Consider the following 66,595-nt stretch of genomic DNA (forward strand, 5'->3'; position numbering starts at 1 on the left):
TTTGCTAGTGAGAGGCCAGGGACAGGGGTCAGAAACGCTCTTTTCTCCTTAGGGAGAGCAACTATATACTACTGCCTTTCAGTAGGTGGCACTGTGGAGGATTTATTCCATCTCCCTTATTTGTTATCTCTAATGCACACATAAGGAGATAGAAGAAGATAAAAATACTAACTCAACAGCACCACCTATTGGATCTCATCCTGGCTCTCAGTTTTTATTCTGTTTCCCCGACATAAAGCCCCCCAACACACAGCAGGACTATAAGATCCCTGGGACATTCACATGTTCCATATCCAATGTTGTGTACCTGTTTCGGTGCAGTAAGTTTCTGGTTGGGAGGCTTTATGTCGGGGAAACAGAACAAAAACTGAGAGCCAGGAAGAGATCTCATCGCCATTCAATTGGAGAGGAAAAAATGAAAATACCCATGGCAAAACATTTTTGGGTCATGGACACAGCATAAAGCAGATGAGAGTTATCATACTGAGGGGCAACTTCAAGTCATAGCATGACAGAAGAATTTGGGAGTATAAGTTTCACACCCTCAAGAATGAAATGAACCTCAGCCCGGGATTGTTGCATAAGTGGGGAATATGAAAGGTCTGAAGGAGGTCAAGCCGGATGTCCTCTTCCCAATCAGTTTTTGTTTTTCTCATAAAAATTCAGAAATTGATTGTAAGAATGCTTCCATCCAATAGGTGGTGCTGTTGAGGTAGTATTTCTATCTTCTTATGTGTGTATAATAATAATAATAATCTTTATTTGTATAGCGCCAACTTATTCCGCAGCGTTTTAGGCATGGATAAATGCAAAACAATACAACAATTACAATGTGAGGTACATTGGGTTAGACACAAATGGGTTGGGGGTGGTACAGGATGTGCAAGGGTTGGGGATGGGGGGGTAGGAGCAAGGCATGGAGAATACAGGCAGTAGGAAATTTCATGTGCAGATCATTTATCAGAAGGCAAACGGGGTGGGGCACCATAGGGAGGGGCGAGGGACTAGGTAAGGAGATTTGGTATGCTTCCCTGAAGAGGTGCGTTTTTAAGGCACGTCTAAAATTTCGTGCATCGGGAATTGTCCGGATGCCTTGGGGTAGAGCATTCCAGAGGATGGGTGCTGCTCTGGTGAAGTCCTGTAGGCGAGCATGAGAGGTTCGTATTAAAGGGGTGTTTAGTCTTAGTGTGTTAGCCGATCGGAGTGAGCACGCTGGGTGGTATACTGACAGTAGGGAGGCGATGTATGGTGGCGCAGCGCCATGCAGAGCTTTGTGAGTGAGGTAGAGGAGTTTAAATTTAGTTCTGCAGTGGATGGGCAGCCAATGCAGCGACTGGCATAATGCAGAGGCGTCTGAATAACGACTGGATAGAAAAATGAGCCTAGCTGCCGCATTTAGTATAGATTGGAGTGGAGCGAGTCTGATGCGGGGGAGGCCAATGAGTAGCGAGTTGCAGTAGTCAAGCCGAGAGTGGATGAGGGCGACCACGAGCGTCTTTAGTGTGTTCTTGGTTACAAACGGACGTATTTTAGCAATATTTCTGAGGTGCATGTGGCATGTTTGGGTCAGAGATTGGATATGGGGGGCAAAGGAGAGGTCAGAGTCCAGTGTGACCCCAAGGCATCGGGCATGCCTGCCGTCTGGGGGTTATGATGGTGCCAGACACTGGAATGGAGATGTTGAGGGGAGGTCGGTTAGAAGGTGGAAAGACAAGGAGGTCAGTTTTAGAGAGGTTTAGTTTGAGAAAAAAGGAGGACATAGTGTTAGAGACAGCGGACAGACAGTCAGTGATATTTTGGAGGAATGGTCCAGAGATCTCATGAGAGGAGGTGTATAGTTGGGTGTCGTCAGCGTAGAGATGGTATCGGAGGCCAAATTTGTGGATAGTTTGTCCAATTGGGGCAGTATAGATAGAGAAGAGAAGGGGACCAAGGACCGAGCCCTGGGGACCCCAACAGCGAGAGGAAGTGGAGCAAAGATAGAACCAGCAAAGGAAACACTGAAAGAGCAGTCAGAGAGGTAGGAGGAGAACCAGGAGAGAGCAGTGTCCTTTAGACCAATAGAATGGAGCATAGTGAGAAGGAGGTCATGGTCAACAGTGTCAAATGCAGCAGACAGGTCAAGGAGGATTAGTAGGGAGTAATCACCTCTCGACTTTGCAGTCATCAGGTCATTTGTTACTTTTGTAAGGGCAGTTTCGGTCGAGTGTAGAGAGCAGAAACCAGACTGGAGGGGGTCAAGGAGTGAGTTGTCAGAGAGAAAGCGTGTAAGGCAGGAGTAGACCAGGCGTTCCAGTAATTTGGAGATAAAGGGGAGGTTTGAGACGGGTCGGTAGTTGGCAGCATCAGTTGGGTCCAGGGTTGGTTTTTTAAGCAGAGGGGATATGATGGAGTGTTTAAATTAGGAGGGGAAAGTGCCAGAGGTTAGGGAGAGGTTGCAGATTGTGGTGAGGTGAGTAATGAGAGCTGGGGAAAGGGACCGGAGGAGGGGAGAGGGTCGCTAGCGCAGGTGGTGGGGCGGGCAGCAGAAAGGAGCCTGGAGACTTCTTCCTCTGTCGTTGGTTCTAGCGTAGATAGTGAGTAGGTGCTGGGTGCAGTGCTGATGATACTGGGATCAGGGCTGACCATGCAGCTTTCAGAGATTTCTTTTCGAATGTGGTTGATTTTTTTCTTTGAAATAGACAGCTAGTTCTCCAGCAGTCAGGTCTGTCGCAGGGGCCTGTTCCTTGGGGCTGAGGAGGGAGTGAAAGGTCTCAAAGAGTTGTTTAGGGTTGTGGGATAGTGAGGAGACAAGGGAGGTGAAATAAACTTGTTTGGCATGGTGAAGGGCTAGGTTATAAGTTTTAAGCATGAATTTGAAGTGGAGGAAGTCTGCCGGCAGCTTTGACTTTCTCCACAGCGGCTCGGCACACCTAGAGCACTGCTGGATGAAGCGTGTTTGGGATGTGAGCCAGGGTTGCCGTGGTCTGCGTTTGACGGCTCGAGTCACGGGTGGTGCCACTTCATCCAGGGCATGGCTAAGGGTGGTGTGGTAGTATTCAGCTGCCAGGTTAGAGCAGGGGAGGAGAGAGATAGGGGATAGGGAGGACTGAATAGTTTCGGCAAACTGTTTCGTGCAGACGGACTGGAGGTTCCTAAAGTTGCGATAGATAGGAGGGTCAGGGGAGATGCTAGGGGGCCTGATGGAGAAAGAGAGGAGGTTGTGATCTGAGAGTGGAAGGGGGGAGTTAGTAAAGTAGATAACAGACATCATAAAACTGTCGCATTCCTTAGCTCTGTGGACTGATTTAGTGCTTATCTCTCTGCTCAGACTGTCTTGTGTTTTTTTAAGTCTCAAATTTCTGTGTATGAACATTTATTTAGATCAGGAGGAATGTGCCCCCCCCCCTCCTCTGCATCTGTGTGTTATAATTATGTGCCATCCAAACTAGTTTCATTAGCCTGACAAAGCGGGCGAGATATCCTGAAAGCTCGCTGTAACACCATGCATGTTTGTTAGCCATTAAAAGGTCTCATATCTACAAGATTGCTTGGTTTCTGTCACTGAGAGCAATCACACTTTGCTCTTCTGGCGACACCGGACCATACCATTTTTTTCATAAAACGAAGAGTCCAACAGAAAATGAAACTGTTGGGAATTCCTGAGACCCAGAAAGAGAAAAGCATCCAAGTAATGGGTCATCATGTTAGATGACATCTCACAACGCACCGCCCACTGTAATAAAGAGCTGAAAACCTCAAAATAAATACATGAAGTCACGCAGCCCATGCGCAGGTAAATGTCAAAATAAAAGAAGCCATCCAATGACAACCAGGGAGGTGGAAACAATCGGCATGAACAGGTTGAAACGCCGACTCAATATCTGACCGGACCAGCTGAATCGCACGATCAAAGGACACACAGTCGACTGAGCCTATGTCCTTCCGGGTGAGACAAATGATTGCTGGGCCGATATTTACCCGATTCTGATTTGGGAACAGTACTGAGTAGGCACAGATTTGGAAATGGCAAGAGTCAGAGGAGCCCGCCATGCAACACAACTCCAGAGGAGCCCGTCATACAACCCAACTCCAGAGGAGCCCGTCATACAACCCAACTCCACCTCCTTACAGATTTTTTCTTGAGCGACTTCTGGAAAAGCCCAAAGCGATTTTAAAGTTCTAGAAAAACAAGGAGTGGAATGGTAAACAAATGGAATAAAAATGCAAAAAGAACAAGCCTTCCTAAGTGGGGCAGCGCTGCCTTCTCAGATTACTGGTTGGGCTATGGTGTAGGAAGTGGCTGATGAGGTGCTCTGAAGCGACTCTGTCATGTGCGACACAGACACAATGGCCTCTCCGCGCCGTTAGTGCTATTTTATTTATTAGTAATTCATGACGCAGCGCTGCATTAACACAAGAATGTTAATTGTGATGCAATTAAGAAATCCCAAGAACCAAGGTTTAAGAAAGCAAAACGTAATAACTTACTTTTCCATTTCTTTGTTGATGTCAGTAGTGATCATACATCAGTGGACACACACAAGGCTTTCAGTAAAAGTGGTCATTCTCTTTACATGTCAGGAGTATCATAAATGAATAATGTACATAAGATCCTTCAGGTTACAGATGGAGATGACGCTCTGGGTAACATACGGCAGTGCCGGTAGTTTTCCTTCGGCCAGTTAAATGGCTCTTCAGCAGCGTGACGCTCCTCTCTACTGGTGGTCTGTAGGGGGCGTCCTGAGCCCAGTCACCTTGTGTGCCTTCACACATCAACTGGTCCCAACACCCCCTAACAGTCTGGTCAGATGCTTCTCTCTACTGGTGGTCTGTAGGGGGGTCCTGAGCCCGCTCACCTTGTGTGCCCTCACACATCCACTGGTCCCAACACCTCCTAACAGTCTGATCAGATGCTCCTCACTACTGGTGGTCTGTCGGGGGGTCCTTAGCCCAGTCACCTTGTGTGCCCTCAACATCCACTGGTCCTATCACCTCCTAACAGTCTGGTCAGACACTTCTCTCTGCTGGTGGTCTGTAGCAGGTACTGAGCCTGGTCACCTTGTGTGCCCTCACACATACACTGGGCCCAGCACCTCCTAACAGTCTGGTTAGATGGTCCTCTCTATTGGTGGTCTGTAGGGGGTCCTGAGCCCAGTCAGCTTGTGTACCCTCACACATCCACTGGTCCCAACACCCCCTAACAGTCTGATCAGATGCTTCTCTCTACTGGTGGTCTGTAGGGAGCATCCTATCATCGAATGGTAGAGTTTTAAGTGACCTCCAGGGTCATCTGGTCCCACCCCATACTCATTGCAGGATTCACTAAATCATCCCAGACAGATGTCTGTCCAGCATTTGTTTGAACACTTCCTTTAAAGTAGAACACCCATAGTAACCCCCACAATTACTGTGTGCGCTCACACATCCACTGGTCCCAAGATCTCCTAGCAGTCTGGTCAGACGCCCCTCTCTACTGGTGGTCTGTAGGGGGCGTCCTGAGCCTGGTCACCTTGTGTGCCCTCACACATACACTGGTCCCAGCACCTCCTAACATTCTGGTCAGACTCTCCCCTCTACTGGTGGTCTATAGGGGGTGTCCTGAGCCCGGTCACCTTGTGTGCCCCCATCCACTGGTCCCAACACCCCCTAACAGTCTGGTCAGACGCTCCTCTCTACTGGTGGTCTATAGGGGATATCCTGAGCCCCGTCACCTTGTGTGCCCTCACACATCCACTGGTCCCAACACCCCCTAACGCTCCTCTCTACTGGTGGTCTATAGGGGGTGTCCTGAGCCCGGTCACCTTGTGTGCCCCCATCCACTGGTCCAACACCTCCTAACAGCCTGGTCAGAACGGCCGGTGGGGGACAATTCATCAATACGATCATCCAGCTTCTCACATCCCAATAATGCACCCCTCGCAGACTCTGGAAACGGGTGAAATCTCTTCTCTGTGTCGTAGAGGCGTCTAGTGGTCAACAAGCTCTACACAAGCGGAAGAAGAGGCCACTACACACAAGGAGCCTCCGAGAGGTACTTATAGGCCAGGGGGGAGCCACTTTTAGGGCCTCCGGTGACAAGACGGTTCATCTAATCACCACAACTCTCATCATTTACAGATCTGCCTGAGATGGAACTGCAGGATGGATTTTACAGCAGAACGACAAAAAGCATATTTGATGCACTTCACAAGAGCCCTAACTTTACTTAGACCGACATATGAAACAGCGGTGTAAGTAAATACGCCCCAGTGTGTCAGAACACTGCTTCATGGTGCAGAAAGAACAAAGCATCCAATCCTATTCTCCAGGTCTCCCACCTCTTAAAGCAGTATTTAATAAGCTCAAAGCCTTCGATAAAGAAAAACACACGAGGTGAATTGGAAATACAAACTATACAAACTGCATAGCTTCCATCTCCTGGCATCAGTGATTTCTCTTGACACCTTGTGGTCAAAACTGAGCATTACAAGCATTAGTAAAAACAACCCCCTCCAAAAATGGCGGAAGTACATTTTTTCCAATTCACTCCACTCAGTATTTTTTAAAAGTTTTCCAGTACATTACCTAGTAAGATTGAGAAGTACAACTGGTCAATAAACAACCATCAGACAGCGACGCTGATGGATAAATCGAAGAGTTAAGATTATTTCAAAATGAGGAGGAAAAGAAGGAAATGAAAGTTTAGGGGGTTGAAATGGAATTAAGGGGTTAATCATTGGTGTCACATGAACAAGTATTTCATTATGTTCCTTGCTATGTAGTTCACTGTTATATATTGTGTTCTCTGCATTGTTACGCCTCCCTTCAGGCTCCCCTCTGTTATCCTATGGATTAGTGTATTTACATGTATTGTCATTTGTCGAGTTCCGTTTATTCCGCTTGTTCACATCGCTGATTTCCGCTAAAAACATGGATGAAATAATGCCGCCAGCTGCACTATTTTCTTCTTTTAATTCTGGCAAATGCCAAACTTCTGGCCAGAAATTGCATTCTAATAAACTATGGCGCCGTTCGGATCTGTTTGGCCAGAGGGTGGAGTCAGTATTAGTGTATTTTGACACCACCAGGCACTGCTGGTGGAGTCAAGATTGACAGGGGTGACGCCCCCTGAACGTGATTGGCTGCACGGCTGCTTGCCCTGTAGGTCCTGGAAGGACACTAAAGGATTGGCAGCAGCGGAGCGCATAGCAGGGGGAGCCAACATAATGGAGCCCTGAGGCGGTGGCAGACAGCACAAAGGTTTTGGGATGGCTAGCGGGAGGCAGCACAGACCAGCCGGCCACCTGCCTGTAACGGCGGCGAAGCGCATCCTGCGGCCGCAGAAATGGGGGCCAGAGAGCGGGGGAGCTGACCTTATGGAGCCCTGAGGCGGCGGTCTGCACGGAGGTGACAGTCGGATGCCGGAACACAGCGGACAGATGGCGGGTGGCTGTCCCGGCGGTGTAGCACATGCGCGGCCTGCTGCTGAGGAAAGAATAGGGAAAAAAAATACAGTTCTGTATTTGAGGGATGAAGATTCTACAGCTGCCACCACCACCCCAGGTGCCAAGATATTCTCGGGAATCATAGTCTCACTTTCCGGCGCCCCGAAACTCCGTGACAGGGCGTCCGCCTTCACGTTCTTTTCTCCTGGCATATATGTTACGATGAAATTAAACCTGGCGAAGAACAACGCCCACCTGGCTTGACGAGCTGTGAGTCTTTTAGCATTGGCGAGATATACCAAATTCTTGTGATCGGTATACATGGTAATTGGGTGTCTAGCACCCTCAAGATGGTGTTGCCACTCTTCCAGTGCCCATTTGATTGCCAGTAACTCACGGTTACCCACGTCGTAGTTGCGTTCTGCTGAACTAAACTTCCGCAAAAAAAAAACGCACATGGACAATACCCAGAACTCCCACTGACTTCCTGAGACAATACTGCCCCCACCTCAGACGCATCGACTTCAATGAAGAACGGTCGCCGCGCGTCCGGCTGTATTAGCACCGGGGAAGTCGTAAACGCTCTTTTTAGACGACTAAAAGCCTCTAGGGCCGCAGGCAACCATTTTACCAATTATGCCCCCTTCTTATTCGGATCCGTCAAGGGTTGAGTGATAACCGAGTAATTCTTAATGAATTTACGGTAAAAATTTGCGAAACCCAAAAACCTCTGGAGAGCCTTAAGGTTATCTGACCCATTGGGAGATTGCTGCTACTTTGTCAGACTCCATCTGAATCTCCGTGGGTGAAATCACATAAACAAGGAAAGATACTTGTTTAGAACCAAATGTACATTTCTCAAACTTGACAAAAAGTTGATACTCGCGCAAACGGGTCAGAACCAACCTCAGGTGCCGCACATGTGAATCCCAGTCAGGAGAATACACCAGAATGTCATCAAGATATATGACAAGAAATACCCCCAGGAAGTCGTGGAAGACCATGTTCATAAAACCCTAAAACACAGCGGGGGCGTTACAGAGTCCGAAGGGCATGACCAGACATTCAAAATGTCCTAATAGGGTGTTGAAAGCAATCTTCCATTCATCTCCCTCTCGAATGCGAATTAAATTGTAGGTCCCCCTTAAGTCCAGTTTGGAAAACCAGTGGGCCCCTACCACCTGATTCCACTAGTCCGGAATCAGAGGCAGGGAGCACTGGTTCTTCACTGTGATTTTATTCAAGGCCCGATAATCCACACAAGGCCTTAATGTCCCATCCTTCTTCTCTAGAAAGAAGAGACCTGCCCCGGTAGGGGACCTGGATGGCCGGATATGTAGCTTGGCCAGAGACTCCGAGATATAGGACTTAAGGGCTTGGTGCTCACGCCCCAACAAATTGAAAATGGCTCCCTTAGGGATGGGACTGTCGGGAATCAGATCAATACCACAGTCCCACTATGGGGAGGCAAAGTCTCAGACAATTTTTTGGGGAATACATCCTCAAAATCCGACAAATACTCCTGGACCAGTACAGTATCTGCTGAGCACATGGCTATAGTAGCTAAGTGACTATGACAGGACGATCCCCAATGTGTCAATTCCCGGTTGGACCAATCAAATTGGGGATTTCGCAGTGCCAACCAGGGCATACCAAGCACTACATCAATGGACATCCTTTCCATTACCAAGAACAACAGATTACCAGAATGGAGAACACCCACAGTGAACTGTAGAATGCGAGTCCTCCATTGGACACCACCTGCGGAGAGAGAGGTCAAATCAATGCTGATGAAGCATATGGGGGGCTTCAGCATGGAAATTGTGGGGGATTGGGTGTTGTGGGGGAACTGGGTGTTGTGGAGGACTGGGTGTTGTGGGGGGACTGGATATTGTGGGGGACTGGGTGTTGTTGGGGGACTGGATATTGTGGGGGACTGGGTGTTGTAAGGGGACTGGGTGTTGTAGGGGGACAGGGTGTTGTGGGGGGACTGGGTGATGTAGGGGGACTGGGTGTTGTTGGGGGACTGGATATTGTGGGGGACTGGGTGGTGTAGGGGGATTGGGTGTTGTAGGGGGACAGGGTGTTGTGGGGTACTGGGTGTTGTGGGGGGACTGGGTGGTGTAGGGGGACTGGGTGTTGCCAGGGGTGGGGACTGGTTGGGGTCAGGGCTTAGAAAAATCACCGCAGCATACAAAGTGGAGGTAATATGACACAGATGCTGCCAGGTAGAAGTGAACATCTGCCCGAGCTGCAAGGTTCTATTGGTCGGGGGTTTGAGCCATTCAGTTGCTGTTACCAGCTGACTCCCAAAACCACCCATAGCAGGGCAAGAGGTGAAGTAAACACTAATTTGGCAGGCTCTCAAAAGGAGTCAAAAGGGCTAATGATTAAAATCCCATGCATTTTGTATGGTGTTTCCATATGTTTGTCCACCTCTGTGTATATATTTATATGTTGTCTGTTCTTTATGCACAGCCAAACAACTGGACCAATCTGTGCTAAATCTGCCACATAGGTAAACCTGGTGCATCGGAAGGTTTCAGCTCTATAGGTCTCTAGGACCTCGTGTTCATACTATATTCACAAATTTGCAATGGAACCCGACTCTGGCATGCCTCATGTGATTGGGGCTACAATACTGATTGGCTGCTCTCAGAATGAAGATGTCTTTATTCCTTGGACCCCTCTAATCCACAATGACAAGCAGTCATAATTGCACTTGAAGTGACTACAGTTTCAATGACAATTAACAAGGCACAAGACCGGTCTCTGAAAACGAGTACCAACAACCTGCTTCTCCCACAGCCGGCTGCATGGTACCCGCTCTAGAGTTGGCTCAGGCAGAGGCCTTAACATACCGGCACCAGAGAACGGGACAGTCAATGTAGTCTGAGAGTGCCGTCTTAGATTCCTAAGAAATTAGAGTGTTTTATGCCATTTCATTACTAATGTTATACAATTATCAAAATTGTTGAACTGTTTAACCCCTTAAGGACCAAGCAATGTAAATTTACGCCAATTGGTCCTGGGCTTTAATCCCAAGGATCCGGAAGAGAAGGGAAAAGCGATTTTTAACTGCTTCTGCCTTCCCCTTTCCAGGCTACATAGCGCTCATTGAGTGGTATGTATTAAAGAGAGAAAGTGGAAATAATACTTCCACTACACGGGCCGGCGATCACATGACCACCGGGTGCCTCCCTGTTACAGCAGAGCTGCAGGGTCGGGGGAGACCCTCATCAGCTGTTAGTGACTATTGTCACTACAGCAGGTTGTTTTTTTTTTCTTGTGAATGGGGCTCCTATGGATGCCCCGGCTACAGTGGAAAGGTGTGATATAAAAAAAAGACAATGTGAACGACCCCCAGAGGTCTTATATGACATCATGGTGGACATAGATGGTGTTGAAAAAAAATAGGGCAGTAAAACCACCAGATGGGTAAAGTCCCTAAAAGTGTCTGGTTCTTTAGGGGTTCGTTGTTTTGTTTTCTGTGTACATAAGTCTCATCTTGCCCCTTGACTTCATCCGGGGTTTGTGGATTATTGTTGAACACTTTCTGCTTTACATTTCACCACAGATAAAATTTGCATGTTGACAAGTCCGGGGAACGTGGCGGCCTTAACCCCTCGCTCAGAGTACGCTCTGTTGGTTCATGAACCCGTGCCATGAATTGTCCCATCTTGTTGGGGAGGCAGGACATTCTTACTTCTGGCGTTACTTGGGAGCAAAACTGTTCGAACACGACCAGATAAACTGCAATATTCACTGTTGACTTGAAGATAATTGGGCCCAATATTCATGTTCCTGACACCGCGCACCAAACACCAATTTTCTGGTCATGCAGACTTGGTGAGTCTGGTGGGGATTTTAAGTAGACCAGTACCTCATATTCTGCGAATCCACGTGACCTTATAAAACAAAGCTCGCTTCCTGCCGATGACTGGTGGATGACTTTATTGGGTTCTGCAGTTTATCAGTCTTCATTTAGGTTATTTTACCCATTATTGTTCTGATCTCTTCCCCTCATACAAGTCTGTAAACCATGAGACCTCGATGGCTCCAATAAATGGTTAAATATTGCCCTTCCGCAGTAAGTTTCACTTTCCTCATCTCATTTCTTCAGTTTTGGTTCCCTTTGCTGACATCTGAGGGAATGGATGCCAATGACTTCGAGCTTGCCGGCTGACATGCAGACCTCACTGGGCGGTCGCATGTTGGGGAATCCCTCTTCTTGGTCAGGAGACTTTAGCCATATATGAGGATAAAGGGCCCAAGTCCACAAACTCATTTAGTAGTTACTAGAACTCAAGTTGCAGTGTCTGGACCAGTTCTGTATGAAGTCATGCTGTGGCTGGTGGTGGGTTTAGTGCTTCCGGTTGTAATTAGAGACCTGCGGGGCTCCATCTAGTCACAAAGTGGCCTCAGGCCATGTGGGAGACTATTTGTAAGCAGCAGATGCCACGTAGCTCCATGTTCATACTAAAAAAAACTTGCAGGTCAAGTAAAATGTTGTATGACGGTCTGCCAGGGCAATGGCATTGCTGGAGCCTGTACCTGGAACCACAATAATAATGATATATTAATATTGTAATATTACCCACAAACCAAAGGATTGCTGAACCCCAGGTTCAAAACCAAAGGCTGAACAAGGACGATGAACACCCCTGGAGGTGCAGCTATGCTTTCTGTCACCTGGGACAAGTTTGCTGCTGTATCACTCTATATTATAGCTGGCAGTGCCTCTCCTCACCTCCCTTCCTCATCAGCAGCCATTAAGAGTATTTTGGGGGTGAGCTGAACTTTTGCATCTGTAGTGACCCGAAAGGGTTCTACAGAATAGTCAAAGAGAGTTAATTAGTTCTTGGGATCTCACTATGAGCCTCTATGGGACATAGAAGGTGCTCCACCTGAGATAAAAGCTGTTATTCCTGAAATAGCTACTCCAGCAACAGCTTACTGATTGGTGCTTTAGTTGCAGCTTACTGATTGGTGCTTTGGTTGCTTAGCAACACCAAAGCCCGCATGGGGAAAAAAATGTAAGTGTGTGTACGTTGTCAGTTGGAGATTGGGAGCAGAAGAGGGCAGATGCAAAGACCAGATCAGCAGATATAGTGCGGTGAGACAGCGAGTGTGTCATCAGAAGAGATAGGGGAGGAAGAATGGAGAGTAGTGGAGTTTCTCCTCCATTGTGGGTACGGAAATCGGAGCCAGTCAGAAAGAGAAGTCATTATAATAGTGAGTGTTACCTCCTCTTGTGCAGTTAACTAATAGTGGGATATAATCTACCCTGCATAAGCCCCTCCAGCCTGTCGGTGACAACCCAGGACAAAGTAAAAGGTAAATCTTTATTGTATACAAGTAACCTTCACCCTAAGAGAAGTAAGAAATCTGACTCTGTCAATGTGGATACAATGTCACTGTTGTTATCATTGCTCCCACATCCACAAGAGTGAACTGTCTCCATGATCTGATATTATATAGTAAACTGCCATCCAATTGGACTGTTCTCGTTATTTCATTATCATAAGTAAGGTGTTTCTCATATAAAGGCACTGGCGTCACATACAGATATCAGCAGTCAGTACTTAAACTATGCAGAGACTCTTTCCTAACGCCTGCTTCGCGAGTCGCCATATCTGTCAGAGTAGCTGCCAATGTGACCAAGTGTAAACTGACACCACCCACACGAGGTACCTCTGGCTCGCTGCACATCCAGCCTATGAGCTTTTTTAGCTAGGCCCCTGCTGTATCTCCCGTCGCTCCCGCTCTGCTGATGTTCAGTCCCCGCCTGTTTTCCTCTTCCTGCTCTACCAGTAATGATGTCTGGACACAGGGACATGTGTCCATGGCAGCTGAAGAAATTCACAGGTCCCTGATAACTCTCACCTCCCGTGGTAACCTGTTCCACTCATTGATCACTCTCATTATCTAATATCTAATCTGTGTCTCCTCCCCTTCAGTTTCATCCCATTGCTTCTAGTCTTTCCTTGTGCAGATGACAATATGGCTGATCCCTCTGCACTGTGACAGCCCTTCAGATATTTGTAGACAGCTACTAAGTCTCCTCTCAGCCTTCTCTTCTGCTAAACATTCCCAGATCCTTTAACCGTTCCTCATAGGACATGATTTGCAGACCGCTCACCATCTTGGTAACTCTTCTCTGAACTTGCTCCAGTTTGTCTATGTCTTTTTTAAAGTGGGGTGCGAACTGGACCCAGAATTCCAGATGAGGTCTGACTAAGGAAGAGTAGAGGGGGATGATGACCTCCCGTGATCTAGACTCTATGCTTCCTTAAAGGGGTTTTCCACTGAAATATCAGTGATGACATATCCTTACGATAGGTCATCAATAGTTGATCCTCTGGGGTCCACTGCTCGGGACCCCGACCGATCAGCTGAGCAGATGCATGCTGTCAGCGCTGCAATAACAGAGGTTGGAGCGGACGCCTCAGCACTGACCTCTCTCGTGGCTGGCACTTGTAACTGCAGGCGCGGCTTGTGTTTATTTCAATGTTGATTACAAGCAACGGCCACTACATGGAGGTCGGCTCAGAGGCTTGCGCTCTGACTTCTTTTATTGCGGCGCTGACAGCATGCATCCACCGAGCTGATCGGTTGGGGTCCTTCCTGAGCGTCGGACCCCTGGCCGATCAATTATTGATGACCTATCATCACTAAATACATACAAAGTGGCCTATCTGGGACTACCAGGGCTGGAGAAATAAGCCAGTGATGTATAGATAGGAAGCCTTATTGCTATTGTTGGAGAAGAACATATGCAGTCTCATTTTCTAGCAGCAATTAAACCCATGTCTACTACATATAGGCTTTATAATACTGACCCCGAACTAGTGGACTGTAGCACCACCTAGTGCTGGAAAACGATACATTCAGCATATTACTAGACTGATTCCCTTGCAGAGCATTTCCACAGTTTAACTTCAACTGGCAAGATAGAAAAAGTTCTATGCCCACAAATACGATTACATGGGAGGCCCATAAGGCTGTATTAAGAGGCTTATTTACTGAACTGGGCGCAAGGAAGAAAAAGGAAAAAGAGAGAGAAGTTACATCTCCCATTGAGCAGATTAAGCTTATAGAATCCAGTAATAAGAAAGCTTTCTCATCACAACATGAAAAACAGCTGTTTAACCTGCGCATTAAATTAAAAGGGCTTCTCAATTAAAAATGGGAAAAGCACCTCTTCTTTGCAACATATAAACCCTATGCTTTCTCTGATAAACGCAGTAAAAAGCTCGGAGCCCTAATTAAACCACAGAAGGCTAAAGCAATTATCACCAGAGTTAAAGATAAAAATGATAAAATACACCGGAAAATCTCAGACATCTCCAAAACATAGAGTCCTCAACAGTCAAACATCAAAAGATTCACAACTTTTTGGACTAATCTCCATAATCTAGCGTACCCACAAGCCAGTTACAACTCCCCTCAGGAAGTGGAGGAAAGTATGCAGACACCCCAAATAGGAAACGTCCAGGTCCTGATGGCTTTGGGTCTCTATATTTTAAAACCTTTAAAGAGACTCTTTCTCTTCATCTTGTACATTATTTCAACTCAATTAGCACTGGAATTACTTTTCAAAAAGAAGTGTTGACAGCTCATAAAGCCTTAATCCCCAAAGAGGGAAAGCATGCCACCTTATGCAGTAGCTATAGGCCCATATCCTAAATCAGCAATGATGTGAAATTATATGCTAAGATCGTAGCCAACTGAATAAAAGTAGTTCTGCCTGGTTTAATCAACCCGGAGCAAGTGGGCTTCATACCGAATAGGATAAGGCTTCCAAATTACTCAATCTGATACACATAGCCCACCATAACAAATCTCCACTAGCCCTTCTCACCACTGACGCCATGAAGGCCTTTGATAGGGTTGATTGGTCGTTCCTCAAAATGTCGCTTCAAAAATGTGTTTTCCCAGAAATATGTATAGATAAGATTATGGCCCCGTACTCCCTCCCCCCGGCTAGAATCAAAATAAATTCCGGATTTCCCGACACAGTCCAATGGAACTAGACCGGGATGCCCCCCGTCCACTTCATTATTAGTTCTAACTATGGAGACACACCTGGAAAAAAATCAGACATAGTAACACAAATCCGCCTCCTATGCAAACAATATACTGTTTTTCCTCACAGATCCTAAAACCTCAATTCCTCCCATTCTTCCAGAGTTTAAGAATTTTGGTCAAATATCTAATTTTAAGTTAAACTTCTTGAAATCAGAATTGTTGAGCATAAATATACAGTGCCCGATTTATGGACAGAAATATTAAAAACCTCACCATTTAATAACACCAGTAAAGAAATGACTTACCTAGGGGCATGAATATTCCAGAATCTCACAGATCTTTACAATCTAAATTTTGTGCCTTTACCTGGGAAGATTGTAAAAGATCCGGCCTCATGGAGCCGCCTGCCATCTCCTGGTTCAGCAGGAAGAACCTAATCGAAAGGGCATGCTTGCCAAAAATACTTTCTGTATTCTACACATTACCGATAGAGGTTCAACAGACTTTCTTTGCCAAACTGAAACATCTCGTAGCAAATTTCATCTGGCAGGGTAAGGGACATAGAGTAAAACATGCAACTCTTATTAAAACGAAGAGATGTGGTGGCATAGGGCTTCCAGACTTTGAGGTGTATTGCATCACACCAGAACCGCATGGTGGACCTGACCAAGCAAGTCTCGAACTTAGGGTGGAGCTGTGACTTCTCCCCCAACACAATAACCAGAAACCTACACTGTGATCCACCCCATACAATAAATCGAAACCCAAAGAGATCTCAAATCCTTTTACCCAACTAACCCTTAAGATCTGGAATAAAACCAATAAAAAGCAAAAACTTGTACCCCCGATTAGTGGTTTTACTCCACTCCTCTTAATAATCCCAAACAAATTTAGAGCACTTAAAACAAAAAATAACAGGAGACACCCAAAAAATAACAATTTCGACAACGAATTCTGGCACACGTGGGAAACATCAGGTGGAAGGAAAAAACTCCACTTGCCAGCCACATGCTGCAGTCCCATGGGGGAGACATCACTGTCTTGAAATTCCAGGGAATTGAGTCTATCAGATCACATGGCCGTAGAGGCGACACAGATAGACGATTATTACAAAAGGAGGTGGAATGGATCTTAAGAATAGACTACGTCCTAAGGGGTCTCAATGAGGTTCTCTCATTCAGCTCCTTCATTTAATTTTTAGGCTTTGATGTACTCAAACCCTACCTGTATTTACTTGAATTGTCTGATGGTATTGATCTTTATCATATAACTGGTGCCCCTTGTGTTAACCTCCTGTTTCCTTATAATATTATAGGGATCAATAATTATTTGTTTAGGTGGTGTTATGCATCTTCGGCCAGAATCATTATTTTGGTCTTATGGTTCCAACTATTTGAATATCTGATATAATCCTGTGAGGTGATCGAGGATATGCTCCCAGTATTGTATCTTAATGACAATATCGGCTACCTTCCTGAGTTAACAACAATAACGGTCCCCATGACGACGTCACCCGGTCAGGTGACTAGGGTTACACCCACATGCCGAAGTCACGGGTTAAGAGGAGGCATGATCGATTGTGGGGGGGCGATCCTCCAGTCATGTGACACGGCACTGGTGTGCCGGGTGGTCATGTGACACTCCAGCGATGACGCGGCATGTCATGTGACTATTAAGAGGCGTTCCTCCGGTCATGTGACACGGCATGAATCACGCAGGTTGTCAGGTGACGCTCTAGTAATGACGCGGCGGGTCATGTGACTATGCTCACGTGACCGACGCTGGAGAGGATTTTATAAAACTCTCCGTATGAGCAATCCAAGATCCTGGGGAGCATTCAAGAGGCATGCGGTATGTAACAGGGTGATATGCATGCAACATCTTGTATGCTTTATCGATCTCTCGGATCAGGGCTACTGTTCCATGCACATTGTTTTGCTAATCCCCTAAGGGGCAGCCACGGATATTTCAATTGGATGAGGAGGCACACACCTCTGAGAGGGAGTAACCAGATTAGGCCTTATAAGGAGGCATTCTGTTCAACCTAATTCATTTGCCTCCAGCCTACCTTCGAGGCTGGAGTTGCTGCTAGGTTTCATTTTTATTTATTTTGGTTCCCTTACCAACAAACTTGTGCCTGGATACTAGCGATTAGTGCTGGACCCAGAGCCTAGATTAGTGCAAGAGGGCACTCTTAGTTTATCTAAACAGGGTTTGTTGTCTGAAGCCCAGATATTATAGGGTCAGATTACAGTTCTAGAGTGAGATTGAGGGATATGGTTTTGTGCACTCCTGTGTGTCCTGTTGAGCTGTATAACCAGGGTAGTTACTATATAGGAACCTATCACCTAGCATTCTCTAATTCTGTCCTTGCTTGTAAGCACAGTCTATCATTGCTTGTGCAAACTTGGACCTTCATTGAGGTCTCATAGATAAATACTCTGCCTAGCATGGGGGGGGGGGGGGGGGCATACCCTAATCATTCAGGTATAGGCCCCAAGTGCTTGAAATACATGAACCTTATTCTTCGGTTTTGTGTTGTGGAGAAAAGCTCCTGATGAGTATTCAATTCAGATTCCCAACGGGCAATAGAAGAGGGTTGATGTTCGTTTTGTGTCAGGGCCCGGTAGATTTTAGAGATTGGACGCTTAATGGGCTGGAGACTTCAAAATAATTTCTGAAATGGTAAATTCTGGTCTGTATCTATAATATCTGGAGAGTGCAGCACAACCGAGTCCCTAATGATATGTAAGTCTTCGGTTTTGAGTAGAGTATCCCCTAGGTGGTTTAGGAACTGTAGATCTTGGGGTACAGACTTGTCCTTAATGAGGCAGCTACATTGTAGCGTGTTTAAGCAGGGATCGCTCATGATTTTCTCTTTACATTCTCTAAATTTGTTAGGAATTGGAGCGAGGAGTGGAGTGTAGCTGCTGATCTGAGGTACTAGCTTATGCTTCTTGTTTGCTTTATGCCATAAACTTAGGGTTAGTTGAGTGAAAAGATTTTGAATCTCCTTTAGCTTAACTTTGTTTTATGGGGTGGACCAGAGCGATAATTTCTGATCGATGCTTAGTGAAAGAAGTTCCAGTTTCACCCAAAGTTTAGTATTTGTTTGGCGGGTCAGGTCCACCATGCGGTTCAGGTGGGATGCAATTCAATACAGTTGTTACCATGCAGGGCGGCGCTGGGTCCCGCGGCCGGCGCGCAATGCTCCGATGTCGGCTCCGGTGTCCCGGAACTCTGCTGTCGGGGCTCTCCCGGCGGCGTGGAGCAGCCAGCGTGCAGCGGCGTGGGCGTGTCCGCCCGTAGGGTGCCGCCCGCTCTCCTCCACCTTCCATATGCAACAGGGGGAGAGTCGGCTCCTCCCACTCTCCGCCCCCAGGCGGAGGCTTTTAGTTAAAAGGCTGGCAGTGACCTAAGCTCACTGCCAGTTATTGGTTCTGCTAGCCTCTAGTCAGGTCTGTCTCAGTCTGCTCTAGTTGCTCGTCAGTATCCTGTCAGTTTGCCTGTGAGCTTCATCTCCCGCCTTACTCTGCTTTGTAAGTTGTGTTGGTCTGTTCCACCTGCCTTTTCTGTCGGCACTCTGTCCCCTGTTAGTAGTTCCATCTAGGTAGTCGCCACGTCCCTAGCCAGCGCAGGGACCGCCGCCCAGTTGTCCGCCTGGGGTTAGCCAGGGCCGAGACAAGTAGGCAGGGACAGTGGGGTGCGGGAAGATCAGGGCACCCCACCTGGCGCTCGGGGGGCAGAGTGCCGTAACAACAGTTCAAAGTCTGGAAGCCCTATTCCACCGTATCTTTTGCTTTTGACCAGCGTTGCATGGTTGACCCTGTGTCCCTCACCCTGCCATATAAACTTCGCTACAAGGCTTTTAAGTTTGGTGAAGAAAACCCGTGGGACCTCTATTGGAAGCGTTTGGAGCACATACAATATTTTTGGCAGGTAGATCCCTTTAATTAGATTCTTTCTGCAAAACCAGAAAATCGTCAGGGAGCTCCAGGAAATAAGACCTTTCTCCATTCTCTCAAGTAGGGGCATAAAATCTAAATTATACAGGTCTGCTATACGCCGAGATATTCTGGCCTCTAGATATGTAATTTGTTTGCTTGAATTTTTGAGATTTTTAAGATTTCTGACCAAGAATCGTGTTTAATGTTTATATTTTATAATTCCGATTTTGAGAGGTTTAGTTTAAAGTTGGAAGTCTGACCAAAATTCTTGAACTCATGCAGAATGTGGGGAATTGCGGTTTTGGGATCTGTAGGGACAAACAGCATGTCGTCTGCATAGGAGGCCGATTTGTGTTCCCTGGAGCCACCTCTCATACCTATGAATTTGTTATTTTGTCTGATTTTTTTCCTGAAATGTTTCCATAGTTAAGATAAATACGAGAGGGGAAAGAGGGCAGCCCTGTCTGGTTCCGTTATTGATTTGGACTACAGGGGAAAGATCAGAGTTAATTTTGATTCTAGCCGAGGGTGGTGGTGGGGGGGGGGGGGGGGGGGAAGGCCATGATCTTATCGATGAATATTTCTGGGAAACCAAATTTTGAGGGGGACATTCGCGAAAATAACCAGTCAACTTTATCGAAAGCCTTTTCGGCATCTGTAGTGAGAAGGGCTAGTGGGGATTTGTTATGATATGCTAAATGTATTATATTAAGTAGTTTTATGGTGTTATCTTTTGCTTCTCTTTTTGATATGAAGCCCACTTGCTCAGAGTTAATCAATTCGGGCAGAATCACTTTTATTCTGTTAGCTAAGATTTTTAGCGTATATTATTGATTAGGGATTTTGGGTCTATAACTACTACATAGAGGGGAGTCTTTTTTCCTTCTTTAGGGATTAGTGTAATGTGTTCCGTCAATGCCTCTTTTTGGAAAGGGTTTTCAGGGGTGATGGAGTTAAAATAATGAACTAAATGTGGAGTGAGCGTCTCTTTAAAAATTTTGAAATATAGGGATCCAAAACCATCTGGACCAGGACTTTTCCGTTCGGGGCAGATTGGATACATTCCTCCACCTCCGAGGGGAGATTGGCTCGAGGAGCGATTGTAGTTGATTAAGAGTTACACTAGGGAGTTTGACCGAGTCTAGGAAATCACGCATTCTTTGCTGTTTGATTGATGGGGACTCTATGGAATTTTGAATGTTATATAAGTCAGAATAGAACGCATGAAAAATATTTGAGATCTCTGATGTTTTGTGATGTATCACATCATTTTTGTCTTTTATTTTAGGAATGAAAGCTTTTGCATTTTGTGTTTTAATTAAGGCTGCAAGCTTTTTCCCGCACTTATCCGAAAAAGCATAATGCTTATATCTTGCGAAAAAAAGATACTTTTCAGATTTTTTATTTAGAATCCTTTTAACTTGATTCGCAGGTTAAATAATTGTTTTTCATATTGAAGTGGGACATTTTTCGTATTACAAGTTTCTATATGTTTGATCTGCTCGGTGAGAGAGGTAATCTCTCTCTTTCTCCTTCTTTTTCCTTGCACCCAGTTCAATAAACAGGCCTCTTATTACTGCCTTATGGGCCTCCAAAAGGGTTGTGGGATTGCATGGTTCTAACGCGTTCTCCTCAAAATAATGCTGTAAACCTCTTTGTATATATTCAATATCTTCTTTGCTCTTTAACAGGCTATCATTTAACAGCCGGTTGGACACAGATCTCTTTTTGGGGGAGATGGCCATCTTCATGAAAATCGGAGCATGGTCAGAGTATAGAATAGAGTCATAGAAAGTTTTGGTGATTTAGTCTAGGAGAGAGTGCTTAACATAGATACAGTCTATTCTTGAGTATTTTTATGGACTGAGGAATAAAAGGAATAGTCCCTTAAGTCTGGATTGAGAACCCTCCACGGGTCTACCAGGTGGAGATCGGCCAACAATTTTTTGATTTTTCTAATCTTAGAGAACGGGACCGCTAAGAAGCCACTAGACGTGTCCAGGGTGGGACTGAGTGGCACATTGAAATCCCCGCCTATAATAAGATCCCCCTCAGAGAATTCTTGCAAGTGTTTAGTGGCTGCAGTGAAAAAGGCATCCTGGACAGAGTTAGAAGCATATATATTTGCTAGGGTAAGTACTCTATCACCAATTGAGCCCTTGACAAAAATAAATCTGCCCTCCGGGTCAGCAAAGACATTTAGTGTTTGGAAAGGAACCCTTTTATGTAAAACAATAGCTACACCTTTATGTCTTTTCAATGGGGTGCTGGCATTAAACCATTTAGTGAAGGCTTTGTTTTTAGTGAGAGGGGTGTAGTTTTTCTTGAAATGGGTTTCTTGAAGAAAGATAATATCCACGCCCTGTTTCTCTAAGTAGTGAAGTATTTGAGACCTTTTTTGTGGAATGTTGATCCCTTTTATGTTAAACGAGGCTCGGTGTATGTCAGCCATGGATCGGATTCACAGGAAGTATTTTTAAGCAAATAGCGTCAGCAGAACTGTCAGGGGAGTTCAGAACACATAACGAAGGAAGCACATAACAAGAACAGCTGGTCATTGGGGGACCAGTAACTAATAAACACATTATAACCTTATGCTGCTGGACCTGATTTAGGGACAGAGTCCTTTCCTGAACCAGGTTATCAAGCAGAAATTATAGGAATTGCGGGGACGTGGAGAAGCACAAGAAAAGCCCCGACTCCCAGCGTAGTCTGCAAATTCTGTAGATAAAAAAGTTAGAAGAAAGCAGAAGTAAATAAGCACCCGCCAAATAGGAAGCAAACAGTGGAATCATAAGGAAGAGGAGGCGCCACAGAGCACCTCTTAGTTGGGTATTTGATGTGTCATTCAAGTATTGTCAATAAGTAGTCTTCTTCCAGAGGATTTGGTTGAGCTCGTATCTTGGGTGCCAGGTTTCTTAACTTTACGCAGTGTTGCTGATGACCAGTTTTCGCAGGCAGGGAGAGCAGGCAGATTTAAGAGAGCTTCATCAGTAGTCCAGTCTGGTATCTGAACGTGGCTTAGGTCCAGTTTGGATAAGACACGTGGAAGATCCTCGGGAGTTCTGATGGTCCATGTCTCGTTAGCACCAGATATGGCCAAGCCAAAGGGGAACAGTCATTTATAGACTATAGCTTTGTCCCTCTGAGCTTTGGTAAGAGGCTGAAGTTGTCTTCTAAGATCAAAAGTCAATTTGGATGTATCTTGGAATATCATGAGCTCCTTGTCGGCATATTCTATCTTTTTCGCTAGTCTAGCTTTGTATAGGATCTCTTCTTTAATTTTGAAGCTTTGCAGACAGCAGAGTATGTTCCTTGGCCTATCTGCATTAATTGATCTTGGTCTGAAGACACGATGTGCCCTCTCCATGCCCAGGTCAAAATCCTCGGTTTTATTCAGGAGCTCTGTGAAGATAGCTGATAATACTGTTGGAATTTCTTTGTCTGAAACAGATTCAGGGATTCCCCTCACCCTTATATTGTTTTTTCTTGAGCGGTTTTGGAGGTCATCGATTTGTAATTTCTGAAAGTAAGATTATTCTTGTTTGTCAACGAGGATCTCCGTCACCCTCTGGGAGTGGTGCACCACTTGAGTGTAAGTGTCCTCCAGGCTTTGCACTCTTGAGTAGATTTGTTTGGCATCCTTTCTTAACTCAGAGATTTCCTCTTTGATTGTCTGAGTAAATTCCTTGAAGAGATCTCTTATTCCCTCTTTGCTGGGTAGCGCTTTAATATAGTTTCTCAGATCCGAGTCATCTCATGCATTCGCCTCCTCCTCCTCCTCCTCATCGCTGTCCAGGTCTGAGGGCAGGGCTGACATGGGTATTGTTTTGCTTTGTTCTGCAGTAAACCTTGTTCTTGTAGGTTTTGAGCCGTCAGGTTTGAGCTTTTTGGTCATTTTTTCGCTTTCTGTTGGTCTGTTAGGTGTTTTAGCAATGTTGCATGCCTCCGGGTTGGCACTTTTGGTATTCTTTCTCATTGTACCTGCCTTCTAAAGTCACTATCTTGGGAGAAAGGAAATCTTTGTTCACATTTGCAGAATATTGTTTAGCAGTTACATTGTGGAGAAAGCCGCTGTCAAAGCCGAACTGTCCTTATTATGAGGGAAAATAGATTGGCTGTATCCTTTTATTCAAAAAAACAAAACAAAAGAGAATAAAAAAAACCTGATTTATAAATCCAGAATTTTCTCTGCCTAACGCAGTGAGAGTCCAATTTTTAAATTTAATGTGTAGTGGAAATGGGGTGATTACAGGGTTAAATGCTGCTTATATAATATAGGCCACTAGATGGTGCTATCTCAGTCTTCCTTGTGGGGTTCAGCTATGAACAATGCTGCAGTAAGGTAGAGATGGGCAGTTCATATACTTTTACCCGTTTGTGCTTGTATGAGAGGGTTCAGGGTTTTTACTAAATATTAGAGATGAGTGAGCACCAAAATGCTCGGGTGCTCGTTGCTTGAGTCGAGCTTTCTGCAATGCTTGAGAGCTCGTTTCGAGTAATGAACCCCATTAAAGTCAATGGGCGACTCGAGCATTTTTGTATATGACCGGTGCTCCGCTTAGGTTTTCATTTGTGCAAATCTGCAAAACCTACAAAAGTGATGGAAACGACACAGAAACGGATAGGGCAGGCGAGGGGCTACATGCTGGGCTGCATCTCAGGTTCCCAGGTCCCACTATTAAGCCACAATAGCGGCAAGAGCGGCCACCCCCTAACAATTTTTACTTCTGAAAAACCCTCATTAGCAAGGCATACCTTAGCTAAGCACCACACTACCTCCAAGCAAGCACAAGCACTGCCTGCATGACACTCCGCTGCCTCTTCTCCTGGGTTACATGTTGCCCAACCCCCCCGCCCCCCGCACGACCCAGCATCCGCAGCGCACAGAAAGGTGTCCCTGCGCAGCCTTCAGCTGCCCTCATGCCACACGCTGGCCTCATAGCCAAACCACCCTCATGTCTATTTATAAGTGCGTCTGCTATGAGGAGGAACCGGAGGCACACACTGCAGAGGGTTGGCAGGACCTGGCAGCAACCCTCTTTAAAAGGGGCGGGGCGATAGCCCACAATGCTGTTGAGAATTGATAATAGATTGACGTTCCATCTTCATTCCAATCCTTTGCCACCTCCGTCAGAAACTGCAAATGTGGGCATAAAGCGGAGTCCGCTGCCAGCCCAGCACTTCTACACATCTCCACAATGCAGCAATACTCGGTGTGGGTAGTATGTGAGCGGGCCCTGGGTCAGCCTCTGTCCCAGCAAACACGTTGTGTGGCCCAAGGTGCTGCGAGTGACATAGCAATGGGGACTCCATGTGTCCACACACTACTCATTCTGTTTGTGTGTCGGATACCTCATCGACAACGCAAGGGGTAAACCATCTGCACTCTGCACCCTACTCAAGTCTGTCAGTGTTTTGGGGACAGACAGGTACAACACCGCTATGGCAAGTCTGTGTGCACCCGCAGTATGGGTGGCTAGCAGGAACACACAGACGGTACAGAAAAAATACCATTGCAGTGCCCCGGATAGCTGAGGTTACGTGAGAGGAAATACATGTTGGCTGCAGCCCACAGTCCATGCCCTAGACATTCTGGTTTTTTTTTTGGGCCAGATAGGTGGAACACCGCAATGGGAAGAGTTAGTGCACTCGTAGTATACACAGACCCCTGTAATATTCCTGTAGCAAAGGTATAGGCTGACCCCAGTAACAGTTATGTTGCAGAAGTCTAGGAAGACCCCAGTAACATTTCTGTACTAACAATATAGACAGACCCCAGTAACATTTCATTAGCAAAAGTATAGGTAGACCCCAGTAACATTTCTGTAGTAACAGTATAGACAGACCCCAGTAACATTTCATTAGCAAAAGTATAGGCAGACCCCAGTAACATTTCTGTTGTAACAGTATAGACAGAGCCGAGTAACATTTCTGTAGTAACAGTATAGGCAGACCCCTGTAACATTTATGTAGCAGCAGTATTGGCAGACCCCTCTAACATTTCAGTAGCAGCAGTATATGCAGACCCCTGTAACATTTCAGTAGCAGCAGTACAGGCAGAGCCCAGTATTTGTAACATTTCAGTAGTAACAGTACAGACAGAGCCGAGTAACATTTCTGTAGTAACAGTATAGGCAGACCCCAGTAACGTTTCTGTAGCAGCAGTATAGGTAGACCCCTGTAACATTTATGTAGCAGCAGTATAGGCAGACCCCTGAAACATTAATGTAGCAGAAGTATAGGCAGACCCCAGTAACATTATTGTAGCAGAAGTATAGGCAGACTCCTGTAACATTTAAGTGGCAGCAGTATAAGCAGACCCCTGTAACATTTATGTGGCAGAAGTATAGGCAGACCCCAGTAACAGTTATGTAGCAGCAGTAAGGCAGACCCCAGTATCATTTCTGTAGCAGCAGTATACGCAGACCCCTGTAACATTTATGTGGCAGAAGTATAGGCAGACCCCAGTATCATTTCTGTAGCAGCAGTATAGGCAGACCCCACCACCATTTCTGTTGTTGAAGTATAGGCAGACCCCAGTAACATTTTTGTAGCAGAAGTATACGCAGACCCCTGTATCATTTCAGTAGTAACACTATAGACAGATCGCAGTAACATTTCTGTAGCAGAAGTATAGGCAGACCCCTGTAACATTCAAGTGGCAGCAGTATAAGCAGACCCCTGTAACATGTAAGTGGCAGCAGTATAGGCAGACCCCAGTAACTTTCTCGTAGCAGAAGTATAGGCAGGCAGGCAGACCCCAGTAAAATTTCTCTAGTAATAGCATAGGCCTACCTCTGAAACATTGGGATACCATGAGCGTAGGCGAAGGCCGGAAAAATTAGTTGGATAAGAGTGTAGGTGTGGGCCCCAAAAATTAGCGTACCAAGAGTACAAGTGTACCTCTGAAAAATGTATCAACCGAGAGGACAGGTGAAACCCATAAACATTTCTTTAAAGATACAGCTCGCTGTTGCTTAAGTTGTAACAGAGCCTGGAGGCAGCCCTGTTGAAAAAATTGGTTCATGTTACAGTCTCAATACTTTTGAAACTTAGCAAAATTGTAAAAACATTGGTAGATGTAGATGAGCCTTTTGGGCCGCAGAAAAATTGGCCAATCAGCGCGATGACATGTTGTTTCTGGAGGAGGAGTAGCAGGAGGAGGACTAATGTCAGAGACAGATTGACAAAGAAAAATGCCCCGTTTTACTGGTGACAGAGAAGAGTGCTTTTATCTGCGGTTGCAGCGAAAAGAATCTTTAGGTTCCGCTGCTCTCCGCTGGTGGAGAAAGCTCACAGCGGTTATGTAACGCACACTGCAGTCCAAAAAAAAAATAATACGCAAGGCTGCAAAAAGGCCTAGCTGGGTAATAGTGAGGCAACTCCCAGCAGCCACGCAGTATAATGCACACGGTCACAGGTAGCCCTAAGAAGGAGCTTTTTTGGGGTACTTGTTGACAGGATTCTACAGTAGCACTGTCCCTGCCTCACCAGTACTGCCCCTATACTCTGTATAATTGGCTGCAGACTGAGAACGCAATAGTCTGCACAGCCCAAGATGAAAAAAAAAATAAGTGCAAAACTGCTCCCAGCAGCCACAACAGTACTGCACACGGTCAGATGTGGCCCTAAGAAGGACTGTTGGGGTTCTTGAAGATGCTAACACTCTAACTATAGCACCAGCACCACTCTCCCTAATCTCTGCCAGCGTGTGTCTGAGGAGAGCCACGGGCGGGACCACTTTATATACTCGGCGGTCACTTGATCTCACCAGCTACTCACTGCAGGGGGGTGGGATAGGGCTGGAACGTCACAGGAGGAAGTTGTAATGCCTTCCCTGCATGTCTATTGGCCAGAAAATGGTGCTAAACATGCAGGGAAGGAAATGGAATTGACTCAAATATCGCGTGGTGCTCGTCTCGAGTAACGAGCATCTCGAGTACCCTAATACTCGAGCGAGCATCAAGCTCGGACGAGTACGTTCACTCATTTATACTAAACTAGCTGATATACCCGGCTTCGCCCGAGTTAATTTGGTACTGGTGTTTATCTGGTGTTCACACGGAAAACCTTATGAAGTCGTGGTTACTTTAGAGATACTGAGGAAAAAAAATATGTTCCCCATTTTGCATAGTTCTCTGCGTTACCCAGAAAACACCACGTGGAGGTAACCATGCGATGTTTCCTTCATATAAAATGACATCAGGAAGTGAGAGAATTAGATTCCATACGTAAAATGTGAACGCTAATTCTTTTGCGCATAGAATTGAACAATCGAGGTGGCACCCATTAGCTTTTCCTATTTATGACATAATCAATGCTCGTGCCAAATTTCCTGTTTCTATGACACCGGAAAGTGAAAAAATTACATTCCGTACGTAAAATTTTGACGCCAATTCTTTTGCGCTAGAATTAAATAATCGAGTTGGGACCTATGAACTTTTCCTATTTATGACATAATCAATGCTCATGCTAAATTTCACGATTCTATGACACCGGAAAGTGAGAAAATTACATTCCGCACGTAAACTTTGGACGCTAATTCTTTTGCGCATAAAATTGAATAATCGAGTTGGGACCCATTAGCTTTTCCTATTTATGACATAATCAATGCTCGTGCTAAATTTCACGATTCTATGACACCGGAAAGTGAGAAAATTACATTCCGCGCGTAAACTTTGGACGCTAATTCTTTTGCGCATAAAATTGAATAATCGAGTTGGGACCCATTAGCTTTTCCTATTTATGACATAGTCAATGCTTGTGCCAAATTTTAAGTTTCTAAGGCATTGGGAAGTGACAGATTTAGATTATGTACGTTAAATTTCGACGCCAATTCTTTTGCGCTAGAATTGAATAATCGAGTTGGGACCCAATTACTTTTCCTATTTTAGAGATAATCTATGCTTGCGCCAAAATTCATGTTTCTACGATATCGAGAAGTTGGAGAACTTTTGGCGAGTCAGTCGGTGAGTCAGTCAGTCGGTGAGTCAGTGAGTCAGTGAGTCAGTGAGTCAGTGAGTCAGTCAGTCAGTCAGTCAGTCAGTGAGTCAGTCAATCAGTCAGTGAGGGCTTTCAGCTTTATATATATAGATATGTTCTGGGCTCTCTGCATCCAGCCCTTCTTGTAGCACATGAAAAGCCTATATGATGGCTGACTCCGACCCCTTTTTCTTTCTGGCGCTCTCCCTTTGGCACCTCACTTTTCTTCACTGCTCTTTTTTTGCCTCCTGTGACCATTCTCCGACTATTTATCGCCTCTGTCACCTGACCAGTCTGTCTGCAGCCAATCACAGCCCATCTGGTTGCTAGGCTACCTGCCTCCTCTGAGTCTCTAGGCATTTTTCTATCTTGTGCAGATGGATAGAAGCGATTGTCTGGTTGCTAGGTTACCTGCATCTGCTGTGCAGAATGACTCAGATTAACCCCTAGGGCTGGTATTATATTACCGGTCCCCACAGCTAACAGCGCCATGTAGGGCCTCACTGCACAGGATCTCAGGGCCGTGTTGTTGGTCTGTAAGATGATATAAATCATGGTATAATCCTGGACGGGGGCACAATGCAGGCTCTATTATTTTTGCAGGCACGTACCAGGCTCTATTTCTCTGTGGGGGTGCAATGAGGCGTGTATAAATTTGTGGGGCACAACACGGCCTCATGACTTTGTAGAGGGACAGTGCGGGCTCTAATTTTGGGGCACAGAGCTGGCTCTACTACCCATATAGGAGCGCAGTGTAGGCTCCATTAACTTGTGGTGGCACAGTTCAGGCTCTATAGTTTTGTGGGCACACAACACAGGCCCTTTTACTTTATGGGGCTCGGTGCCGGTTCTGTTCCTCTGGTCACTCAGTACAGGTTCGATGACTTTTTAAGGACACAGAGTGGGCTTTGTGGAGGGGGTGCACAGAGAGGGCTCCATGACTTTATAGGGGTGCAGTTTGATTTTATCACTCTGTGGTGGACAGTTTGGGCTGTATTACATGGGGGGGGGGGGGGGGGGGGGATACAAGAAAAGTTCTATAACTTTGTGTTGGAAAAATGATGGCCATATTACTTTGTGGGGTGGGCTCTGTTATTTCATGGGGGCAAAGGGCTGGGCTCTATTACATCATAGGGGTGCAATGTAGGTAATGTTATTATGGTGGGACAGAACACAGGCTCCATGAGTTTACCAGGACTCATTGCAGGTTCTATCTGTGGAGGCACAATACAGGCTATTTTACTTAGTGTGGGCTGTATTACTTTATGGGGGTGCAGGATGCATCAATATGTGGGGCACAGAGTAGGCTTTGTTCCTTTATGGAGACACAACACAAGCTCTATTACTGAGGGAGCACAGTGCAGGGTATTTTACTCTGGGGGCACAACGGGGCTATATAACTTTGTGTGGGTTGTATTACTTTGTGGGGAAAAGGTGTTAGCTCTTTAACCTTGAGGGCACAGTGCGGGCTCCGCTGCTTTTGTGAGGGCACAGCATGGGCCATATTACTCTGTGGGCTCTATTACTTCGTGGCGGAAGAACATAGGCTGTATGACTTGTGGGGGCACAGTGCAGGCCCTATTGCTTTCTGGAGGTACAGTGCAGATTATATGACATTATATGGGTGCAATGCAGAATCTATTACTTTGTGGTGACAGAGGTCAGGTTCTATTACTTTGCGGAGCATAATAATAGCTGCAGTACTTTATGGGGTACAACGAGGGCTTTATTATTTTGTGGGGGCAGAGGTCGGGCTCTATTACTTAATGGGGGCACAGAACAGGCTCTGTTCCTTTTAAAGCGGTGCAGTGTAGGCTCTATTTAATGGAAGCACAGAGTGGGCTCTATTATGTTGTGGGGGCACAATGAGGGATCTATTACTTTGTGATGGTGCAACACAGGCTCTATTATTTTAAGGGTCACAGTGCAAGTTGTATTACTTTGTGAGGCCACAACACAGGGTTTATTACTTTGTGGGGGCACAGAGCAGGCCCTCACTTTATAGGGGTGCAGTGTAAGTTCTATTATTTTGTGGTGGCACAGTTTGGGATATATTACTTTGTAGGGGCACAAGCAAAGTTCTATAACTGTGTCGGTAAAATGAGGGCCATTTTACTTCGTGAGGGCACAATTCAGGCTCTATAACTCTGTAGGGGCACAAGGAAAGCGTTATAACTTTGTGGGGGGGGGGTAAGGGGCATATTACTTTGTGAGGGCACAGTGCAGACTCTCTTTCTTCGTGAGGGCACAATTCAGGCTCTAACTCTGTAGGGGCACAAGGAAAGCTTTATAACTTGGGGGGGGGGGGTGTGAAGGGCATATTACTTTGTGAGGGCACAGTGCAGACGCTCTTACTTTGTGGGGGCATAACAAAAATGAATTATGGGGGGAGCCCAGTTGTGTGAACAGCCCAGAGCCTATAGTATACCTTATCCACCACTGCCTGAACCACATAGAGTAGTTGTATGTCTGTTGTTGGCACTGTTTCTATGGCAGAACTGTTAATCCCTCCAAACTCCTCCTCTTACTGTTAGTATTGGGAAAGCTAACAATGACTATGAAAATGAACAACTGATTACATGCAGACAAAACAGATGCAATAAACATAACACTTCATTGGCATGCTGGAAGCTGTCGAAACTTGCAGATCCCAAACACTGATAACCTCGCCCAACCTTTTGATTCTGGCACTGTAGATTTAGTTTTTTTTGTGAAGTTTTTCTCTTCTGTTGTTGACATCCTTTTGTCTGTGTTCACACGACCCAAGAAGTAGTTGTGTTCTGCGAGACGAAGGAAGAGAGCGAGCCTGCCATAGAGGAAGGCGGCTGAACCAGCATTAATGAGGTCTTCAGGATCTACGCAGAACAAACTTCAGGAAATCAGAACCTCCAAAGGAATTAGAGGATACTACGAAAGAGGAAAGTTCCTCACTATTGCCGAGGTCCAGAGCCGCTTGGCATCTAATGAGGGTATACAAACTGTTGGGAAAACCATGTTGGAGAACATAGAAAATATCAGGTCTGATGAGTTCCTTCGTGTTCCTCTAGAATTCCCCGTCTTGGCTCTGCAGCACGTTACCTCTCATGAAAATGCAGAAAAGATCCTAAAATCTAAATCTTTCGAGGGAAGAATACACGAGAGACCTGAATTTAATGACCTTTCCTTCTGGAGTGCGGATGTCTCCTCAGATGTCATTGAGACAGCTCGTCACCAGGCATATGAGGCCATGAGAACAGTGGTGAAAGCAGAAGAACTGGAGACTTTCCACAAAGAGATAAAGGAACAATTTGCCAACTCTGCAGCATTTGATAGATCAGCTTCACGTTATGGAAACTTTAAATTCTCCTTTCCCCTCTCTCTTCTGCTGTCTAGATACAAGACACAACATTGTAAGGGTGGAGAACCACAGCTCAGGATCCTGGGCACTGACATCTACAAACAGGAGATTGCTCATTACATTGTAGTCCACAGTCCTCATACAGAGGTCTTCAAGGATCTCCAGAAGGTTCCCGCCATGACAACCAGATCCCATGATAACTCAGTTGTCTGTTGGATGGATGAAACCTTGTATTGGAGACCAGAGTCCACCTCCAGTTCCTTACTTTTGAGGGTATCTAACAATTCCTGCACAGAGAGAAATGATGACCTGCAGCCAAAATCCAGACCTATTAAGCGCCCTCGTGTGCCCCGGTGTGTGTGGAACCACCTGGTGGTGACTTTCCACCTCCCTAATGCTGGGAAGCTTGAGATCCCCGACCGTTTTCTGCTGAGGAACCTGATGCCTTGCCACGCACTGCAACCCTACTTAAATGAAGATCCCATCCAGAAACACCAAGCAAGAGAAAGGATAAGAGCATTTAATAAGAATATTAGAACACCTCCAGATTGTAGGTAAGAGGGGCATATAATGAGCGGGAGCTGATGCCAGTCTGTTATAGACCATATTAATTAGACCCCAGATCTGACCAAAATGATTAGGGGGTTTATAAATATAAACCAGGCAAATATCCTGTCAATAATGAGATTATCAGGATTATAGAGCGGCGCTGGGTATGGTGGACCCGGGGGTTACATTACCACTGATGTCCACTAGGGAAATATATCATCTTGTCAGTAATGTAACATTTCATGAATCAGATGTGGCGACATAGAAACTTCTACTGGAACACAGAAATGTATGTGTGATACATAATGACATTGTATGACGCCATTTCTTCTTACGGAGAGCACCTAGAAGACATGAGAAGGCATCCATGCTCCACTGGGAAATATGTAGACTTGAAGATGGAAGAATACCTCTACAGCGCCACCTATATCCAGAGGAGCATAGTTGGCCTTATAAGTCTTCTCACACCTAGTTGCTCTCCCAAGGGAGAAACAATACCCTTTCTGACCTGGTCTTTTCCTTCTGGAGAAGACTCTGAATTTAGCTCATAATTCGCAGTCATTGTTACAAGTCTTACTAAAAGATCTGACAGTTTCTTGCAGGAATGCTGCCTTCCAATAGGTGGCGCTGGAGAGGTACTGTTCCATCTTATCATTTGCTTTGTGCAACACAGTATGGTATCATGGCATACAATTCAATGTGAGTGAAGAAAAACCTGTGATGGGTGCGGTCGCAGCTGAGCGAAATGTAAAGTACAACACAGGAAGGAAGCTCAGCTTCTCCATTGTATTTTAAACCAGTATAAAAAGACGCGTTTTGGGGCAGCGCCCCTCCCTCAGTTACCAACAGCCACCTTGTGCTGGCTGTTGGTATGTGCATGGTGTACCGGGCAGAGAGGCGGAGCTGCAATGAAGGCAGAATAAGAATGTAATAAGACAAGAAAAATAAAAATAATTATTTCTGCTGAAATAAACGCTTAAAGGGGTATTCCATCTCAGGAAACCTATTCCATTCTCTACAAAATTGTAAAACAATGCCCTCACCCATGAGATGTCTGTTTCCAAAATGCTCCGTTCTCCAGATACCACAGCTATTGATTCCTCTGCTTGTTGCCAGGGAAGCAGAAAGCCTCTATGGAGAGAAATAGCAGAGGAGGCCGGCACTGGCGCCCTTGTGTCCTCTGAATGTGGTGGCCGGGATCTCAGAAGCGCCTGCACACTAGCTCTTGGCCCGGCCACCGGCTACTGTTGTGCTCTGCTATTTCTTTACATAGAAGAGGTGTTCTGTTTCCCTGGCAACAAGCAGTAAGCAACCGGAGGAATCAATATCTGCAGTATCTGGGGAACGGAGCATTTTGGAAACAGACCTCTTATGGGTGAGGCCATTGTTTTATTGTTTTGCCCTTTTGAACACATTGAAATGGGATTCCTGAGCTGACAAAACCCCTGTAAGTGCTTCAAACCTACCTGGCTTCTTCTTGTAGCTATTACAGCCAGGCAGACCCATTCTTTGGGGTAACCTATGGACAGTGTCCCCACCTACCTTCTTCTACAAGTTGTACCTGCAGTGTGCATGAGTGTTGGCTGTTGGCTCGGGTTCACAGACTACAAATCCTGACTCCCAACCCATCGGTTACAAGTGAAAAGGGGGAAAATTAGGGATGATTGTGGTGGTAGTTTGTGACGCCGGTCTGCAGCAGGCCGGGGTGAGGGGCAGCCGGGTACTTGCACTCTCACCATGGTCTTGATACAACGTTTTTGGGTGTTGGGTTTGTAATCCTTTCCCCTGGAGGGTGGTGTAGTACATGGCATAGTGCAGGTGGTCCTTGTGAGAAGGAGCTGCAGGGGTCGGGTTGGTTGGAAGATTCAGGAAAGTACAACAATGTCCAATATAAGTCCAATTACCGTCCGTAGCAATTTGGAGTTTGGTGACTGCAGACGCCGCCCTCGGAACAATGCGTTGTATCTAGACTGGAGATACCGCTCTCTATGCTTGTGTCCTATCTGCACCTTCTCTCGGACTCGGGGAATGGCTCTGTCTATAGCTGTCCTGCTTTCCAGCTTTCCTTAAGATCTTTCTTTCCTCTATAATCTTTTTTCTCTTTCTTCTAATCCTTTCTTGATCCTAACTCCAGCTTTCCTTCTCACTGCGCTGCTAACTAATATATCTGTAACTCTACCCCAGCTTTCGAGAATCAAGGTCCTCCCCTGATGATAGAGCCCTGGGCCTGGACAGGCATCTGGTCCATCCTCTTACTGGAGGTTTTAGTTCTCCAATCACCAAATCCATTCTACAGCAAATGTAAATTAAAGTGACATACATAGAAATAAAATATATACATTATTATTAAAATAAACCTAATTAACCCCTTCAGGAGTGGCACTTTTTTTTTTTCATTTTCGTTTTTTCTTCCCCCTTTTTAAAATATCGTACCTCCTGTATTTCTCCATCCACGTCGCTGTCTGAGGGCGTGTTTATTGCGGGATGAGTTGTATTTTTCAGTGGTGCTATTTAATGTACCGTATAATGTACTGAAAAACTTTAAAAAATTCTAAGTAAAGTAAAATAAAAAATAAACAAAATCCCACCATCTTTCAGTGCGTTTTTGTTTCTACGGCGCACAAACTACAACAAAAACAACACGATAACTTTATTATATGGGTCAGTACGATTCCTGCGATACCAAACTTGTATAGGTTTCTTTTTGCTGTACTACTTGTATTTTTTTTCAAAGATACTCAATTTTTTAAAATTATTTTCTGCGCACAAGAACTTTTTTATTTTTCCACCCACATGGTTGTGCGGGGCTCGTTTTTTGCGGGGCGTCCTGTAGTTTGTGTTGGTATCATTTTGGAATACACACCACTTTTTGATCGCTTTTTAATAGCATTTTTTTCTTGAGGACAGGGTGACCAAAAAAAAAGCCCATTTCTGGCGTCCTTTATTTTTTTTTCCTGACGATGTTCATCGTGTGGGGGAAATAATGCATTACTCTGATAGATTGGAATTGTGTAGACGCGGGGATACCCAATATGTATTTCTGTTTTATTATTTAGATTGTAAATATGGCAAAATGTTTTTTTTTTTACTTTTATTTATTTTAAATAATTAATAAAACTTTATTAATCTTATTTATACTTTTTTCTTAGTCCCCAGAGGGGACAACAACTTGTGATACTTTGATCGCTCCCACAGTCTGATGCAATGCCACAGCATTACATCACCCTGCGATCTGACAGGCATTTTATCAGCCAACCCACAGGAATGGCTTGATAGGCATTCCGCCAAGACAGCCCTGGGGCCTTTCAGAAGGCCCTCAGCTGCCATGACACCCACATGGCTCCCTGCGATCTCATCGCGGTGGTGGTGGGGGCGCGTATGGACCTCTGATAATCAGCCGGGGGATTTAAATGCTGCTGTCAGAATTGACAGCGTCATTGAAACAGCTCTGATCAGCTGCGCGGCATATCAAAACTGTTGCTGCCGGGTGTCGGCTGTAAGAAACAGCCGGCACCCATATTATATGGAGCGAGATCGGCACACAATCTTCCTTCATACATACCCCAATGCTGCATAGCCCTATAGCATTAAGAAAGCATGTGACCTCTGTATGTAGTGACAAGTCTGGGTCACTCCATATTGGCTTGTTGAGCTCCTACAGTCGGGCCGCTCCCACAGCACCTCAAGAGGGCTGAGATACGGTGACTGCTGCGCCAATTTCATAAATGCATATCTTCCACCTGACGGCTATTCTCTATAAACAATTACAATTGAATGATCTTTATTTACCAAATTTACAAACTTTAAGCTGTTTGCAAAAGAAACAAACAAGAACAATTTAAAGGGGTTGTCTCACACCGAAACGTTTTTTTTTTTATTCAATAGCCCCCCCGTTCAGCGCGAGACAAACCCAATGCATGTGTTAAAAAAAGAAAAAGTTTAGTACTTACCCGAATCCCCGCGCTGCGGCGACTTCTTCCTTACCTTATTAAGATGGCCGCCGGGATCTTCACCCACGATGCACCGCGGGTCTTCTCCCATGGTGCACCGTGGGCTCTGTGCGGTCCATTGCCGATTCCAGCCTCCTGATTGGCTGGAATCGGCACACGTGACAGGGCGGAGCTACGAGGACCAGCTCTCCGGCACGAGCGGCCCCACCCCATTCACCGCACAGAAGACCGCACAGCGCAAGCGCGTCTAAAATCGCCAGAAGACGGCGATTTTAGACGGATCCATGGCGACGGGGACGCTAGCAACGGAGCAGGTAAGTGAATAACTTCTGTATGGCTCATAATTAATGCACGATGTATATTACAAAGTGCATTAATATGGCCATACAGAAGTGTATAACCCCACTTGATTTCATGAGACAACCCCTTTAAATACTGTGTTTCCCTGATAATAAGCCCCACTCTGATTATAAGCCCCACCCTGACTTTCAGGGGGGAAAGCCTGACATAAAAGCACTACCCCAAAAATAAGCCCTTTGTGGAAAAAAAGCAATACTCACCTAGAATGCACCGTCTGGGTCTCTCCCGCTGCTTTCCGGCATTCCTGAAGGCTTCCATGCAGTTCATAGTGCCGAAGGAAACATCTCTTGCTAGCAACAGGGTTCTCGCTCTCGAGGACCACTCTCAGCCAATAAGAGCAAGCACTCGATGTACCAGTCACAGCCATTCATTCAAGCATCGAGCGCTGGCTGATTGCTTCCTTTGGCCCTGAGAACTGAAAGCTATCCTGCCCGAAATTCCGGAGAGCAGCAGGAGGGACCCTGGACGGCGCTTGCTAGATAAGTATAAGACACCCCCTGGAAATAAGGCCCTGTGCCTCTTTTGGGGAAAAAAATAATAGAGGACAGGGTCTTATTTTCAGGGAAACGGGGTATCAACTACTAATATAACAAACGGTTTCTAAAAATCCCACACAAAATGCCCCTTTTACTGACTACTACCCTCTCAGAATGATTCATCCTCTTTATGACTCCGTTAGTACCTAGTAGCGCACCTCCTATCGTTATAGACTGCTGCCAACGTGATCCATAGCCAGACTGCAGCTTCTTAAAGCGTTTATTGAGGAATCATAGCCCATTCCTCATAGACAATGGCCTCCAGTTCTCTAATATTCTTGGGTTTGCATGCTGCAACCGACTTTTTAACATTTCAGCAAAGACTTTCTATGAAGTTCAAGTCAGGTGATTGAGACGCTATTCCCGAGTCTTCCAGCCAGTCTTGGTGGACTTTCAGGTGTCCTTGTGATCCCTGTTCTCTTGGAAGGACCAATGTCACCCAAGAGCATCACCGAGCCACCGCCATGTGTCACTGTAGGCAGAGGGTTCTTTTCAGCATCTCCTTCTCTCTTCCTCCTCCAGACATATCGGTGATCCATGGACCCGAAGGGTTCTAGTTTTGTTTCATTGCTCCACAGACCAGAATCCTAAAACTTCCTTGCTTATTTTCATGGTTTTGAGAATATTGGAGATAGTTTTTCTAGAGTTTTTGGGTCAATAGAGGTGGTCGTCTTGGAGTTTGCACATGAGAACCTTCAACATTTAGTGTGGGGGGGGGGGGGTACATAGAAATCATGGGGCCTCATAGCAAAACTTGGAGTATTGGGGCCACCCATTAAAAAGGCAAAACATTTCATATATAGTATGGAAATTCAGCATTCTGCGTTACACTGTGGTGGGTTTAGATACAAGCTCTAAGGCCTTCTCCACATCAGGTTTCATCGAGAAACTCCATCGCTGATTTTTAGAAAACTGGATGAAATAGCGCAATTTCATGCTGTAAATTCCAGCAAAATGCCAAGATTGCTTGCCACAAATTGACCCGATTCCATTATAGTCACTAGGTCCATTTGGCGCTGTTCGGTTCCGATATAAGATGCAACCATTTGGCCAGGGAGTGTTGTTTTCATGCTTTCCAAAGGGCTCAGTCACACGGGTGTTTTGACGCACGAATTTTTGAATGCATCAGTTATGCATTCAAAAATTTGCGTGACCAAAGTGGGCGTCATGGTGGAAAAAAACGCTGCCGGCCAGCCCTGTAGTGATTTTCGGGGAAAGGATTAAAATATAAGCCCTTCCCTGAAAATCAATCCAAAAATGTGTAAAAAAAAAGTATACTCACCTCTCTGCAGCTGCCGGGGCTCAGCCGTATCCAGCCAGCTCTTCTCCTGCACTGCTCTGAGGCAGCTGCAGAGAGGTGAGTATACATTTGTTATACTATATCTTCTCAATGGGGGCGGCGCTGCTGCTGTAGGGCCCTTTGAGCGCAAGTTGGAACACCTGGATCTGACAGCATCCAGGGGTTTCACATACACAGATCACTGGTTTGCCGCAGAACACAGTTACATGCGTTCTATGAAGCGGTGTCCTATCATTTTCGCCACAGGCGTTTGTGCGCATGTGAAATTCACACATGTGCCGGTTCCCATTGAAAAGCATTGGTTCTATTAAGATGCGGCCAGCAAACGCAACTGACAGACGTGCGTACAAATCCGTGTGACTGAGCCCAAACAGAGCAGGAAAACAGAATCCCCTGATGTGAATGAACCCTAAGCAATGCAGTCACCATGTAGCAGTCATATATAAGTCTACGGAGTGAAAGGCATCCCAGGGATAATCGCTGAGTGAATGGAGGCAGAGCGGGCTGGAGATTGTTCCAGTGTTTTGGCCCAGAGGTAATAGGGTCCCCTCCAGAATGTTCTATGTTTGTCTCGTGTCACTGTCTTGTCAGTGTACTGCATCAGATCTATGTTTAAGGCCGCCTGCACACGGGCGTAAATCCCGCGGCGGTATTTCCCGCGGGATTTCCGCCACTGAAAGTTTGCATAGGAGTGCATTACAATACGCACTCCTATGCAGACGGCCGCGGTTTGGCCGTGCGAAATCTCGCGCGCCAAACAAACCGCGGCATGTCCTATTTTTGTGCGGGGCTCACACTCACCCAGACGCCGGCTCCGGTCTGCGCATCCGCCGGCTGCGCGACAGCCGGCACATGAAAGAGCCGGGGCCGCCAGGCGCGGGTGAGTACGCGCTCGTCCCTGCAGGCTCTCGGGTCGGGTCCCGCGGCGAGAATTCTCGCTGCCGGATCCGACCCACTCATCTGCAGGCGGCCTAATACTGTTTGCAGGACTGAAGTGGTTAATGTCTGGTCTGTTCTGTCCTGTCTGGAAAATGTATCGTTTTGTGTGTATTGTTTGTAGTCACCTGATGTTTAATATATGTGTTTGCAGAATGCAATGCAAGAGTTCAGTCAGTCAGTCAGTAATCAGAGAGAGTTGGGAGTTAGTTCTGAGTCTGGCTGAGTCTGAGTAGTGGCAAGAGAGGAGAGTCTGGGACAGCCGACGGCGGGAGTCAAAGATTGAAGAAGACAACGCTTAATAGCGAGAAGTAGGGCACATCAGTGTGAGTGTTGCTGGTGGAGAGAGTGATCACCAGGAGCCAAAGAACGTACAGATAACTTGGCCTGTGGATTGTTCATTACCCCCTGGGCTTCACTGTGAGATAATAGTTTGTACAGAGTGATCTTCTGCAACTGTTATGGACTTGTTTGAAGAAAGTTAAGAAAATGAGCAAAACTGACTGTTCCTTTTGCCATTCCATTTGTCCCTTCTTCCTGTGTAGTGGCCAGTGCTCGGGAGCAGAAGTGAAGGCTGAAGGCGGGACGGACATGAGATGCGAGCTGGGAGCATGCAACTGGGAGAGCATGGGAGCAGGGGATCGCGGGCGCGGCCTCGGAGCCGCCACAAAGAGACCAAGGAGGAGCAGGTCCCGTAGCAGCAGCAGGCCAGAGAGTGAGGTCCCAAGCGTGCGCCTGGTGGGTGACAACATCGGCTGATAAGTATATTCTGTGTGTAAGTCAGTGCCTGTAAGAAAGTGTGTTTGTGAGGTTTAAGTGAAGTGAAAGTGTGTAACTGAGTGAGAAGAAGGAAAAAAAAAGTGAGTGGTAGTGGAGGCGCGTTTGGAGTGTGACTAGTCAATCTTCATTACTTCTGTAGGTAAATTTGTAGATCCCCATTAGAAGGTCCTTTATGCTTGGCAATGCTGTCAAGTGTGCTACTTGTGCAATGTATGCGGTCCTTGACAGCTGATCGAGGGTACATACTGTTGTGTATGCATGTCGCTCATTTGGAAGACCAAATCTTGGATCTAAAGGAGCGACTGGCAACACTGCAATCCATTGACATCCTGAACTGGCACAACCCAACAAGTTTGCAAAGTTGGCAGATGAGGGGGGTGCCATTTCAGAGCCAGCACCGTTGCAGCATGACATGCCCTCTGACAGTCAGAGAGATGACTGCTCCAGTAAGAAGGGGACGGGAAGCGCAGAGCAGGCTAGACAGGTCCTAGTGGTGGGGGACTCAATTATAAGGGGGACAGATAGGGCAATCTGCCATAAAGACCGGGATCATCGAACAGTGTGTTGTCTTTCGCGCGCTTGAGTTTGACACATCGCGGATTGGGTTGATCGGGGCTGGTGAGGATCCAGCGGTCATGGTGCACATTGGCACCAATGAACAAATTAGAGGTCAATGGAGGACCCTCAAACGATTTCAGGGACCTAGTGTCCAAGCTTAGGGCGAGGACCTCCAGGGTAGTTTTCTCGGAAATACTACCTGCACCACAAGCCACACTAGAAAGGCAGCAGGATCTTAGGGAGGTCAACAAGTGGCTCTGGAGTTGGTGTAAGAAGGAGGGGTTTGAGTTACTAGAGAACTGGGTTGACTTTGCTGTCGGCTACAGGCTCTACCGCAGGTACGGGCTACATCTTAATAGGGAAGGGGCAGCTGTGCTGGGGGAGAAGATGGCTAGAAGGCTGGAGGAGTGTTTAAACTAGGGACTGGGGGAAGGCAAAAAGAAATAAGGAGGTAGACAGTGTCGATAGCGACCTGGGTCCAAATAATGGGAGTGGGGGGGGGGGGTCTAGCAGGGGGTGGGGTTAGTACAGTTAGAACAGCTAATAGGACCAGAGGTAGAACAATGAAAATAAAGAACAACAACCACCATATAAATTGTATGGCAATGAATGCACAAAGTCTGATCAGTAAAGTGGGTGAGCTTGAAGTGAGAATGTCAATACAGTGGGAAGAATAAAAACATGGCTTGGTGATACGTGTGATTGGGCAATGAACTTACAGGGTTACAATCTCTTCAGAAGAGACCGTGGAAACCAGAAAGGGGGAGGGGTATGTATGTATGTTAAATCACGCTACAGGAGGATAAGGGGCAGGAGATGAACATGTGAAATCTCTGTGGGTAGAAATACAGAAAGCAAAGAATAACAGTCCTGAGAGGGGTTTTCTATAGGCCTCCAAAAGCAAAAGAAGAAACTGAAAACTTATTATTAAGACAAAAGGCTTAAAGCCAGTTTCTGAAGGTCTTGGCGATCTTCGGCTTTCAGTCCGCTCCTCATTCGGCGAAACGTTCTTTATCTATCGCTACATGATCGACCAATATCAGCGACCATATATCAATGTAGAGTCCCTTTTTCTTTGCCATTTCCGCCGACAGGCCTCCGCCGAGTGGGTCCACGCTGCAAAACATTGAATCCGCGAATTTGAGACCTTCCATCATGGTTCCCCCTACAGGTGGGCTACTTATGCCTCCTGATGCACTAGCAGCTGCTAAAACCTGTTCACGCCCTTCAGGCGGTCTGACCTCAAATTTTTTAATAGAGCCTTTAATGCCCCCACAAAATCACTGTGCTGCACGTGCGCGTGGTCCCACAATTAAGTAATTATTATGGGGGAATTCAATTATAAGGATATAATATGGGAAGACAAAACCTGTAAATCTCATAAGGGCAATAAGTTCTGGAGAACAATTAAAGATAACTACCTCGCCCAGCTTGTGTGTGAGCCAACTGGAGGGAGGGCCATTCTGGACTTAGTACTAACCAACAAACCGGGACTGGAGGTATACTTCACCTCTCTACTCCCTCTAATAACATAAAAACGCTCAATACCTTCTGGCTTTTTAAAACATAGGGTGCCACAGCCTTATTAAATTAAGATTAGAACAAATAACTTTTAAAACTTTCAACTTTAAAACCTAACTCTGTCCCCACATGCTTCCTTAAACCTAACTTTCTTTCTTAAAACCCCCCAAGGCGTACGCGAGCCCCGACCTAACCGGCTGCTAACCGCTTTCCTCCTCTGGCATGGGAAGTTTTCTCCGCCACAGAGGATGTGGCATACCTCCCTATGCCACACTCCGCCCCACTGCCTCGCTCCATTGCTGCCTCTAATCCGTTCTGTAACCTGGAAATAAAAATGTCTATACCGATATCATTTAGGTGGATGCCGTCCTCCCGCATTGTGCTCCTTTCCATATTCTCGAGTTCCCCATGTCGAATGGCGATCACTCCTAACTCTTGAACGAACTTCGACATTTTAGCATTTACTACTTTTCTAACTCCGTCAATGGCCTCCGGTCGTCTGGATCCTCTCCATACCTGTCTTCCTTCTATGTCGGACCATACAAATATCACATCCTCGAAACACTCGCGGAATCGAAGCAAGTCCCACCACCTTCTTTCATCTTCACGTAGCCCAGGTCATTTTCCCCTAAATGTATTAGCAGGATCACCCGGCGTTGCGCCCGTTTGTTGACATGTATAACTTCTGGTAATAACCAAAACCAACGGAGGCCTCTAATGCCTAACCAGTGCATGGTTGCTCTTTGTAGACCCAGTCCTCCTCCAACTGGTCGAATTAGCACCCGTCTCTCCACCCAGTGCACGTATGAATGGCCGATGATCCAGATCTGCCATGTATCCGCTGAAACAAATAACCCAATAAGAAACAGCTGCTCAACAATCCAATGTCCTCGCCTTTTATAAACTAACAAAACGCAACCGCTACCCGGCGTCTAAACTTCCCCGCTGTAATGTGCTCGCTATAGCTTGCCAACAACCTTCAGATCCGGCCTAACATAGGACTTGTATGTGTCCGACTTCCATCTGCCCAGGCAATTTATATCCTCCTCAGCAACCCTGCAGTCATACGCCATGGTCGCCATGACGATACAAAAAAAATGCGTTTCAAACTCCTTGGGTTGCAAGCCCTCTCTGACTAAATCTGCACGCAAAACCGCCGAACACTGAAAAGGCGTTAGCGGGAGGCCTGAAGCGTGTGCTTGCAAATGTTGGGAGGTCGTTCTTTGAGAGATGTACTTTTTTACTGACCAAATGGTGCACGAGCCCAAACCTAGTGCCGTGATGCTTGCAGGCACAAGCTCACCTATCAGGGCAGCGAAAAAGGCTAATGCAAAAGCCGTCCGAAACAGATGCATCTGTACATGTAGTCTCTAACAGCAAGACCAATACTGGAAAGGTGATAGGGCGGCAGCTATCTACCCGCTCCCTCTTCCAGCCTTTTTATAATCTGCCCGAAAACGAAAGCTTTAGTGATGTCAACCTCACTGTGTAATTTTAACAAAAAGGCTACCCCCGGTAGATGTCTCTTCGCTACCCCTACCGAGGCCTCTTTTTTGTGCAAATCCGACAGCATATCTAAAACCACTGACCTCGCCGCATCCCCCTTTTGTAGTACCCCTTCCGTATAACCCAACCACCTGGTACATACTGCACTGTAACTTTTCCATGTTGTTCGGCCACCGAGGCTTGCACCAATTTTAACAGTTCTCCTCTGCCATGCCCTCTAAGAAAGTAGGGCAACGTAACCTCTCAGTCTCTGCCGTCTATCTCGTTCACCATCTCTGAATGAGACAGAGCGTCAGCAACCCCATTCTCGAAACCTGGTATATATTTTGCTCTTAAGCACATGTTCAATTATAAACATGTCATAACCACGTACCACAGCACCGCCAACACCGGGGGTGATGGGGAGGGGGGGGGGAGGATTACCTGTTTATCACATGCACCACCACTTCATTGTCCGACCACCAAAAAAGTTTTTGCTTTCTTAACTCTGTCCCCCACACCTCCAAAGCCACCACAATAAGGAAAATCCCCAGCAGTGTTATGTTTTTGACCCATCCTCTCTCTAACCAATGGTCACGGAAAATCACTCTGAAACCGCATGCTCCTGCTGCATCTGAGAAAAGGCTGAGCTCCAGACCCGATGCTTCCTCCCTCAGGCAAATCACCTGCTCGTTGAAGGAATGTGTCAGGACTCGGGGTCCAGGAAACTGGAGATCCCTGAAAATACCCGCAACCCCTGTCCCTTCCTACTTGCCCCCCTGGGCTAAGCCCCAGGGCGACAACTGGGCGACGGTCCCTACACTCACTAAGGAAGGGGGACACGGGGACTAACGAACAGACAGACACTGGAACAAACAACAGCAAGGAGAGTCAGACAATCCGGGTCAGCAACGACAGGGTACACGGTACAAGAGGGTCAGGCAAAGGCAACGTCAGGTCAAAAGGCAGAGGGTCAGTAACAGGAGTCAGGAGTCAGAAATACGCAGTATGCTGGTGTAGCAGGAAATCCAAAACTAACACTGGCACTGGTCTGCAGACACCAGCAGGTTTAAATGCTGTCAGAGCTCCCGCTCAAGCAGCTGATTGGGGCGGGGAGCCTGACAGCAGCTGAGTGCACCCAGCAGCAATGGGAAACCCGCCCCCAGCCCTGCAGGAGGCAGGAGAGGAGACACATGTCTGGTTGCTATGATACCTAGGACGCGACGCGGGGCAACACCCACCGCATCCCTGGCAACCCAGCGGTGAGGCGGAGCCCGGCGGCCAGGGGAGGTGATGAGGACAGGGGCCCCCCTGCGCCGCACCGCAGCCGCACGTGTGACAGGACCGGCGGTGCGGGCACGACGGACCCGCGAACTGCCAGTCCTTACAGAATGCAGGAAAACCTTCCATATAAGCAGATCTGCTGGGTGATTCTTATAAAATAGAGCGCTGCTTTTATCCCCTCGGTAGCTAATGACAGCCGGCGGGCAAAAACATGGCCCATTGGAATTACCTTACATGTAAAATTTAGCAGGCCCAAAAGCACGTGCATCTGGCACAGTGTGACCTTTTTTGGACTTTCCACTTTGTCCACCTTCCGCTTGAGGCAGGATACTTTGTCATCTGGTAACCAGAAAACCATGGAGACCATGTTGGTTTCTATGCCCAAGAAGACTAAGCATGACACGGGCCCCACCGTTTTTTCTTCTGAGAGTGGGACGGCCAACTGGCCCATTAATCTCCGAAACGTCACAACAGAAAGGCACAGTCCGTCAATGCTTTGGGGCTAATTAACAAAACATTGTCTAGATAGTGTATTACTGATGTTAAACCCATCTCGTATTTTAACATCCACTCCAGGAATCACTCAAAATAAAAACACAAGATCGAGCAACCCATCGGTAAACACATATCTATGAAACATTGACCGTCGAGCCTGCATCCTAACAAATGAAAACAGTCGGGGTGCACCGGCAGCAGGCGAAAAGCCAACTTGATGTCAGCCTTTGCCTGTAGCAACTGTACAGCCCAGTCAAACGACGTATAGGAGACCGCGGCCTGCTCTTTTGATATGCCATCGTTTACCGACTCCCCTTCCAGAATTTGCCTGTTTCTTTCTTGGGAACCAGCCCCAATGGAGAAACCCGCAAGTTCACAAAAGGTGGCTCTGGGAAAAGTCTGGTCATGCGGCCTAGCTCCACCTCCTTTAACAACTTTTCTCTAACTAGCGGTGTATTGTCATACGTGGATTTTAGGTTAGTGCATAGCATCAGGGACGTCTGATGGGTGAAAGGAATGACAAACCCCTCAGAGACCCCCTCCCTGAGCAGGTTTGCTTCCTCCTTCCTGTGGTACCTGTCTAGCCATAGCTGCAGGTACCTGCCTCTCACCGGCGTGCGCTGCACCGCAGGTAGTGCCCACCGTGGCAGGGGCTCTCTGCTTGCAGAAACAATGCGTTGCAGCGTGGGAGCCCCTGCAGAAGGAACATTCATGCCTGAGCTTACAAGCGGCATAGAATCAGCAATGTCCCTTGTTAAACACCTAGAAAGAGCCGAGTGATTTCGGGATTGCTGCGGCGGACTGCTGTTTGGCCGCCGCGGCTCCCCCAGGAAAGGGGCCCTTTGCGGGCGCTGCGCCATGATTAACTGTATCCACACATCAGTAGCCTTTAAGGCCCAATTCATAAGTCCCGTGCCCGACGACGGAAATCCTCTTCGTATCGCCACCACGCTGCACCTCCATGCAGCTTGTAGGCGCTGTATATCGTATTGATGTAAACCATCAATTCTGGACCTTTTTCTGGTTGGTGCTGGAACGTAATATGCGCCAGCACCAAAAAGGCTTGAAGCCAGTTTCCGAAAGTCTTCGTCTGCACCTCGTTCGGCAAAATGTTCTTTATCAATCCCTATGTGATCGACAAATATCAGCGACCATATATAGAGTCCCTTTTTCATATTCTCCGCCATTTTCACCGACAGGCCCCCGCCAAGTGGGTCCACGCTGCAAAACATTGAATCCGCGAATTTGAGACCTTCCGTCATGGTTCCCCCTACAGGTTGGCTACCTATGCCTCCTGATGCACTACCAGCTGCTAAAACCTATTCACGCCCTTCAGGCAGGCTGACCCAGCCAGGTGATGCCCTGCTGGCCCTCCTTTTTTCTCACATTTTTTAATACAGCCTTTAATGCTCCCACAAAATCACTGTCCTACACATTTGCGTGGTCCCATAATGTATCGCCCGCTGACTGATATGTTAACTCACCGGCCCGACCGTTCTCTGGCTCTGATGTGGTCCGTGCCGCTCGTCCTGTAGACGTGTCATGTAATCTTGAAGCAAGCTGAACGCCCCTTGCCTGCAAAGCTTGCTGTTGAAAGTCGCTTCTTTAGGCTCCTACCGGGGGCTTTTCTGGATGCTCCAATGCACGAACACCACCTCCTCTGTGGAGGTGCTCATCTCCTGTTGAAGAGGAAGAGTCCGACGACAGATGGTGATGCATAGACCAGTAAGGCCATACCATATGCCTGCTCGGCCTGCCACCACAGCCTGCCTCACGCATTCCCGCTAAACGTCCCACAGGGGTGGCCATCCCTGGGCTTGCTCTGTTGCCTGGCGTACTGTAGCCACACCTGTGACTGTCAACTAACTCAGACTGAACCTTGCTCCTGGCCCTCTTTCTCCCCTCACTATGCTCAGACTCTTTATCCGACCTGATGCCCCTTCCCCCCCGGGAAATGGCCCGCCTGACCCCTGCTGGATCCTCTATGAACCCCTGTGCCAACCCCCCTGTCATAACCGTTTAGAGGCAGGCCAATGCCACTGAACCGGTCCCTGCACAGGCCAGCCTACACTCCCAACCTGCTGCCTGTTTCTACCTGCCGCTGACCCCTGGCGTGCCGTTTGCTGTAAACGTCAGTCGCCCCATTCCCCTTCCAAAATAACCCCCTCCCGCCGTCCAAAGGGCCGCCTGCCTGACTGTGCTCTTGCCTGCCCACATAGTCCCTCCTGGTGTCCCCATGCCTCCCATCCCCTCTATCCCCGACATTGTCACTCGCACTACTGTGGCCACTGAAAAGGGACCTGCTCCCCACCCCCTCCATGCTGTCTGCCGATTCCTCACCCTGTGTTGAACTCCCTGCAGCCTAACTTACCATGGCAGCATCGCTTTGAGCACGGCACGTGTGCCACCGTGGCGCCATTTTCTTTTCTCATGTGGTGTGCTCCCACCGCCGTACAGCCCATTAAATGGCCGTGCTGCTCACCCATTCGGTCGTCCACTGCCGAGCACCTGACAGTGCGCTGCTGGGGGCTCCTGCAAACAGCCAACTCCTGCACTGTCCCCCTCCTGCCTGATATCTGGGGCAGCTCTTCTCCCGCCGTGCTTGGCAGCTGAGCTTGGGCTTAGGCGGACCATGGAGTTCCTCCTGCTTAATGGCCTCCCTCTCCCTGCACCAATGACCTCCTCTTTTCTCCCTGCAGATTCTGCCTCCGGCACATCCGCACTCTCCACCGGCACCGCTGCTAGAGTCTCTTCTCCCGACTGGTACGCCATCAAAATCTAAAAATACCAAAAGGGATCTAAAAGAGAACCTGGTAACTACAGGCCGGTAAGTCTCACTTCAATAATTGCAAAAATATTCGGGGGATTTCTGAAATATGCCATCCTATAATACCTCATGGTAAACAATGGTATAACATTTGACACGGTGCCACACAATAGGCTAATATATAAAATGAGACAGCTCAGTCTGGGTGAAAATGTGTGTGATTCGCTAAAGAACTGTCTCAGTAAAAGAAAGCAGAGGGTGGTAATAAATGGTTCGTACTCTGATTGGGCCAACGTTGCTAGTGGGGTCCACAGGGCTCAGTATTAGGCCCCATTCTGTTCAATATATTTATCAATGACCTGATAGAGGGGCTGCACAGCAAAATATCAATATTTACAGAGGACACAAAATTATACAATATAATTAATACAAAGAGGACAATGTACAGCTACAAACGGACCTAGACAAGCTGGGGGCTTGACTGCAAAAATGGCAAATTAAGTTCAATGTTGTGTAGAGGTGCACTACAGAGAACGGCCTGTAGGGGGCAACAGACAGGCATTCTGGTGCCTGAAAAAAGAGAAAACGCCCATAGGTGTGGTCCAGAAGTTTGGATATAAGAGTACATTCCTGCTACAGCCAGGGAGATGTTGGCTGAGAGAGAGCCAGAGAGACAGCTCAGTGGAGCTGGGAGGGCTGCTAGCCCCAGAGTCTGGTGCAGACCAGGAAGGCAGGAGGTTGACAGGGTTGACCACCCTAACCTCAACACCCAGGTGGGGTGTGTATATGGACTTTATGTTTTACTGAAGTACGTTATATGGTCTCTGTTTACGTTGTTTGTGCTGTGAATGAAGACTGGCAGGAGCCAGGTTTAAGGAACATCCATGTCTCCAGAGAGACAGCTGGTGCCCATTCCGGTCTGGAAGTTGGCGATCTGCAGGCAAGTAGACCCCAGCTTGCCACATATGGTGGAGGATGCGCTGGCATGATCTGGAGTGGCGCACAAAGCTGCAGGAGCAACATGTGGATGTTTGCTGTGACCAGTGCTGCTGTATGCAGTATAAAGGGCCAGGTGGCCGAGTGTGCTATACCTGCTGTATGCAGAGTTTAACGGGCCAGGAGGCCGAGTGTGCTATACCTGCTGTATGCAGAATTTAAAGGGCCAGGAGGCTGAGTGTGCTATACCTGCTGTATGCAGAGTTTAAAGGGCCAAGAGGCAGAGTGTGCTATACCTGCTGTATGCAGAGTTTAAAGGGCCAGGAGGCAGAGTGTGCTATACCTGCTGTATGCAGAGTTTAAAGGGCCAGAAGGCCGAAGTTTGCGGTTGCTGTGGGAGCAACAGAGGACCAGGCAGAGGAAGTCTGTGAGGCAAGTTTGTGAACTTGTTTGTTTATTATGGACTGTACAGTCAAGATGGCGGGTGGTGCAAGAGGCAACCAGAAAGAGCCATGCTGGGGGTGTTTGCAAAAGTGGCCAGTAAAACCCCACTGATCTGTATTGGAGGCTAACTGCAAAGCTTTGAGGGCACAGCAGGAGGTGTCCCCGCCAAAGGACTGTGATAACAATCCATGGAGGGGTGAGACTACTAAAAAGACTGTGCGTTCTGTGCGATATGGACTTGACGGTGAACAAATTGATGGCAATGTGGTTAAAATGCTGCATAACAGAAGGTTTTCCTTGCAGGAGAGTACTGAGAAAACTGCAGTGTGTGCACTGGGTGCAAAAAAGTTCAAAAAACGTAAGGTACATAATGTGTTGCATGATACGTTTTCTGTGCACGATGATACCATGAAAGCCGCACAGTGTGCACAGACATTTAAGAAAGAGTTGTCTGAGAACTGTGTTGCTGACCCGGTGGTGCAAGAAAAGTCTATTACCCCTGAAATGTCATGTGTGGGGGATGGTGGGATGTATTCTGTGCCTAATATGTGTAGATATGTTTCCCAAATGAAGTCAGGATGTGAACAGGGTGCAATGAGGAGTGCAGCCAACGCCCATGTGGGAGCCTGTGCAAGGATACCTCTAGTGAGAGAGGGAAGTAGTAATGAAGATAGTGTGTGTAAGACTAGAATTGCTGGAGTGAGTAGTACTATGCCTTCAGAGAGAGAAAGATAGATCGTACTAAATCTGGAAAAAAGAAAAAGGCTGCTGCTAGTGAGACAAGTGAGGTTGTCAGTGCAGATCCTGAGGTCCAGGGTGAGACAGCAAGAGAACGCTTGTTTAAAATTCAGGAGGGAGTTGCACCAATGCAAGCTCATGTAAAGCTTCTTGAGGAGGCATTGCAAACTGCTAATAGAAATGATAAAGTTTAGTTACAGAACGAAAGGACTATCTTGTGTCTGCTTGGAGAAGAGGCCAAGAGGCAAAGGCTGTTAGCAGAGGAACAGACAGATAAATTCCTAAAAGGAAAAGAAAGTATTCTCCAAGAAGCTGGGCAGCAGAAAGCAGAGAGTGCAGCTTTCTTAAAGGAGAAGGAGCATCTTGAGAGATTGGCTAAGAAGGAAGCTGATCACCGAGTGTTGCTGGAACAGAAGAATGTTCAGTGTGAACAGAGCTTAGAATAAATGAGAAGTGAGAAGTAGTATGAGGGATATCTTTCAACAGCCAATGAAGAGATACAAGACCTCAGATGAGGCTGATCGCAGAGTATGTCTGGAGGCACAGTCTGTGCAGTATGAACAGGACTGTAAAAAACTGCAAATGAAAAGCCAAGAGTTGGAGATGACGTGTTGAGAGTTAGAAAGGGCTTCTACAGATGCACGGAATCAAACTACAGGTTTGCAGAATTGAAAATGCAGTTAGCAAAGAAAAATGGTGACTTGGAGTGCCAGATAAGTCAGCTTAAGGAAAAGCTGGCACTATAGAAAGCTGCTTGCAGTCAGGCAGAGAAGCAAGCAGAGATCTTGAAAGACTTACTAGTTTACAAAGAAAACCAGGAAGCACTGCATGAGAGACTGGTGTCCCAGCTACAGAGGAGCCTGGATGAGGAAGCTGAAGAATATGAAGCTCAGATCAAGGACCTTAATCAGACTAATGCATTAGCTATGAAGGAACTGTCCCAACGGTTAGAGCAAGCGGAAAAGATGAATGAAACATTGGAAGAGGTCAAACAGGCTGTGGAAAGCAACTGTACTGAGCTTACCCATAAGCTGAAGGTCCTTTTGCAGGCTAAGTAAGAGTCTGAATGCAAGAGAAATACAGTAAAGATACAGCTTCGAGAGCTCCAAATAAAAATAACTGAAGGTGACAGTGTGCAGACAGTGTTGTCCGAGCAGGCTGCAGGTGGAGCTGGAAGCTCAGAGTGAAGAGTCCCAGTGTTACGATCGTGTGGGCAGACTAAGCATGGTGCCCACACGATCGTACCCAAAGGAGACTAGATGCATACAGGTTGCACACAACTGACCCTGTTCTACACGGGAGGATGGCAAGGTCCTACCTAAGCGGGGACATTGCCCCAATAAGGGCAGCCTAGCGGTCTTCGGATCTGGGCCCTAGCTGATCCTAGGAACCACGCACCGTACAGGATACATACACACGCCACATGACAGGGACTGAACAATAGGATACACAGCATACAGCAGCCACAATACAACCACTAGTAACAGATGATAAGCTGAATATAAATACCAGGTATTAGTTGACATGTTGTACAATATGTGGAAGCTAGCAGGCCACTTCACGGCTCCAGGTTATACTGCTAGTCCCTACACTAACCAGGAGTCCAGCAGAACCGGACAGAGTTCACACAGCACGCTGCAGCAGGACATTACACAGATTGCAGGTCACACAGTAAGCTAACACAAAACTGACAGAATTTAGACGTACAAACGGACATGAACCAGCAAAACCCACATCACACAGCAAACTTCCAACAGACAAGGATTCATGACTGCTTACCCTGAACACCAGAGACAGACTGACCAGGAGCTGGGTTTATATGTGAGCCCAGACCCAGGAGATTGGCTAGCAGGAAGTACCACACCCAGCCAGCTCAATCAATTAACCCTCCACCTCCTGTGGAGCTGTGCTGCTAGAAAACCTAGAACTACAGATTCCAGCAGCACACATAACACCCAGAAGCTACTGCAAGAAGAGACGCAGCAGAGGCTTAGTCTCAGTGCAGACCTGAAGACTACAAAATGAGAAATATGTGTTCCTCAAGCAGGTAGAGGAAGATGCAGAAGCTAAGAGAAACCTGTCAGAGCAGATTGCAACACTTCAGGCTGAGGTGTCTGACCTAGAATATAGACTGGAGAAGAGTGCTGTGTGCTTGGATTCTGCGTAAGAGCAGAAAAGAGAAATACAAGAGGAGTTAGAAGCTACAAGGCAGCAGTATGAAGAGAAGGCAGCTGCCTGTGATAAGCTTGAGAAGGTTAAAGTACATCTTCAGCAAGAAATAGAAGATGTTTCTGTGGAGCTTGTGTCCAAACTAAGAGAGACGCAGCAAATATGTGAACAGCAGCTTACAGAGGAGAAAATCAGGTCTGCAAGATATGTCACTGAATGTGAGCGTGCTGAAGAAAAGGTCTGTATGAAAGAGACTGAAGAGTTAACTTTGACACACACCCTGAAAATGATGTCAGAGAAAAAGGGGCTGTTCCAAAAGTTCACTAAGAATTGAAGCGTGAAGATGAAACGTTTGGCAGCACAGTGTCATGTTGCTGAAAAGACAGTTCAGAGACTAGTGCGGTCTAGGAGCCAGATCAGACAGCAAGTAAAAGAGAAGAAGGGCTTGTGGAAGATTCACGATAATGATGCTGGAAAGTGACCTCTGGTACAAAGAAAGCGCAAGGGCGTAGTCCAACAACCGGTGGCAGGAATGAAGAATTGTAAAAATAAGACACAAGTGGTGAAGCCTACAAAATTAGGTGAAGGTGACCTGGGCACTCCAGGTGAACAGTTTGTAAAGACTTGGCTGGTCTGGAGGAAAGAAATCAATTCTGTAAACAAAAGAAAAGTCATTAAGGTGAGAGCTGAACAAAAGATGCAAACTGAACAGACCTCTGAAGTACAAAAGGCCAAGGAGAAGGCAGAAAGTGAGGCTACTGAAGCTGGGAAGGTTTCAGAAGTGGCAGCAGAAATCCTGGAAGAACTGCAGCAAGAGTATAAGGACCTCAAAAAGCAAACCCAGAAAGTGAAGAAACAGGTTGTCCAGGTGGTAGAAGCCTATCACAGGGATGCTGGCTCCAAGGACCAACTCATCAGCGAACTGAATACTACCAAGCAAAAGTTAGATTCAGAGGTAAAGGAATTTTGAAGAATGCTAATGGGTCTAACCGATAACACTATACTAAGAGAAGAAATAGAACTGTTACAAAGTGAGGAAAAGATGATTATAAAGCTGAATGGATTGAAAAATGAATTAGAGACTGTAATCCATAGCAAGGCCATGCTGGAGCATGAGCTACATGAGGAACTGGAAGAGTACCGAGACAAGGTTCGTAAGCTAGAAGGAACCTTCAAAATGGAGGACTTAGTTAGCTCCAAGGATGATGGTGAAAAGGGTGAATACGGACTAGAAAAGTCTAAAGAAGTAGAAAAAAGAAAGATTCAGTTAGAGGAACTTGAAGATGAGTGAAAGCCACAGAGGATACAAAGTTGCACTTGGAAGTCAACCTGCAAGCTGGGAGGGCACAGTCTGACAGAGATCTGCAAGGATGTGATAAGCCAAGTGAAGACAAGAGCAAACTTGTCAGACAAGTAAAAATAGAAAGAGACCCCCGAGCCTGGAGTTTTGACCCTGGAGGGCCAAAAGAGAAAAGTGTGATACGGCCTTTATCAAGACGGGGGAGGGGGGGGGGTGTATGTAGAGGTGCACTACAGAGAATGGCCTGTAGGGGGCAACAGACAGGCATTCTGGTGCCTGAGAAAAGGGAAAACGCCCATAGGTGTGATCAAGAAGTTTGGATATAAGAGTACATTTCTGCTACATCCTGGGAGATGTTGGCTGAGAGAGCCAGAGAGACAGCTCAGTGGATCTGGGAGGGCTGCTAGCCCCAGGATCTGGTGCAGACCAGGAAGGCAGGAGGTTGACAGGGTTGACCACCCTAACCTCAACACCAAGGTGGGGTGTGTATATGGACTTTATGTTTTACTGAAGTACGTTATATGGTCTCTGTTTACGTTGTTGGTGATGAGAATAAAGACTGGCAGGAGCCAGATTTAAAGAACATCTATGTCTCCAGAGTGTTTCTACACAGCTAGTGCCCATTCCGGTCTGGAAATTGGCGATCCGCAGGCAAGTAAACATCGGCTTGCCACAGTTGATAAATGTATGGTTATGCAAATGGGCAGAAGAAACTGATGTCACCAATATACACTAAATGGGGTACTGCTAGGGAAAATAGGGAGATACTAGTGGACTGAGGACTTAACTGGAGAAATCAATGCCAGTCAGCTGCTGCAAAAGCTAATAAAGTGCATTAAAAGAGGTATAGGGGCGAGGAACGAGAACATTATCCTCCCACTATATAAGGCACTTGTCAGGCCCCACGTGGAACACTGTGTACAGTTCTGGACACCGGTACTCAGGAAAGATGTTACAGTGCTGGAGGGGGTACAAAGAAGGGCAACTAAACTAATACATGAAATGACGGGACTGGAATACCCAGAGAGGCATCAAAACTGGGATTATTTACCCTGGAAAAAAGACGGCTAAGAGGCGACCAAATAACTTTTTATAAATACATGAGGGGACAACACATGGATCTCTCCCAGGATCTGTTTATACCCAGGACTGCAACGGTAACAAGAGGACATCCGCTACGATTAGAGGAAAGGAGGTTTCATCACCAACATAGAAAAGGGTTCTTTACTGTAAGAGCAGTTAGACTGTGGAACTCTCTGCCTGAGGATGTGGTGATGGCAAAATCCATAGAAGAGTTTAAGAGGGGACTAGATGCCTTTCTGGAGCGGAAGGATATTACAGGATATAGATAGTCCCCTACTTGCGAACAGGGTCTGTTCCAGGAGCCGGTTCGCAAGTACATTTGTTCATATGTCTGAACAAATGGTTGTATGGAGGGGATCGCGGGTGGATCCAGCTCCATACAACGTCGGCTGCCGGCTGTTTCTTACAGCAGACAACCGGCGGCAGCACTTTCGACAAGCCGTGACGCTCATCGGAACTGTTAACACATTAAATGCCGCTGTCATAATAAACAGATAACAGAGATGTTAGAGCCCCATAACAAGCTTAACATCTCTACCCCACTGTCTCTCTGGTTGACGGCCGCTCCTTAAAAAGAACAGTCTACAAGGCCGTGTCACCTGCAAGATGCAGAGAAAACACAGAGACCCTTTGCCGGGACCCTCTTTATACGTGTCCCAGATGCATTACCGCATGGAAAGGAACTGTGTTCTGTTACTCGACAAGGTGGAAATGTTTACACTTTGTGGCAGGGGATACAGAGGAGCCTACGGACTATCAAAATGGTGCTCAGCCTTCTTTTTCTTCCACTACAGAAAATCCTGCGCAACTTTTCCACCACAGAGTTCTTGTCATGGCTGTGGAAAAGTAGGGAGGACACCTTCATCATAGAACAGCAGCACAATGCTGAAGACCACCCAGGAAAGTGAGATGCCAGAAGCCTCTAGGGAGACCAGCGAGAGCACCCCTGCAGGTGAGATAGCAATGAGAGTGGTGAAGGGGATTCCAGCTGGATACCCACCACCAAAGCTGCAATTCTACTGGGGTGACAAGCCGGAGCTGCTGGACTTGTTGCTTACAATTTCTCTCACTTCCCCCAAACTGGAAGAGAGGATCGAGGAGCCACGAAATTATGACCCCCGCTGTGAAGAAGGGAGATTTGTCTACGCCAGCCATTGCTGTGGCGTCTACTTTTGCTTCCACTCCTACTTCCACCAAGAGTTGTGCCACTGCTATATCCACTGGCAGAGACCCGCTAGCAGGAAGGTTGGTAAGGAAAAATACTGCAGTGAACTTTTCTCCATCTAGGAAGAGAACCTGGACTCTGCAGAAATTTTGGACTCATGATGGATTCGTGGAATCGTACTACCCGCCATAGATTTTGGTCCACCAAGACAACCATGCGGTCAAAGACGTGTTGCCGTAATTCCTACAGCCCTTTATTGTTGAATACGGTGATACAAACTTTACATTCATCTATACCGATGACCAAAACTCTGGGCCTATGGATTTATCTGCACCGCAGCGGCAGTCCCCAGACTGTTCTGAGCTGTGCCCTGTGGAAGAGGACAGCGCATCCGAGGACAGTGAAGTAAGTCCTGCCATGCGTGCTAGTCCCTCACTCTGCTCGTCTCTAGGGATCTGTGCATGGGAGAGCAGTGCTACACCCACAGGCTACACTACAGGGTCCGAGCCTGAAGAGCCTATAGTACCGCTCATAAGAAAAGTGGCTTGGTGCTAAGGAGCTTCTTTGCTGTTCCAGAACTGTTTAAGGGCTTTATTTGCCCCCTTTTATTGCCCAAATCAATGCAAATGTTTATCATGCATAATTTAATTGCATCAAGTTAAAGTAACATTCTAATGTTTAAGGCATTGTGCAGGGGGGTGAAATAAAGCTTTGTTATTTGCATTCAAGGAAGTCAGTGCACGTGTATGTTGTGTATGAGTGAGGCAGGAGATCTAGATGCTGCACCTAACTAAATACTCCAGTGTCTGTCTGCTGTCTTGTTTGGCAAGTTAAGCGCTGCCTGTCATTGGCTGAGCGCTTAGCCAATCAGCACAGCGCCTTCAGGAGGCGGGGATTTTTAAATCCCAGCCTGTTGAAAGTGCTGGACAGCAGTGCAGGGAAGCCAGCCGGAGGACGCGTCTGAGCGGCAGAGAGGTGAGTAAAATTTTTTTTTTTAACCAGCTAGGGATGATTTTCTGGGAAGGGCTTATATTTCAAGCCCTTCCCCGAAAATCATGCTGCAGGGGTTATCACAAACCACTGCTTTTAATGAGACCGGCAGCAGCGCCGGAGCCCATTAAAAAGCAATGGGATAGCATGGTGGACTTCTGCCACAGCTGTGACAGCTGCGACAGAAGTCCGTAATATACTCCCTATGCTTTCAATTAGGCTAGCGCTGCTGCCGGCCCCATTGAAAGCACCAGTGATACAAGCAGCGTTTTTTCTTGCGAGGCGAGTGTTTTCACTTATTCTCGCAGCGCAAGAGAGAATAAAACGCCTGTGGGTGTGAGCCCTAAGGGTGTAACTTGTGCCAGTTTTCTACTAGTTCCTGACAGGTGTAATCTGTGCCATCTTTATGAAGCAGGTGCGTCAAAACGTTTCTTAAATGCGTTACGTTTGTAAAGATAGTTCAAATGACCCCACAAATTATAATCATAATTAAGCCCCAAAGTCTTTGATAAATACCGGCACCCTCAGACCACAAAAAACGAATCACTGCACACGGCTCTTCTTTCATGCAAATCACAAGGGGGGCAGCCATTCTCCTGCACTACAGTCACAAATTAACTGATGAGACACGCTCAAACCTGCCGGCGGTGACTGCGGAGACAGCGACCTACAATGGAGAGCCTTGATAGGACAGCGCAGCCAACAGACGTTTTAATATAACTACAGTGAGGAGAGTTTTTGACTGGCCCTCGTATATTTACTCATATGTAATGTAAGGATATGTCTCTCCTAATATTTAAAGGGAACCCATCCCATCATAAAGTAAGGTCTGGTGCAGTTGGGAGCGGGTGAGTAGAAAAAATATATCCCCCGGCCACCCGTCACCTCCCCTAAGATCCAGCAGTGTCCCCCTCTGAAGTCGGCGTTCGGCATGACTTTTTTAAGTCCCATGCACACTCCTTTAGAAGTCAGAGGGGGGCGCTGCTGGATCGAGGGAGCAGGTGAGTAGAAGAAATGCATCCCCGGCCTCCCTGTCACCATAATGTAGTGTATGTGCGGACATGACAGGCTCGCTTTAAGCTGGTATATGGGTTTCTACTAAATATATCCACCATGCCTCTCGGCACAAGAGAAGGCGGTTTACATTCTGCCTCTTTTTTGGTTTAACCCCTTAACGACCAGCCCATAGTGTTTTTACGTCCTCCTGAAGTGGGCTTTATTCTCTGAGGACGTAAAAACATGCGTCCTACAGAGAATAAAAAGCCCCTCGGGCTGTGGACGTGACAGCTCCATGCTGTCGGTGTCCGCAGGTAGCTGACAGCATGGAGCTGTCATCCCGGGCTGCGGGGACCCCCCCCCCCCCCCCCCCGGCATTGGAACGCAAAAAAGTAAATAAAAGTGCTTGAAAAGTAAAAGATTCAGCTGCCCTGATGGATCGGATCCATCAAGGCAGCTGAAAATACTCACCCAGGTTCACCGATGTCTGCCAAGGAGAGAGGGTCCTCCGGGAGCGGCTGTTCTGCGCATGCGCGCCAGACGAATGACGTCACGCGCGTGCGCAAAAGAATGGAACCCCGGGGAGTTTAAAATCTCCTGGTTCCCGGCTCCTAAAGGTAGCTGGGAACCAGGAGATGTCCCCGGGGACCGCGGCGATTGCGAAAAAGTTTTTAAAAAGTAAAAATCAGCTTAATTTCACCTCCCCTCATGGATCGGATCCATGTGGGGGGGGGGTGTGAAAATACTCACCCCCGGTCCGCAGCAGCATCCCGGTCTTCCGGGACCTGAGTCCCCTTCTGCGCATGCGCACCCCATGATTGACATAGGGCGCGTGCACAGAGGGGCTCAGGACCCGGGAAATTTAAAATCCCTCTGCTCCTGGCTGCCATGTGTAGCCATGAGCAGAGGGATGTCCCTGCAGAGATGATCACTGTTATCCAATGGATAGCAGTGATCATTTAAAGTAAAAAAAAGTGTAAAAAAGTAATTAAAAAAAAGGGTAAAAAAGTAAAAAAAAAAAGTTTAAAAAGTAAAAAAAAAAGTTTAAAACGCTTACATTTCATCTCCCCCCACGGATCATATCTGTGAGGGAGGATGAAATTACGTACCAAAGGCCCCCGGATTTATCCGCGGACCTTACCACAGCTTCTGCGCACGCGCCCATCGCCAAAGTGGCGGACGCATGCGCAAAAGCCATGGATTGCCAGGATAACTTAATCTCCCTGCTCTTGGCTACAAAACTTAGCCGAGAGCCTGGAGATTTCACGCGGGGCCGCGGTGAGTGGTTCCTGATCACGTGTTCGCCGTTATCCATTGGATAACGGGGTTCATGTAAAAGTTTTTAAAAAAGTTTGTTTCATCTCCCCTCACCGATGCGATTGGGGAGAGGAGATGAAACTTTCTACCGGAGGCCTGCGTATTTGCACCCCGGCGCGATCTTCCTCCGTGAACTTTCCCAGATTCTGCGCATGCGACCGCCGGCAAAACACCGGACACATGCGCAGGAGTCGGGGAGCCCAGGAAATTTAAAATCTCCTTGCTCTCAGTGACCAACGGTCGCCGAGAGCCCGGAGCAGGGACAGGTGGACTCGTTGAGCGGTCCTCGGTCACGTGATAAAAATGGTAGCGATCTACCTTAGGCCGGTCTCACATGACCGGATACGAATTACGGATTCTGCATGCGTCTGATCCACGGTAATACGCAGATCAATCGCATTGGATTACACAATTGCGCTCACATTAGCGGGTTGGAATTGTGTAATCCACTCGCAGAAAAGAGAACGCAGCAGGTTCTATTTTACCGCGGATATCCGCAACATAGAGCCCATTGTGCTCCATGGTCGCGGATATACCCGCAGTCCATACGCAACTACATTGTATACGGGCTGCAGGTACCCGCGTCATCGCTAAGCGATGGTGCGGGAAATACAAACAAAAAAAAGTACTGCGCATGACCGCCTGCGTGAGTAGATAGTTATGCGCAGTACATTACGCGGCCGTACAGATGTGGGGTTTAAATAAATATATATTGAAGCAAATAGGAGAAAGTATGCAAAAAAAGATGCTTTCTTAATTATTCTTTACAGGGGACTTTTATCATTGTTATTATTTCCTCTTAACAGGAGCCGCCCTCCTCCTCCTCCCTCTCCCTCTCCCCCTCCTCCCTCTCCCTCTCCTCCTCCTCCATCCCCTCCTCCTGCTAGAAAAATTAAGAAAAAGTATCAGCTTTATGAAAAAAGTAAACGTGATTATGACAGAATCAAGAAACACAAATAGAACCAACGGAAGGAAGCGCCAAGTCACAAGCCTCGTGTCCTTCCTGTATTATTCACACCCTGTGTGTGAGACGCTTTGCATTTCCTTCTCTTGTCACATTTCATACTCTTTTTATACATATTTTATGTCTCTCATCTGTTGTAGAACTTTCAGCTGTTACTTATCTCTATTTTTTTACATTTCATAATAAATCTTGGACTTGATTAATAGAGCCGTCCGCCATTGTCTTCTCTGCCGTCCATCTCTTCTTGTATTTTTTGTGTTCAGTTCCCAAAGGTTCATTATTATCAAAAAAAGGAAATACAAATTACAGCCGTAAATTACCTCCAGTAGGTGGCGCTGCACGTGATTGTCAGAGCTGGAAATGTTCTGTAATTCTGGCTCCACTATTATGAGCTGCTGATGGAGAACAGCAGTAGAAGAAGGCCTATAATCTGCATATTAACCCCCTCCTGACAATTACCACTAGTTTGGAGAACATCTGGAGATGGAATTTACCTGAACATGTTGGACCTCCAGACTGGTTGCGCCAGACAACCGATGACCCTTTTACACGGACCAATGATTGATCACAAACGTTTATCTGAATGTTCATTTGCCCCATCATCAACCTCCTAAACATGCCTCAGTCAACGAGTGAGTAAATGCATGTCCATCAGCTTAGCTCTTTCATGCTGGCATAAAAATGGTCTCTGGTTGGCAGCACAACCGCTGTTCACACAACGTTATGTGCTGCCAACAAAGCTAGCATGTTGTAGCAATAATTGTTCTGCCGCATAATTAAAGGGGTCGTCCAGTTATAAACTATTGATGACTATTCGAGCACTTTAAATTTAGAATTGGCAATAAGGCTACCGGGATCAGCGATCTCCAATGTGTGCAAATTAGTTAGCGATGATCACCGGAGAAAGAACAAGAGACGTCAACTGTGTGGAGTCACCACCTTGCTCTTTCTGAGGAGCAGCTCAGTTTTAACTTAATTAATAGTGCAAAGTAGAGCAAAAGAATGTGTAGTGTCTAATCACAGGGAACAGCACCCTAAGTTACAGCTTATTGCAGGAGAATAGTAGTAAATCATTACAAAGTTTAGTACTGACGAATGAATACACAACTACATTGATAAGCGTAAAGCATGAAGCTACAATGACTAAATATGGTCTCCAGCAAACACTCAAGCTCCCACTAAAAAGGAATGTTCAGTCCACTATATGCCACTTTATGATCTTTGGACTGAACTGTGTTAACCCCTGAATAACATAGTTCCAGTTATACACCTATTTCCATGACATCTCTGCACCTTTCCTCCAAAACATCACCGACTGTCTATCTTCTGTCTCTAACACCATGTCCTACCTTATTCTCAAACTTAACCTCTCAAAAACTGACCTCCATCTCTTTCCTTCCTCAACCAGCCGAGACCCCCCTCCCCCCAACATCTCCATATTAGTATACTGCACCATCATAACCCCCAGACAGACCACTGACTTGGGGGTCACACTGGATTTGGACCTCTCCTTTAGCTCCCAAATCCAATATCTGGCCCAAACATGCCACCTGTACCTCAAGAATATTGCTAAAGTCTGGCCGTTCCTCATCACAGACACACTAAAGATACTTGTTGTCGCCCTCATCCATTCCCGACTCAATTACTGCAACTCACTGCTCATTGGCCTCCCCCGCACAAGACTCCAATCCATACTAAATGCGGCAACTAGACTAATCTTCCTATCCAGCTGCTTCTCAGATGCCTCTACACTATGCCATTCGCTGCACTGGCTGCCCATACACTACAGAACTCAATTCAAACTCCTCACCCTCACCCACAAAGCTCTTCATGGCGTCGTACCACCATACATCACCTCCCTCCTGTCCATACACCACCCAGCCCGCACACTTTGATCAGCCAACACATTGAGATTAAACATCCCGCTTTTGAACCTCACACACCGCCTCCAGGACCTCTCTAGAGCCGCAGCAATCCGCTGGAATGTACTACCCCAAAACATCTGGATAATCCCCAATTCCCAGAACTTCAGATGCGCCTTAAAACTGCACCTCTGCAAAGTAGCATACCAAACCACCTGATCTAGTCACCCACAATTTGGCCCCTCCCCCTCCCTATAGTTTTCCACTTTTACCCATCATGTACACTACCTGCTCCGCACCTCCTGTACTACCCCCACCACGTTTGTGTCCTAAAAACTGTATATCACATGTTATCGTAGCATTACTGTGTTCCCCCTTGCGCCACTGCCTGCCCCTGTACCTTCTGTATCACCACACCCCCTTCGTTTCCAATAATTGAAGAATGTAATTCTTGTAATTTCTGTATTTTTTGTTTTGTTTGTGTTCCCTATGTGCCTCGAAAGCGCTGTGGAATGAGTTGCTGCAATACAAATAAAGATTATTAGTATTCAATATTATCACATGGTCTAACCGCAGGATAAGTCATGATCAATAGGGAGTCTGCCACCCAGGACCTTCGCTGATCAGCTGCTCTCAGGACTGATTTTGTAGTCCCCCAGAGTTGGGTACTACTGCACTTCTGTGGTTATGTGAAAGGTTTCATTCATGTTGGTTTTCATGCTTTGTAAAGTTGGTGTTTTACTGTTATAATGATGTGTTTCATGCCTCACTCTGTGTTATTTACTGGCAATGTCCTCCAGGCTCTTAGCAGTACAGGTCACCTAGCAAAACCCAAGGGGAGTGATTAGCCAAGCACAGGAGGAAAGAGGGCCAGTGACTTGTAGATTACTTTTATAGGATGCATAGTGTGACAGTAAAAAGAGAGGAGTGGGCGGAGCTAAGTCAGTCTAGTCTAGAGAAGACTGAGATAGAGACCGGGGAGAAGAAGCCCTCTGCCAAGACATCGCAGTGCCAGCCAGTGCAGTGGGAAGGAAACAAGTGTGAGTACTCAAGCTAAGAACTTTCTGAGAGAATCAGAGGGAAAAGGAGAAGACAAAAGAAAACTAAGTCAGGCAGTCATATGCACAGCCAGAGAAAAAAGCTGAAAGGAACAGCAGAGTGTACAAATGTTGTTTTCTTGTACGAAGTCCCCCGAGGAAAATGCTGAAGCGATTAATGCCTGCAAATGTAACTGTCACCACCAAGTCATCTTGTGTTAACTTTTGAAAAGTACTTAAACCTGAACTCTTCTGCTCTAGAGGAATAAAGCTGTTTTGGTTTACTTTGCTACCTGACTTCTGGAGTCCCTTTCCACCAACTTAACACCTGCACTGAGGTACCACACCATGTGCTCCAGGGAAATAGAAGTTCTACTCCCTATTGCATTTATTTCTCCCCTTTTTGACATTTTTATTTGGAACAGTTCCCTACCCATATACAGACTGGCATCACGACAAAACAATATCTTCCCCTACCTGACTCCATGGGTAGCGCCCCCCCCCCCACCTGGGGTATCACCATCATACCCTCTCTGACACCGTGGACAGTATGCAATAAGAAGTGCTAAATTTACCGTTATAGCACTACCGCAGACTGCTGGTTGCTACCGGAGAGGAGCAGCAGAGCCACTGTAAGTACCATCTAAATGTGCCTGCTACACCCTATCCTAGGTCTAGGTCACTACAGCGAGTTCTGGCATCATGAACAGGATAAGCTTCTGCGCCTTATTGTTAGTATTCACACAGGATGTATCTTCTTGAATGCTAGAAGCAAGGGAAATGAGTGAAAAACTTCTCTGGCCCTGCATCTAAGACAAGTTCCGGTTCTGGTGCAGCTAGATTCTTCTAGGCCTTTTGTTGTTGAGGTCGATGTTTCAGAGGTGGGGGTTGGAGCAGTTCTATCTCAGGAAACGGAGACATTGCAAGATCTCCGCCCGTGTGCATTCTTCTCTCGTAATTTTTTTTCTTCAGAACAAAATTATGATATTGGGGACAAAGAACGGTTAGCGATTAAATGGGCATTTGAGGAGTGGCATCATTTTCTAGAGGGGGCGTGACACAAGGTGACGGTTTTCAAGGATCACAAAAACCTTTTATATGTCTGGAATCAGCTAAGAAAGAGACTTAATCCTTGACAGGCACACTGGTCGCTTTTCTTTTCCCATTTCAATTTTCTAGTTATTTATCGACCAGGTTGGAAGAATGTGAAGGCCGATGCTCTTTCAAGAAGTTTTCTTCCAGTAGTTTCTGATAAACCTCCTGTCCCCATCATGTCTGAAGGGGTGGTGGTGTTGGCAGTGTTGTTAGAGTTAGAGGAGCAAGTCCGGAGAGCACAGCATTTAGCCCCATCAAAGCTTCCAGTTGGAAAGCTTTATGTTCCAGTCCATCTTAGGTAACAGGGGCTGGCCGAGATTCATAGTTCTGTGTTGGCTTGGCATTCCAAAATTAATAATATGCATAAGCTACTCTCTAGAACGTTTTGGTGGCCGTCATTACTACGGGATATGTTCAGTTTTGTTTTGTCTAATGAGGTGTGTGCCAGAACCAAGTCACCTCGCAGTTGGCCGGCTGGTAAGTTATTACCGTTGCCAATTCCTATGAGACCTTGGACTCATTTGTCCATGGACTTCATTACGGATTTACCACCTTCGGAAGGTAACACAGTTGTGTGGGTGGTAGGGGATCGGTTTAGTAAAATGTGCCATTTTGTGGCATTCCCCGCTTTACCAAATGCTAAAACGTTGGCCAGTTTGTTCATTTCCCACATCGTAAGATTACATAGATTGCCAGGGAATATAGTCTCCGACCATTGGGTACTATTTCTTTCCAGCTTTTGGCGAATAGTCTGCTCTCGTTTGGGTGTTCAGCTCTCATTTCCCTCGGCATACCATCCAGAGACCAACAGGCAAACAGATATAACCAGAACCTGGAACAATATTTACATCGTTATGTCTCGGAAAACCAGGAGGACTGGTCGAGGGTTTACCTCTAGCTGAGTTTGCTCTAAACAATAGACCACTGGAGGCTACGGGGACATCACCATTCTCTTGTAATTACGGATTTCACCCATGTTTTGGTCCCCTTTCCAAGCGGGTTTCGGAGGTACCAGGAGCTAATGAGTTCTGTTCTGATATTAAGGCCGGGTGGCCTGAGACTCAGAGAAATTTACAGCAATCAGTTTGGTCCTGGGGCCCCTTCTAAAAGAGGAGGTACTGTTGCAGCCATTCTGAAGTCTTGCCGGACCAGGGTTTATCCGTGTCTCTACCTTTCCTGGGGCTGAGGGGCGTGATGTCAGTCCACACCTGTCTTTGAGTGGCCCTGCCCTATTTAATCTGTGCTAGTATTGACCTCAGTGCTGGTCAATTTTCAGTTGCTTCTTGGATTGCTGCTGAGGAGCACAGCCTGCCACTGGAGTTCAACTACCTTGCTGCAGTTGCTGCTACAGCTAAGTACCACTGCTGGTTACTGTTTTCTGTTCCCTTTTGTATCAGGGCTCCCTGGTAGGGAATTATTAGTGGACGAGGCACGAATGTGGGTCCACACTTGTCGGAAGCAATCGGCCGCCGAGTAGGCAGGGCTCCCTCCCAGGGCAGGGGGTTTGCAGGGAAAGGATTTCCCTTAGTTTTGTATTTACGTTGCACGGTTGTGCACATTTGTTATTTTATGCACTGTAGTGCTTATCCTTTATTTTTATGTATGCTGCATGTCTGGTAAGGACAGAACACCTGTACTCCATTGGCGCCAAATCCCCGCTAGGCAAGCTCACTCTCCCTGCTTCACCAACTACTGGAAAGAATTTCTACCAGCTTTCAGTGCAAGATGTCTTACAGAGGAATTGCTGCTGGCTATCCCCCAAAGGAACCCGGCTGGACCATTGGAGACGAGCCAGAGATCCTCACTCTCATGCCAGCAAAGCAGGAAATCCCTGTTGAGGCCCACGACTCCATCATTGGAAGCTGCAATGTTGCTGCTGCAGAGGACACCGCTTCTCCAGGTATAAAAGCAGGACTGGGTAAGCGAGCTCCTTTAGCCGTACTGCCCTTGCAGATCCCACTGTTGCTGAGGAAGTCCCTGTTGCTCCAGGTCTTAGCTCTCCTGACACTCCCCAGTCCGTATGGACTGTCCCAACACCTGTCGCAACCTCCACTCAGTCCCTAGCCCCGCTTCTACAAACTCTGTCACTCTCTTCCCTCCAATGGACATCATCCCTGCTGCAGAGTTCTTAGGCCCTGTCGCTGCTGCAGATTCCACCAGTCCCCCCCAGTAGCCCCTCTCTACCCCACAGAGATGGAGGGATATCCAATTTCCCCAGAATCTCTGGCCATGTGGAGAGCCTCCATGGCTGACTGGAAGGCCTCCAGACTTG

At 46.8% G+C, this 66,595-nt stretch overlaps 1 protein-coding gene across 1 annotated transcript; it reads left to right on the forward strand.

The window, feature by feature from the left end:
• The first annotated feature begins 31,208 nt into the window (after positions 1–31,208).
• LOC136573424 (uncharacterized) lies at positions 31,209–60,534 on the forward strand. The gene is made up of 4 exons (XM_066574716.1): positions 31,209–32,260; positions 39,883–40,075; positions 48,160–48,287; positions 60,172–60,534. The coding sequence occupies exons 1-4, from the start codon at positions 31,209–31,211 to the stop codon at positions 60,323–60,325; spliced, it is 1,527 nt and encodes a 508-aa protein (XP_066430813.1). The 3' UTR covers positions 60,326–60,534.
• Positions 60,535–66,595: the final 6,061 nt, after the last annotated feature.

This window comes from Eleutherodactylus coqui, chromosome 7, assembly GCF_035609145.1.
Source record: "Eleutherodactylus coqui strain aEleCoq1 chromosome 7, aEleCoq1.hap1, whole genome shotgun sequence".
Taxonomy (NCBI): Eukaryota; Metazoa; Chordata; class Amphibia; order Anura; family Eleutherodactylidae; genus Eleutherodactylus; species Eleutherodactylus coqui.

Bases quoted from the DNA above. Each gene is read 5' to 3' on its own strand.
- LOC136573424 (XM_066574716.1), top strand. From the start codon at position 31,209: ATGAGGTCTTCAGGATCTACGCAGAACAAACTTCAGGAAATCAGAACC. The intron at 32,261-39,882 runs GTAAGAGGGGCA...CTTCCTGTGTAG, and splicing joins AGAACACCTCCAGATTGTAG to TGGCCAGTGCTCGGGAGCAG. The intron at 48,288-60,171 runs GTAAGTCTCACT...TCCTCTTAACAG, and splicing joins AACCTGGTAACTACAGGCCG to GAGCCGCCCTCCTCCTCCTC.